General features: G+C 44.0%; 8 protein-coding genes and 1 long non-coding RNA gene across 17 annotated transcripts in view; 8 read left to right on the top strand and 1 right to left on the bottom strand.

The window, feature by feature from the left end:
• Positions 1-5,742: 5,742 nt before the first annotated feature.
• Positions 5,743-6,669, bottom strand: LOC145858042 (uncharacterized). Its single transcript, XR_014378803.1, has 2 exons — positions 6,198-6,669; positions 5,743-6,146 (listed from the first exon to the last, which is right to left on the bottom strand). It is a non-coding gene; the product is annotated as an uncharacterized LOC145858042 (long non-coding RNA).
• Positions 6,670-11,161: 4,492 nt separating this feature from the next.
• On the top strand, positions 11,162-13,219 carry LOC106611892 (uncharacterized). 2 transcript variants are annotated; one of them, XM_014212536.3, is made up of 3 exons: positions 11,162-11,316; positions 11,792-12,212; positions 12,323-13,219. In XM_014212536.3, the coding sequence occupies exons 2-3, from the start codon at positions 11,903-11,905 to the stop codon at positions 13,087-13,089; spliced, it is 1,077 nt and encodes a 358-aa protein (XP_014068011.1). In that variant the 5' UTR covers positions 11,162-11,316; positions 11,792-11,902; the 3' UTR covers positions 13,090-13,219. The 2 variants fall into 2 exon arrangements, with proteins under 2 accessions (XP_014068011.1, XP_014068010.1); XM_014212535.3 differs by having other exon boundaries at positions 12,320-13,219.
• Positions 13,220-13,567: 348 nt separating this feature from the next.
• On the top strand, positions 13,568-16,545 carry LOC106611893 (uncharacterized). The gene is made up of 3 exons (XM_014212537.3): positions 13,568-14,023; positions 14,527-15,037; positions 15,112-16,545. The coding sequence occupies exons 2-3, from the start codon at positions 14,716-14,718 to the stop codon at positions 15,855-15,857; spliced, it is 1,068 nt and encodes a 355-aa protein (XP_014068012.1). The 5' UTR covers positions 13,568-14,023; positions 14,527-14,715; the 3' UTR covers positions 15,858-16,545.
• Positions 16,546-17,405: 860 nt separating this feature from the next.
• LOC145850368 (uncharacterized) lies at positions 17,406-19,262 on the top strand. The gene is made up of 3 exons (XM_082955957.1): positions 17,406-17,707; positions 17,940-18,287; positions 18,360-19,262. The coding sequence occupies exons 2-3, from the start codon at positions 18,008-18,010 to the stop codon at positions 19,094-19,096; spliced, it is 1,017 nt and encodes a 338-aa protein (XP_082812083.1). The 5' UTR covers positions 17,406-17,707; positions 17,940-18,007; the 3' UTR covers positions 19,097-19,262.
• Positions 19,263-20,528: 1,266 nt separating this feature from the next.
• Positions 20,529-24,515, top strand: LOC106611891 (uncharacterized). The gene is made up of 3 exons (XM_014212532.3): positions 20,529-20,900; positions 23,004-23,470; positions 23,542-24,515. Exons 2-3 carry the CDS (start codon positions 23,167-23,169, stop codon positions 24,399-24,401), a joined length of 1,164 nt encoding a protein of 387 aa, XP_014068007.1. The 5' UTR covers positions 20,529-20,900; positions 23,004-23,166; the 3' UTR covers positions 24,402-24,515.
• Positions 24,516-25,083: 568 nt separating this feature from the next.
• On the top strand, positions 25,084-32,597 carry LOC106611890 (uncharacterized). Its single transcript, XM_014212531.3, has 3 exons — positions 25,084-25,354; positions 25,611-26,108; positions 31,576-32,597. Exons 1-3 carry the CDS (start codon positions 25,324-25,326, stop codon positions 32,463-32,465), a joined length of 1,419 nt encoding a protein of 472 aa, XP_014068006.1. The 5' UTR covers positions 25,084-25,323; the 3' UTR covers positions 32,466-32,597.
• A 255-nt stretch (positions 32,598-32,852) lies between these two features.
• Positions 32,853-38,861, top strand: LOC106611896 (zinc finger Y-chromosomal protein). Of its 4 annotated transcripts, none has more exons than XM_014212541.3 (5): positions 32,853-33,660; positions 34,481-34,833; positions 34,986-35,125; positions 36,727-36,787; positions 36,885-38,861. In XM_014212541.3, exons 2-5 carry the CDS (start codon positions 34,542-34,544, stop codon positions 38,294-38,296), a joined length of 1,905 nt encoding a protein of 634 aa, XP_014068016.1. In that variant the 5' UTR covers positions 32,853-33,660; positions 34,481-34,541; the 3' UTR covers positions 38,297-38,861. The 4 variants fall into 4 exon arrangements, with proteins under 4 accessions (XP_014068016.1, XP_014068015.1, XP_014068017.1 ...); XM_014212540.3 differs by having other exon boundaries at positions 32,854-33,788; XM_014212542.3 differs by lacking the exon at positions 32,853-33,660 and adding an exon at positions 33,674-33,895 and having other exon boundaries at positions 36,730-36,787.
• Positions 38,862-42,789: 3,928 nt separating this feature from the next.
• On the top strand, positions 42,790-47,943 carry LOC106611897 (uncharacterized). 2 transcript variants are annotated; one of them, XM_014212545.3, is made up of 5 exons: positions 42,790-43,101; positions 43,351-43,789; positions 43,893-44,017; positions 44,224-44,344; positions 44,870-47,943. In XM_014212545.3, exons 2-5 carry the CDS (start codon positions 43,486-43,488, stop codon positions 45,652-45,654), a joined length of 1,335 nt encoding a protein of 444 aa, XP_014068020.2. In that variant the 5' UTR covers positions 42,790-43,101; positions 43,351-43,485; the 3' UTR covers positions 45,655-47,943. The 2 variants fall into 2 exon arrangements, with proteins under 2 accessions (XP_014068020.2, XP_014068021.1); XM_014212546.3 differs by having other exon boundaries at positions 44,200-44,344.
• A 12,418-nt stretch (positions 47,944-60,361) lies between these two features.
• The window catches only part of LOC106611902 (serine/threonine-protein phosphatase 2A 55 kDa regulatory subunit B gamma isoform), a 25,610-nt gene continuing 20,128 nt past the window's right edge, over positions 60,362-65,843 (top strand). The window contains exons 1-2 of one of the 4 annotated variants that reach the window (XM_045724012.2): positions 60,362-61,182; positions 65,513-65,662. In XM_045724012.2, the coding sequence (XP_045579968.1) occupies positions 65,581-65,662 (82 nt within the window). In that variant the 5' untranslated portion in view covers positions 60,362-61,182; positions 65,513-65,580. The remainder of the gene's footprint in view (positions 61,183-65,512; positions 65,663-65,843) is intronic. The other 3 variants (XM_014212562.3, XM_045724013.2, XM_014212563.3) reach the window with 3 other exon arrangements.

Raw genomic sequence — 65,843 nt, 5'->3', positions numbered from 1 at the left:
TTGGTAGAGCATGGTGTTTGCAACGCCAGGGTTGTGGATTCAATTCCCACGGGGGACCAGTACGGGAAAAAATGTATGAAATGTATGCATTCACTACTGCAAGTTGCTCTGGATAAGAGCGTCTGCTAAATGACTTACATGTAAAATGATCTACAGCTATAATCTGTACCTAAAACACTTGTGGACCAGCACTAACTTTTAGAACTGAGGGACTTTTGAGAAGAATGGGTGTGACTGTTTGCCTGTCAACATAAAATGAATCATTCACATTGTATTAAGACAAACAAAGTAAATAAATGTGTATTGACACGGCTTGGCATTATGGTAGATAAAAGTATTTTGTTTTCTGCAGTACTTTTTCGTTGACATCTTTCCAGACCAGATGATGACGTTTGGGGGAACCACACGGTTCTGTCCACAGCATTGGAGCTATCAGTGAGGAACAGAACCTGCTGTATTCTAAACTACTGTGTGAGCTGCTCAACAAACACCTGAGCATCGCTCCTAACAGGTACAGTACACGCATGCATGCTTGCATATACAATACCCTCGGAAAGTATTCAGACCCCTTGACTTTTTCCACATTTTGTTAGGTTACAGCATTATTCTAAAATTGATTACATTGATGAAGAAAATAAACAATCTACACACAATACCCCATAATGACAAAGCAAAAACAGTTTTTTAGAAATCCTTGTAATTTATAAAAAAAATTAAAACTGAAATATACCATTTACATAAGAATTCAGACCCTTTACTCAGTACTTTGTTGAAGCATCTTTGGCAGCGATTACAGCCTTGAGTCTTCTTGGGTATGACGCTACAAGCTTGGCACACCTGTATTTGAGGAGTTTCTCCTATTCTTCTCTGCAGATCCTCTCAAGCTCTGTCAGGTTGGATGGGGAGCGTTGCGGCACAGTTATTTTCAGGTCTCTCCAGAGATGTTCAATCAGGTTCAAGTCCGGGCTCTGGCTGGGCCACTCAAGGACATTCAGAGACTTGTCCCGAAGCCACTCCTGTGTTATCTTGGCTGTGTGCTTAGGGTCATTGTCCTGTTGGATGGTGAACCTTCTCCCCAGTCTGACGTCCTGAGTGTTCTGGAGCAGGTTTTCATCAAGTATCTCTCTGTACTTCGCTCCGTTCATCATTGCCTCGATCCTGACTAGTCTCCCAGTCCCTGCTGCTGAAAAACATCCCCACAGCATGATGTTGCCACCACCATGCTTCACCGTAGGGATGGTGTCAAGTTTCCTCCAGACGCTTGGCATTCTGGCCAAAGAGTTCAATCTTGGTTTCATCAGACCAGATAATCTTGTTTCTCATGGTCTGAGAGTCTTTAGGTGCCATTTGGTCAACTCCAAGCGGGCTGTCATGTGCCTTTTACTGAGGAGTGGGTTCCATCTGGCCACTCTACCATACAGGCCTGATTGGTGGAGTGCTGCAGAGGTGGTTGTCTTTGGAAGGTTCTCCCATCTCCACAGAGGAACTCCAGAGCTCTGTCAGAGTGACCATCGGGTTCTCGGTCACCTCCCTGAACAAGGCCCTTCTCCCCCGATTGCTCAGTTTGGTCGAGCGGCCAGCTCTAGGAAGAGTCTTGGTGGTTCCAAACTTCTTCCATTATAATAATGATGGAGGCCACTGTGTTCTTGGGGACCTTCAATGCTGCAGACAATTATTTGGTACCCTTCCCCAGATCTGTGCCTCGACATAATCCTGTCTCGGAGCTTTATGGACAATTCCTTCGACCTCATGGCTTGGTTTTTGCTCTGAAATGCACTGTCAACTGTGGGACGTTATATAGACAGGTGTGTGCAATTCCAAATCATGTCCAATCAATAGAATTTACCCCCAGGTGGACTCCAATCAAGTTGTAGAAACATCTCAAGAATGATCAATGGAAACAGGATGTACCTGAGCTCAATTTCGAGTCTCATAGCAAAAGAGTCTGAATACTTTCTAATAACCTGTTTTCGCTTTGTCATTATGGGGTATTGTGTATAGATTGCTGAGGATTTGTTTTTATTGAATCCATTTTAGAATAAGGCTGTAACGTAACAAAATATGGAAGAAGTCAAGGGGTCTGAATACCTTCCGAAGGCACTGTGTGTACACACACCACACACACATACACAAATTGAACATTTTGACCCGTTACATTTGTCTCTGTCTCAGGATCTGCATTAACTTCTGAAAAATGGAACGTGGCCTGGGACAACACAACATTCGGCGGTGTTCTTTCATCGAAAAAATGAAAGAAGAGTGGATGATAAGTTATCCAATTAAATCAAGAGACTGCATTGTTGTTACAATAAAAGTTCTCGTGTTTATTGTGTTGTTTTGAGTGTTTATTCTATAAACATGAAAGGCGAGCAAGAAGATAACCATTAGTATAACAGTCCATAGTCAGTCTAAAAGTTTCTATTATCAGGAAAAAGTTATTTTATTTCTGCTCCTAAAGCCAAACAGTCATGGACAGGCAAATACAGCTGGTTCTATACTTGGGCGGTAGAGAGCAATGTTGAGAATGTTGAGCAATTGAGAGAAGAGCACTGCGCCCACTCTAGTGGCTTGAAGTAAGCAGTAGTATCATGGTTCATTGGCAGTCTATAGAGGGCCTGTAACAGTGGCGGTCCTAGACCATTTCAACTGGGGGGGCCAAGCTGAGGCCAGTTGTACTGTTAGAGGGGCCAGTTACATTAGACGTTATTACTGTCATATCGTTTTCTTCACTGCATTGCAGGCATTAGCAGGCAAAATACCATGTTCATAATCATCATCGTTGCCACTGTCTAATAACGGATGTAAAAAAAGAACGATAGCAAAAAGGGGTCCAAAATTGTTGTCACAGGGGCATTGCCCCCCCCCCCCCCTCTTTTTACTGACTCGAGAGTCATGATTCGTTTTTCTGAGTGACTCGTTCATTTTAGTCGTTCGTTCTCAATGAATCCTACAGCAGGATTAATACACGCTCCTCCGGCTCAGCGGCTCCAGAGACGTGCTCCGACCACCAGCTGTCTGACATGCTCGCAGGGAATAGATCACGAGCATAAAGAAGAAAAATACATGTTTACAACTGATCATTGATCGCATTGTGCAATACTGAATGCAATTAATTGATCATTAAATGTTATGATGGACACAGCTTTGAGGTTTGTAGAACCAAAACATACACAGCCTCTAGAATCTGCTCAACTCCCACTCGAGAACGAATCGTTTGAGGAGCTGCAGTTCGCGAATGACATTGTGCTTATCGCACAGTCGTTCACAATCTAGTCCAGTTGTGGCCACAACTTAGTTTAAAATGTATCAAGAATTAATCTTATTTGTATGCATAGCAATCATCAAATGTATATTGTTTAAATCCCACGTTTACATGTCTCAGTCACAAATGATAGCTCCAATAAGTCCCCTATTGTGAACGAGAAGCTTGTAGAATCATGACTCTTTCGAGTTTTCAGTTCACCGTTCGCAAGTAGGGGTCCTGTGTGCTCTGGGCATTACTGACTCGAACAAAATTAGTCTAAAGATTCGTTCTTTTGACTGAACGGGTCGTAAAGATTTTCAGTAAAAAGAGCCGAACTTCCCATCACGACTATAAACACACCAATGGCAAATTACTTCTCGCTAACGAGAGACTTACATTTCAGAGGCCACACCCCACTCGCATGCACAGAATGGTCGAAACTGTTTTAAGCACAGTAAAGGTACTGAACATGTCTTGTGTTAAAGCTTGAATCCCTAGGTGCTACATCCATTTTTGGACTTGAATAAATTAATGATAGGGTACTATGGGTAACTGCCCCCTTAGAACAATGTCTAATAAATAAATGTTTGGAAAACAATTGGTATGTGGATGAAGGTCATGCTTAGGCGAATAAACAATAAAGGGAAATAAATGGCTACAGTTTACACTTTCTTTTGTTATTTCATGAAATGTTTTTAGAAAAAGGGAGTTTTTTAAAAAAGTACCGGGTAATCCCTCCATGGGGTAACTGGCCCCTGGGGGAGAGTCAGTGCTCAAGTACATAGCCAATGAGCGTACAAGGTTTCAACATTTATGGCCAATAGGATCTCTGTTATCAGATAGAACACATCTGCATTACAGTGGAGGTATGTGGATACTAGGGAAAATCCTGAATGGAAACAAGTTTCTGGACTGCAAAAGGTGGATCCATGGCCCAGCGTTTCTATGGAAACCAGAAGTGGAGTGGCCCCTGGAACACATGAACTCAGTTTCCCTCACATTTGAAGACCCTGAGATTAAAATTAGTATTGTTGTCTGCAGTACTACTGTCAATGAGATTGAAAATCCTACCAACAAACTGCTATTTTATTTCTACACTTGGATGAAGTTGAAGCCTGCAGTGGCTTGGTTCCTGAAAGTGAAAAAAGTGTTAGTCACTTGTACAGGAATACACACACACAGCATACACACACACTCACAGAACCAGATGGTGAAAGACAAGATTCAAGCCTACAAGACAACATGCGGTGGTCAAGCTGTAAGTCTGGACAAACCTTTGAATGCAGAGGTGGCGATTATTCGTTTCACCCAAAGACAGACTCCCAAAGGAGATCTTGACTTTGACAATGACGCTATCTACAGTCAAGAAAAGAAGTAGCACTCATAAATTGGATCCAATGTTGGTGGATTGAGTTCTCGGAGTCGGAGGACGGCTGTGTAAGACAGCTATGCCTGAAGAAGTCAAGCACCCTGTCATTCTCTCCAAAGCCCTTCACATATCTACACTTATCCTCCACCACATACATCAACAAACAGGACACGATGGAAGGAATCACATGCTCTCACTTCTCCCCGTCAAAGGTATTGAATCACCAATTCAAACTCTGCAGCAAGGAAAATCATTACAGAGTGTGTTGTGTGCAGAAAGCAAAGAGGCAAGATTGGTGAGCAGAAGATGGCAGATTTGCCACTTGAAAGGACCATGCTAGACATCCCACCATTTACCAACTTAGGTGTGGATTACTTTGGTCCTATAGAAATCAAAAAAGGAAGATGAAATGTTAAAAGATATGGAGTGATCTTTACATGTATGTCCACTAGAGCATTACACATTGAAATTGCTTACTCTCTTGACACGGATTCGTGTATCAACGCCATAAGAAGATTTATGTGCAGAAGAGGACAAGTACAACATGTGAGACATGATAATGGGACTAACTACATTGGCACTGAGAGAGAACTCAGAGAAGTTCTATCTGATTTAAATCAAGGCAAGATCCAAGATGCTCTCCTTCATGAAGGAATACAACAGAGTTTCAATCCCCCTGGGGCATCCCACCATGGAGGAGTCTGGGAAAGGCTCATTGGGATGATTTGCCAGGTGCTTCATTCTGTCCTGAAAGAACAGACCCTAGTTTAGGAGGGATTGCACACTGTGCTGTGTGAAGTAGAGGCCATTCTAAACAGCTGCCCAATCACCACGGTAACCAACGACCCCCTGGATCGAGAAGCACTCACGCCAAATCACATTTGACTGTTAAAGTCGAAGCCTGCCCTACCCCCTGGAACCTTTGAAAAAAACTACCTGTACATCAGACGACTTTGGAAGCATGTCCAGTACATGGCCGACTTATTTCGGAAGAGATGGACACAGGAGTACCTGCCACTCTTGCAGGAAAGAAAAGTGGGGTAAAGTGAAACGCAGCTTCTGTAACAGATGTATAGCGTACTCTCCTTGCGTTGTGTTTTTTTTCCTAATAAATCACATCAGCCAGCGGTCCCAGTTGAGCATCATTTATTCCTGTTGTTAAATGAGAAACAGCACGGTAGTTGTGCAGGGCTTAATGATACTGATGGCTGTCGATGGCAGAAGCCCTTGCATCACATTTTCATACTGGGTCACAAAATACAAAAATACAATACAAAATATAACATGTGTAAATACCTGTTGTTAAATGAGAAACAGCACGGTAGTTGTGCAGGGCTTAATGATACTGATGGCTGTCGATGGCAGAAGCCCTTGCATCACATTTTCATACTGGGTCACAAAATACAAAAATACAATACAAAATAGAACATGTGTAAATACATGTTGTTAAATGAGAAACAGCACGGTAGTTGTGCAGGGCTTAATGATACTGATGGCTGTCGATGGCAGAAGCCCTTGCATCACATTTTCATACTGGGTCACAAAATACAAAAATACAATACAAAATATAACATGTGTAAATACCTGTTGTTAAATGAGAAACAGCACGGTAGTTGTGCAGGGCTTAATGATACTGATGGCTGTCGATGGCAGAAGCTGTAGCATGAAGACAACTGTGTTAGCAGTGGGCTTATGTGACCATTACAACGATGTATGCTAGCTAACACTTATCTACAGCAATCATATGCCAAAGCACATTCCAGAAAGCCCCTCAATCCCTAACAGGTACCATATACTCACACATGTATAAATCCGTAACGTACAGCAAACTTGAACACATTGTAAAATATAAAATATAAAACAGTATTCAGAACGTGACCTACCCCTTGCATCACATTTTCATACTGGGAAGACCTGACGTTCGCGATCTCCCCCTATCTGCAAGCGGGGCCAATCACAACACACCTTATTGTCATCAGTTGAACCAACCAATACGAATGCTTGAACATTAAGTACACATTTCTTTAGAGGCAAGTGGAAACATAACCAACCCTGTTACACTTCCATGAAGGATTGGTAATGGACCCCATGGCACCACGTAGTGCATGGATACTTGGACTTTTTGTTGAAACCAAGCTTGATTCCAAGCGGTTAGTACGTGCAGTATGCCTAAAGACAAGAACCAATATTATAGAAAGACCAATATCAAGATCTACCTACTGCAAGAAGGTGCAGTCTAAGAGGAAGGCTCCTTCAAGTTAAGTAAATAATTGTTTTTGATTTCACACCAAATACAATTGGGGCCGGTGTTTGCCACTAATCCCCTGTCAAATGTGCGTACCCCCTCTACAGGCCAATGGAGATTACAGTTAAAAGGCAAACGTGCTCCAAGGCCTACTGGGAGTGACTGGAATGGCAGCACATACTATTTTGGCCATACCATGCTGTTTGTTTGATTAGGTTTAATGATCAAAATTAGTTTTGGTAGAATTCAGTACATTCTTGTATTCAGAAGAACAACAAATACATGTATTATTATTTTTCATCTTGAATCAACATTTCACCACTCTCCATCGTGGCAAAAGGATTAGAATGGAAATTGTATCGGGACAATTTTTTGGGGCAATTTAGGCACTACAATGACAATTGAGTACTTTCCACCACTGGCTTTAAAACGTCTTTTAGCGCTGATCCCGTAACCGGGATCAACATCCAGCCAAAAATCAGAGCACCATATTCATAACCAAATCTAATAATTTCTGTTTCTCAAACATAGGACTATTTTACACCGTTTTATAGATACACTTCTCCTGAATCGAACCACGTTGTCCGATTTCAAAAAGGCTTTACAGCGAAAGCAAAACATTACATTATGTTAGGAGAGTACATCGTCAAAATAGCCACACCGCCATTTTCCGACCAACCACATGCATCACAAATAACCAAAACACAGCTAAATGAAGCACTAACCTTTGACAATCTTCATCAGATAACACTCCTAGGACATCATGTTACACAATACATGCATTCTTTTGTTCGATAAAGTTCATATTTATACATAAAAACAGCATTTTACATCGGCGCGTGATGTTCAGAAAATATTTTCCCTCAAATGCATCCGGTGAATCAGCGCTACAATTTACTAAATTACTATTCGAAAACATTTTTAAAATGTAATATTGTCATTCAAAGAATTATAGATTAACATCTCGTGAATGCAACCGCATTGCCAGATTTAAAAATAACTTTACTGGGAAATCACACTTTGCAATAAACGAGGTGCTATGCTAAGAAAAATAGGCTAGGCGATACAAGTTAGCGCCATCTTGGAACCATCTAAAATCAAATATACTATTGTAAATATTCCCTTACCTTTGATTATCTTCATCAGAAGGCACTTCCAGGAATCCCAGGTCCACAACAAATGTAGTTTTGTTCGAAAAAGTTAATAATTTATGTCCCAATAGCTCCTTCTTGTTAGCGCGTTCCGAAGGCTACTCAAAATGTACTGAAGCCTGCGGAACTTGTCGTCACCAATGTGCCAAAAATATATATTTACGTTTGTTCAAACATGTCAAACGTTGTATAACATAAATCTTTAGGGCCTTTTTCAACCAGAGCTTCAATAATATTCAAGGGGGACGATTGCATTGTCTTACTAAACGTTTCGGAAGATGAGGCTACCTATGGGCGTCCGCGTCATAGTAGTAATGGCCCTACCTCTATGACCAACTTTCCAAGCCTCTCTTTCGGTCAGTTTCTACCATAGAAGACTCAAACCACTTTGTAAAGACCGTTGACATCTAGTGGAAGCCTTAGGAAGTGCTCAATGAATCCTAACTCACGGTGTGTTTTATAGGCAAAGTGTTGAACGTGATTCCACAAATCAGATTTCCACTTCCTGTTAGGATCTGTCTCGGGGTTTTGACTGCCATATGAGTTCTGTTATACTCACAGACACCATTCAAACATTTTTGAAACTTTAGAGTGTTTTCTATCCAAATCTACTAATTATATGCATATCTAGCTTCTGAGTTTGAGTAGGAGGCCGTTTAAAATGGGCACGTATTTTTTTCAAAATTCGCTGTAGCGCCCCCCTATCCTTAAGGAGCTATAAGATGGTTACAAGAATGCGCACGTGCGCAGTTTAGAGGGAACATTGGTTAAAACTATCATTTAGTATAACATACATTTCAAAAGCATCTCAAACTTAACTTGTAAAAATGAACTATAGCCATTGAATTTTATAAGGTGTGAATATACCGTGTGTTATAGGGAAATAATGCTTCCTCTAGAATGCCCTTCAAGACAATCAGAAAGGAGTATTCAACAATGCCATGATATAAACTCTTTCATAAACTGGGTGGCTTGAGCCCTGAATGCTGATTGGCTGACAGCCATGGTATATCAGACCATATATCACCTGTATGACAAAACATTTATTTTTACTGATCTAATTAGTTGATAACCAGTTTATAATAGCAATAAGCACCTTGGGGGTTTGTGATATATGGCCAATATACCACAGCTAAGGGCTGTATCCAGGCACTCCGTGTTGCGTCGTGCTTAAGAACAGCCCTTAGCCGTGGTATATTGGCCATATACCACCCCCACCCCCGTGCCTTATTGCTTAAATGTACAATACACTGTTATGTATAATACACTGTTATGATAACTCAAGATATAACAGTGATGTGATCAAATGTATGTTTCCTTTCCCACGTTGTGTGAATGTGTTCTGAACGCATCCTTTATCTTATTTTATTTGTTTATGTACAGATGATTGTTTTCTCCCCTTACTATTTATTTTATTTTCATGTAAATCCATCATTCTGTAATTGGTATTAATCATCAGGCCAGGAGATCAAGTAAAGAGTAAGCTGACCTAGGAACATGGGCTGTTTCTCCACTTGAAATAGCTATTCAAGAGTTTCATCATTCAATGCTTTTAGTTGAGAGGTTAACTATTACCTCATGTTTTTAGAGAGGGAAAAGGGCAATAAACACACTGACTGTAGGATTCATATCATGTTGCTAGTGTAGGAGGGGATATGGAGAGTTTACTAACCAGTGGAGGGTGAAATGGCTACTTTGAATACAGAGTTAAACTGGCAGTCTGAGTTAGTTGGTGGGGAGGTGGAGGCTGGTGTTCAGCCACACCTTTCCTCACAAGAGTCTGGGAGTGTTGATCGGAATAAATGGTTGTTCTACTGGTATAGGCCTGTCAAACAATGATTTACCTACAGGCCAGAACAAGACACTTTTTAAAAGTTTATTTTATTACTTTACTCCCCAATTTCGTGATATCCAATTGGTAGTTATAGTCTTGTCCCATGCACCGCCTCATGGGTCTCTTGGTCAAAGCTGGCTGTAACACAGCCTGGGACCGCTGCACCACTCGGGAGGCCCAGAACAAGGCACCTTATAAGGTTACAATTGTCACATAGCACCTAAAAAAATGGTGTAGTTTCATTCTTGAACAAGCATTGAACATGCAAATATAGGTTACTTGCTATTCCTGTTCATTCATTCCCAAGCCCAGTATGTTTAAGAAGGAGTCTTCCACCAGTCGAACATTGTGAAGGTTATTTATCTACCTCATGGAACAATGTAGATAAGAGATCATCTATTTATTATAGAGTCTGCATCCACAAACAAAAGAGAAATAGTCACATGCAAACAATCATACATACAAACTATTTTCATTGCCAGGAATCCTAAACAAACAAATCATATTCGTTAATAATAAAACAAGTTTGAATTGCCTTTTTGTTTTTCGTTTTAGTTAAAGTAGTGCCATATTGTTTAAATTAATTTATAAAGTGAAACAAGTTAGGTTTTGAATTAGACCATTTGCATTTGTGAATATGAAATGTACCTAATATTATTAGCAGTTTAATTAAATATACTACATCTTGATCAATGTCAGAATTTCTGAAATAAATCATAATATCAAAACCATTAAATTGTACAACCGGTCCTATTTGTTTTGTAACAAAGTTCTGTATGTCAATCCAAAAAATTATACTATAAATACAGGCAAAAAAAATCACAACAGAAATCACAATTATAGTCAATATTCTGCTTGAATCTTTCCAAAACATGTTTCACAGGATAAATTCTATGTAACATTTTAAATGAAACTTCCTTTAGCTTGTTACTGATACAATATTTGTTAGTAATTTTCCATGCTTTCCACCATTGTATATCACCATAGATATTCAACCCAAAAAATCTTCCTGAGGGAATTGTAGTATCACAAGCAATATTCCTAATCTGTTTATTACTACATTTATTAATATTGCTAATGAATATATTTTCATGTAAATCTACAACCACAGAGGAATTTAAAAGAAATACAACCCTCCTTGGAATCGCATCAAAAACAATTGCATATTATTTTGGGGTTATTGGAATTCTAAATTTATCAAGAAATTCTGCAAATGAGACTAGATATCCATCCTCATTCAGTAACTGACCAGCCAAAATAATAACTTATTTTAAAATCTTATATCTATTCTGGAGACTACTTCTGCGCAATCGCCTTCTCATGATGATCCCCTTGAAGCACGTGCCAGGGGCAGGACCCAGCCGCCTAACGTTGTTAGCTAGCTACCTGTGTACAGTCAGCACATATTGTTACACACTTTGTGGCACTAGGATGAGAGATTGAACGTTTCCAACTAGCTGATTGACACGTTTGGCAAGTATTAAGGATACTTTCATTGGAGTCAAATGAAGCTGCTACCAACTTGATAACATTTGCTACTGTGCTAGCAAGAAAAGCAGGACAACATTCTGCTATCTAGCATCTCTGGTAGTGCTAACTAGCTATGACGCTAATAATGTCTTAAAGCTATTACTAATAGCTAAACATTTTGTTTGCCTGAATGGCTATTGGTCGCTGAGCTTCCCTATTTCACTGGCAAAATTGTTATATATATATTTGTAAACATTTATTTAACTTGGCTAGTCAGTTAAGAACAAATTCTTATTTTCAATGACAGCCTAGGAACAGTGGCAGAACGACAGATTTGTACCTTGTCAGCTCGGACTTGCAACCTTTAGGTTACTAGTCCAACGCTCTAGCCACTAGGCTACCCTGCCGCCCCAAAGATGACAGTCCACACTGCAGGGTCTCCCTTATTATGTATTTGACAGTTTGTTCCTGTTTCCAGGTGGACTCCCTGGGTGCTGGTGTAATCTTGAAGCTACGTGCCAGTTTCATAGCTTCATGAACTTTGGAGGTGAAGTGTTTTTTCCAGTGTTGGATTGATGTTGTTGCAGTTATGTCAGAGGCCATCCTCACCTTCCAGTACCAGCTCAATGGAGTCATGGAAACAATCCTCAAAACCGCTGTGCATGAGATCACTCGGCTGGTGAAGGACAGCTTCCTAGAAGAAGTGACAGGGAGCAAGCGGGAAGTGGACGTCTTGAAGGAGAGGCTGCAGCAGTGTGAACACAGATGGAGGGATGGAGAGGAGAAGAGGAGGGAAGATAAAGAGCAGAGAAAGAAGAGAGAAGAGAGAGAGCAGAGGGGGATGTGTAGGAGATGTGGTTGTGCTGGAGACACTGAGGAGAGAGAAGAGGCTCTGTTAGGTGAGTGAGGAGATGATATATATATATATATATATATATATACACATACACACACACACACACACAAATTATATAGGATCTATAACTTTCTACTGTTTTGTCCTCAGCAGCAGAGGAAGGTTGTGTTATCAAACAGGAGATCTTCCAGCCAGGTGGACCCAGCACTCTCCCAGAGAGAGAGGAAACGGTTACACCCAGCTCTTCCTGTGTCTCTGAAAGGATGGAAGAGAGGGAGGCCCATGTCGTCCGCATCAAAGAGGAGTCTGATGACTGGGGGGATCTGGTTACCCAGATGATCACATCCACATATTCCCCCATAATGAGCCAGAGTCATCTGGAGAGATTGAAGTCACATCATGGGGCCAGTGAGCTTCTTCCTACAGTACCAGCACCATGGACCAGGAAAGAGCAGCACCTACTCCCAAGGTCAGTGATACCCACCCAGGGAACAGAGCATGCTGTTGGTGCCCTCGAGGACAGCCCCTACGGCCTGATGATCAACACAACGGCACAGCTGAGGGTCAAACCTTTCAGCTGTCCACACTGTGGGAAGAGCTTCCCTCAACTCCGAAACCTGAAAGACCACCAGAAGTACCACCACACAGGGAAGAAGGCCTTCACCTGCTCCCAGTGTGGTAAGGGTTTTGTGTACATGTCCCACCTCAGGGTACACATGCTGCGCCACACGGGGGACAGGCCGTTCAGCTGCTCTCAGTGTGGGAAGAGCTTCAGCCTTCAGAGTGGCTTGAAGAGACACAGGGTCATTCACACTGCAGAGATGCCTTACCACTGCACGGACTGTGGGAACAGATTCAATTCTAGAGCGGACCTGAAAAGACATGAACAGGTAGATTCATGCAGCAAGGTAGACCTTTGAGATGAAGCAGGTTGATTTAGAAAATCAGAGGGGGGGGGGGGGAATAAGTGCCCATGTGTACTATGTTCAGTGTATCTATTAGTTGCTGATTCATTTAGTGTTGAGAGGAATAAAACTCTTTATGAATAAATTATTCTCATCCTTTCTTAATAAATGATTGGTCACACAGTGTTATTTGTTACATACGCACACAAATATCTTAAAAGTAAAAGAGTAATAAGCAAGTATCCTTGTCAGAGCCTGAATGGCCCATAGAGTAACTTACTCTGGCAAATAAATACATTTGGAACTGTGCTTTAGACAGATTGTCACATCAAAGAAAAATATTAGATCTGTGCAATTGCATTGGCAGTATGATCACCTCGATGTCACAGATCAGTGGGAGGAGGGACCCATCCTCTACAGTCTAGTTAGGTATTAGTTTAGCTATAACGTATAATCTGTGCTATAATATACAGTAGTGTTCGGGAAACGAAGCATTGAGCATTTCAAGCTAATTGGGTCGAAAATATGTTCATTACTCTTGGCTCTGATCAACACGTACACTAGTGGCAGCTGCTGGTCAAAATAATTTAGAACAGCCAAATTATTATAGTTGACATCGCACGCGCAGGGTTTCAGCAGAAAAAATCTTTGGGGGAACTTTTTTTGTCTTCTACAGAAACAAATCAGGTGGTTGTTCGACAAAACGACGATTCGGACGTCATTGATCACGTGCTTCTGACAAAGCGATACAAGCGTCCGTACACTGCTTCCAAATAAACCGTTAAACTACTTCTACTCATGCCTCGGAGTTCCGGTATAAAACGTGACATCACTAACATATAGTAGCTTCCTGTCTCTCACCTCTGTGTACAGTTCTGGTAGTGATAGGTAGGAGGTTTTGTTACTAGTTGATTTGTTGACGCACACCAAAAATAACGTTTGGAAAGTGGTAAGCATATTTTTATTTGTGTCAAATGGTTAGAAAGCTGCTACACAACCCTGTGTTATTAGCTTAGCTAGGTGCTATTAGAAACGCGGGTGTATTTACATTCTAGCGTTGCTTTCTATTGTATTGGGTGGCACAGAAACAGTCCGGGGGAAGCCAGGATTTAATTACAATTCCATTGCAACTTACTGTGCAGGAGGGCAGGACGGTTAGTCATTATGGTGGGGGAATTTGAGACATCTAAAGGATTGTATTATTAAACAGTGTATGTAAATACACATGCGTTGCTAAAAACACCTACTAGTTAGCAAGCTTGAAATGTGTTAACGTTATGTGGTTTACCTAACCACAGCCAAACGTGGTGTAAGTAAGGGTTTATTAATATGTTCGTTACAATCATGTTTCAGGGATAAATTATTGGTAGGTGAACCTTATATTACTGACAAGATATTTGAAGCACATTAAGACCACATTTGGTGTATTTGACAGTTTGCCCATATTTCCAGGAGGATCCCTGACTCTGGGCACTGGTGTGATCTGGAGGAGGCTAAATCCCAGTCTTTCCATTATAGTGAGCCGAACTGGGAAACAAGGGGGTCAGCTCATCCATAGAAGACTGGCTGTGAACTCTGGGACTGGTACCAATAAGGGAAGGGGGGTTGATTTTCCAGTGTTGGATTGATGTTGTTGCAACTATGTCAGAGGCAATCCTCACCTTCCAGTACCAGCTCAATGGAGTCATGGAAACAGTCCTCAAAACCGCTGTGCATGAGATCACTCGGCTGGTGAAGGACAGCTTCCTGGAGGAAGTGACATGGAGCAAGCAGGAAGTGGATGTCTTGAAGGAGAGGCTGCAGCAGTGTGAGCAGAGATGGAGGGATGGAGAGGAGGAGAGGAAGAGGAGAGAAGTTGAAGAGAGAGAGCAGAGAAAGAAGAGGGAAGAGAGAGAGCAGACAGGGATGTGTAGAAGATGTGGTTGTGCTGGAGACACTGATGAGAGAGAAGAGGCTCTGTTAGGTGAGTGAGGAGAGATATACATACACACACACACCTGATATAGGATCTATAACTTTGTTCTGTTCCATCCTCAGGAGAAGAGGAAGGTTGTGTTATCAAACAGGAGATGTTCCAGCCAGGTGGAACCAGTGCTCTCCCAGAGAGAGAGTGTCCACAGGAAACGGCCACACCCAGCTCTTCCTGTATCTCCGAAAGGATGGAAGAGAGGAAGGCCCATGTGGTCCATATCAAAGAGGAGTCTGATGACTGGGGGGACTTGGTTACCCAGATGATCACATCCCCAGATTCCCCCATGATGAGTCTGAGTCATTTGCAGAGATTGAGCTCACATCCTGGGGGATGGACCAGTGAGCCTCTACCTCCAGCACAATTGGCCAGGGACCCTCCACCTCTACCTCCAGCACCATGGACCAGGAAGGAGCAGCACCTACTCCCAAGGTCAGTGATACCCAACCAGGGGACAGAGCATGCTGTAGGGGCCCTCGAGACCAGTCCCAATGGCCTGAGCATCAACACAACGGCAGAGCTTGGGGTCAAACCCTACAGCTGTCCACACTGTGGGAAGAGCTTCCCTCAGCTCCGAAACCTCAAACACCACCAGAAGTACCACCACACAGGGAAGAAGGCCTTCACCTGCTCCCAGTGTGGTAAGGGTTTTGTGTACATGTCCCACTTCAGGGTACACATGCAGCGCCACACGGGGGACAGGCCGTTCAGCTGCTCTCAGTGTGGGAAGAGCTTCAGCCTTCAGAGTGGCTTAAAGAAACACAGGGTCATTCACACTGCAGAGATGCCTTATGTGGTGGAAATTAAATATTAATTACATACTATACTGTTTAATTAGACATACTATGCTCTTTTTACTTAAGAGAATTGTCTACTGTTATATGTTAGTTTTACTGATACAGGCTTGTCTTGTGTGACTAAGTCATAAATCTGAGCGCACAGATTTATGAGCTGCTTGGATGTGACACAGTTTGTGACCTCCTGTGTTTACGATCGGCAGGAATTTAGCTATGTGGGATTTGCAGGGAGGAACAGAGAGTGGAGGCGATATCAGCTATCATGATCTACACAGATGAACTAAATTACTTCTTACAACTCTGTTCCCAGGGCCTGTTTCTGCACATCTGCTAACTGTCACAAAGATAAAAGGATGTACTTTCTATAAAAGGTGAAAGACAGCTCTGATCATGGAGCTTTTCAAGTCGGACTATTTTTAGTGATGGTTGATTGCTTCATTTTTGCAAATCTTATAAAGTTGTTTTGAAGAAGTCTTTCTCCTTTTGGTTAGAAATACCACCATACTTACCACTGCATGGAATGTGGGAACAGATTCAATTCTAGAGCAGACATGAACAGATTCATGCAGCAAGGTAGACCTTTGAGCAGAAGCAGGTTGATTTCGAAAAATAGAGTGGAAAATAAACTGCCCACGTGTACTATGTTCAATGTGTTGTTGCTGACGCATTTAATGTTGAGAGGAATAAAACTCTTTGAATAAATTATTCTCATCCTTTCTTAATAAATGATTGATCACACAGTGTTATTTATTTGTTACATACACACACAGATATCTTAAAAGTAAGAGTAATAAGCAAGTATCCTTGTCTGAGCCTGAATGGCCCATAGAGTAACTTACTCTGTTACATAAATACATTTGGAACTGTGCTTTTTAGACCGATTCTACCATCAAAGAAAAATATTTACCAGATCTAAGCAATCACATTGGCAGTATGGTGCATTTAATGTTGAATGGAATAAAACACTATATGAAGAAATTATTCTCATCCTTTCTTAATAAATTATTGGTCACAGTGTTAACTGTTACATACACAAGCAAATATCTTAATAAGCAAAATAAACCTGAGTAAGTGGCCTGGTCCGAATCAAAATGGCACATAGACTAACATTAAAATAAATGCATTTGACAGAGATTCAAACGTTGAAGAATAAGAATAACCAGTTCTGCGCAATTGCATTCGCAGTATGATCACCTCGATGTCACAGACCAGAGGGACGGGAACCAACCTCTCCAGTCTAGCCAAAGATAGAAGGGGTAACCCAGATACGTCACAGGGGCTATAAAGGTGAAGCATACATTTAGAAAGTTATCTCACCACCAAATATGGAAATGAGAGGAAGTCTAGTTGTGGGTAGTGGGAACTTGGTGAAACAGGGCCGACATTCTGCTAATTTTCTCATCAATGAAACATCTGATATCAATATATTTTTCTGTTCCCAAAACGAAAATATGTTACGAACACAGTGCACTAGGTTTTATCGACTTGAAGCTTTGCAAACGTTTAAAAAAATAGTTTAGGGTTGAAAGGTCGAATTGAGTTTATGCACACGCAAACGTCACAGAGGGGCGTTCCCTAACGGAAATAATGCTACAACGTGCCAATAGGATATCGCTAGCTCGTGCATGCCTTTGCCCATCTCCTTGCTTGTTCTGCCCACTATCTGCTCACACTCTAAACGACACTGTTGAACCATCTTGGGTTAGTTATATATTTAGTCTAGCCGTCTATCTAGTAGCTGTTAACTTATTACAATAGCTCGCTAGCTACCTGTCTTTGATACGTATTTGTACAGTTCTAGGAGAGATAGGATATATGTAAATAGCTGATTTGTTGACGAACAACAAATAACAACGTTCAGAAAGTGGTAAGAATATTTTGTGAAATTGACAGAGCTGTTATTATCTGTAGCTAAAGCTAGCTAGCAAGCTTTATAAATGCATTATTTGGACGCCTAACCACAAGTAAAATGTGGTGTAAGGGTTTATTAATGTGTTAGTTACAAGCATGTTTCTGGGCTAAATCATTTGTAGGTGAGATGCCTATTACTGACAAGATATTTGAGGCACATCCATTTGACAGCATACCTCTGTTTCCAGGAGGAAGATCCCTGACTCTCTGGACACTGGTGTGATCTGGAAGAGGCAGTGTTGATTTTGTTGCGGTTATGTCAGAAGCCATCCTCACCTTCCAGTACCAGCTCAATGGAGTCATGGAAACGGTCCTCAAAACCGCTGTGCATGAGATCAATCGGCTGGTGAAGGACAACTTCCTGAAGGAAGTGACACAGAGCAAGCAAGAAGTGGACGTCTTGAAGGAGAGGCTGCAGCAGTGTGAGCAGAGATGGAGAGACAGAGAGGAGGAGAGGAAGAGGAGGGAAGTTGAAGAGAAAGAGCAGAGTGGGATGTGTAGGAGATGTGGTTGTGCTGGAGACAATGAGATGTCAGGTGAGTGAGGAGAGATATACATACACACCCACACGATATAGGATCTATAACTTTGTTCTGTTCCATCCTCAGGAGAAGAGGAAGGTTGTGTTATCAAACAGGAGATGTTCCAGCCAGGTGGAACCAGTGCTTTCCCAGAGAGAGAGGTTCCACAGGAAACGGTCACACCCAGCTCTTCCTGTGTCTCTGAAAGGATGGAAGAGACAAAGGCCCATGTGGTCCATATCAAAGAAGAGCCCAATGACTGGGGGGACTTGGTTTCCCAGATGATCACATCCACAGTTTCCCCCATAATCAGCCTGAGTCGTCTACAGAGATTGAGCTCACATCATGGGGGATGGAACAGGGAGCCTCTTCCTCCATTACCATTGGCCAGGAAGGAGCAGGACCTTCTCCCAAGGTTAGTTATACCCACCCAGGGGACAGAGCATGCTGCAGGGGCCCTCGAGACCAGCCCCTACGGCCTGATGATCAACACAACGGCACAGCTGAGGGTCAAACCCTTCAGCTGTCCACACTGTGGGAAGAGCTTCCCTCAACTCCGAAACCTGAAAGACCACCAGAAGTACCACCACACAGGGAAGAAGGCCTTCACCTGCTCCCAGTGTGGTAAGGGTTTTGTGTACATGTCCCACTTCAGGGTACACATGCAGTGCCACACGGGGAACAGGCCGTTCAGCTGCTCTCAGTGTGGGAAGAGCTTCAGCCTTCAGAGCGGCTTGATGAAACACAGGGTCATTCACACTGTAGAGAGAGACCTTACCACTGCACGGACTGTGGTAACAGTTTCAATTCTAGAGCGGACCTGAAAAGACATGAACAGGTAGATTCATGCAGCAAGGTAGACCTTTGAGATGAAGCAGGTTGATTTAGAAAATCAGGGGGGGAATAAGTGCCCATGTGTACTATGTTCAGTGTATCTATTAGTTGCTGATTCATTTAGTGTTGAGAGGAATAAAACTCTTTATGAATAAATTATTCTCATCCTTTCTTAATAAATGATTGGTCACACAGTGTTATTTGTTACATACGCACACAAATATCTTAAAAGTAAAAGAGTAATAAGCAAGTATCCTTGTCAGAGCCCGAATGGCCCATAGAGTAACTTACTCTGGCAAATAAATACATTTGGAACTGTGCTTTAGACAGAGATTCTAACATCAAAGAAATATGTACCAGTCAAGTGGCCATTTGATTAATTTTTCTTATGGCTTGGGGGTAGAAGCTGTTAAGGAGCCTTTTGGTTCTAGACTTGGCGCTCTGGTACCGCTTTTCATGCGGTAGCATATAAAAAGTCTATGACTTGGGTGACTGGAGTCTGACAATTTTATGGGCTTTCCTCTGACACAGCCTATTATATAGGTCCTGGATGGCAGGAAGCTTGGCCCCAGTGATGTACTGGGCCGTACGCACTACCCTCTGTAGGGCCTTACGGTCAGATGCTGAGCAGTTGCCATACCAGGCAGTGATGCTGGTCAGGATGCTTTCAAATGTGCAGCTGTAGAACGTTTTGAGGATCTGGGGGCCCATGCCAAATCTTTTCAGTCCCCTGAGGGGGAAAAGGTTTTGTCGTGCCCTCTTCACGACTGTCTTGGTGTGTTTGGACAATGATAGTTCGTTGGTGATGTGGACACCAAGGAACTTGAAACTCTCGACCCGCTCCTCTAAAGCCCCGTTGATGTTAATGGGGGCCTGTTCGGCCCGCCTTTTACTGTAGTCCAAGATCAGCTCCTTTGTCTTGCTCACATTGAGGGAGAGGTTGTTATCCTTGCATCACACTGCCAGTTTCTGACCTCCTCCCTATAGGCTGTCTCATCGTTGTCAGTGATCAGACACTGTTGTGTCGTCAGCAAACTTAATTATGGTGTTGGAGTCGTGTTTGGCCACGCAGTCATGGGTGAACAGGGAATACAGGAGGGGACTAAGTACACACCCCTAAGGGGCCCCAGTGCTGAGGAACAGCATGGCAGATGTGTTGTTACCTACCCTTACCACCTGGGGGCTGCCCATCAGGAAGTCCAGGATCCAGTAGCTTAGTGATTTGCTTCGTGGGCACTATGGTGTTGAACGCTGAGCTGTAGTCAATGATCAGCATTCTCACATAGGTGTTCCTTTTGTCCAGGTGGGAAAGGGCAGTGTGGAGTGCAATTCCAATTGTGTCGAGTATAGGTTCATTACTCTAGGCTTTGATCAACACGTTGTACACTAGTGGCACCTGCTGGTCAAAATAATTCAGAACAGCCAAATTATAGTTGACGTCGCGCATGTCGCAGCGCGTGCCCAGGGTAGCCACAGAAAATCTTTGGGATGGCTTTTTTGGCTCGAAACCAATAGCAAAACTATTACGTGGTTGTTCGACAAAAACGAAGCTTCGGGCGTCATTGATCACGTGCTTCTGACAAACGATACAAGCAACAGTACTCTGCCTCGAAATAAACTGCTGAGCGATTTCTACGCATGCCTCGGGAGTTCCGGTATAAAACGTGACATCCTAAAAAAATATAGTTGCTACCTTTCTCTTTTACCTCTGTGTACAGTTCTAAGAGACATAGCTAGGATGTTTGTAACGAGTTGATGGGTTTTAGCACAACAAAAAACAACGTTTGGAAAGTGGTAAGTATATATTTTTTGAGTCAAATGGTCAGAAAGCTGCTACACAACCCCGTGTTACTATCAGTAGCTCTTTAGCTAGGTGTTGTTAGCAACGTGGGTGTATTTACACATTTAGCCTTACTTTCTACAGTACCGGTTGGCACAAAAACCGTCCGTGGGAAGCCAGGAGTTAAATAGAATTCCAGTTAAACGTACTGTGGAGGTGGGCAGGATGGTTAGTCATTAAGACGGGGAATTTGAGACATTATCTAAAGGAACCTATTATTAAATATACTTCCCAAACGTGGGTCTTCCTCTCTGCCTAACCTTACCTCGTGTCAAAATAAAATGACCCCTCAAGTTATCCCTTATTTATCCACATATGTCGCACGTGCAGGACTTTTATTTTGACATGAGGTTAACAGGGAGGGAGTGGGTCTACAACAGACCCACGTTTGGAAAGTCTGTTTAATAGGATGATCCTTGACGTTTTGTCACAACACGCGTTGCCAAAAGCATCAACTAGCTAAACTTGAGAAATGCATTATTTGGTAGATCTAGCCACAACCAAAACAAGGTACATTGCATTCAGAAAGTAATCAGACCCCTTGGCTTTTTCTAAATTTTGTTATGTTACAGCTTAATTCGCAAATTGATTCAATTGTTTTCCTGCCTCAATCTACACACAATACCTCATAATGACAAAGCAAAAATATTTTTTAGTGATGTTTGCAAATGTATTAAAAATAACATAAATATCACATCTACATAAGTATTAAGACCCTTTACTCATTACTTTGTTGAAGCACCTTTGGCAGCGATTACAGCATTGAGTCTTCTTGGGTATGACACTACAAGCTTGGCACACCTGTATTTGGGGAGTTTCTCCAATTCTTCTCTGCAGGTCCTCTCAAGCTCTGTCAGGTTAGATGGAGAGCGTCGCTGCACTGCTATTTTCAGGTCTCTCCAGAGATGTTCAAGTCTGGGCTCTGGCTGGGACATTGAGACTTGTCCCGAAGCCACTCCTGTGTTGTCTTGACTGTGTGCTTAGGGTCGATGTCCTGTTGGAAGGTGAACCTTCACCCCCAGTCTGAGGTCCTGAGCAGGTTTTCACCAAGGATCTCTGTACTTTGCTCAGTTCATCTTTCTCCCATCCTGACTAGTCTCCCAGTCCCTGCTGCTGAAAAACATGCCCAGAGCATGATGCTGCCACCAACATGCTTCATCATAGGGATGGTGCAAGGTTTCCTATAGATGAGATGCTTGACATTCAGGCCAAAGAGTTCAATCTTGGTTTCATCAGACCAGAGAATCTTGTTTTTCATGGTCTGAGAGTCCTTTAGATGCCTTTTGGCAAACTCTAAGCAGGCTGTCATGTGCCTTCTACTGAGGAGTGGCTTCCATCTGTCCACTCTACATAAAGGCCTGATTGGTGGAGTGCTGCAGAGATGGTTGTCCTTCTGGGAGGTTCTCCCATCCACAGAGGAATTCTGGAGCTCTGTCAATGACCATCGGGTTCTTGCTCAGTTTGGCCAGGCGGCCAGCTCTAGGAAGAGTCTTGGTGTTTCCAAACTTCTTCCATTTAAGAATGATGGAGACCACTGTGTTCTTGGGGACCTTCAATGTTGCAGACATTTTTTGGTACCCTTCCCCACATTTGTGCCTCGGAGCTCTACGGACAATTCCTTCAACCTCATGGCTTGGTTTTTGTTCTGACATGCACTGTCAACTGAGGGACCTTATATAGACAGGTGTGTGCCTTTCCAAATGATGTCCAATCAATTGAATTTACCCCTGGGGGACTCCAATCAAGTTGTAGAAACATCTCAAGGATGATCAATGGGAACAGGATGCACCTGATCTCAATTTCGAGTCTCATAGCAAAGGGTCTGAATACTTATGTAAATAAGGTATTTCAGTTTTTTTATTTGCAACAATTAAAAAAAAAAGTTTTTTGCTTTGTCATTATGGGGTAAGGCACTGTAAGTAAAAATGTATTAATTGTTTGTTACAAGCATGTTTCTGCGCTAAATCATTGGTAGGTGAGCTTGCTCTTACTGACAAGGTATTAGAGCCACATCAAGACCGCATTTGGTGTATTTGACAGCTTGCCTCTGTTTCCAGGAGGAAGATCCCTCACTCTCTGGACACTGGTGGGATCTGGAGGAGGCTAAATCCCAGTCTTTCCCTTGTAGTGAACCAAACTGGGAAACAAGGAGGGCAGTTCATCCATAGAAGACTGGCTGTGAACTTTGGGACAGGTATTGGATTTTCCAGTGTTGCAACTATGTCAGAGGCCATCCTCACCTTTCAGTACCAACTCAATGGAGTCATGGAAACGGTCCTCAAAACCGCTGTGCATGAGATCACTCGGCTGGTGAAGGACAGCTTCCTGGAAGAAGTGACGGGTGGCAAGCAGGAAGTGGAAATCTTGAAGGAGAGGCTGCAGCAATGTGAGCAGAGATGGAGGGATGGAGAGGAGGAGCGGCAGAGGAGGGAAGTTGAAGAGAAAGAGCAGAGAAAGAAGAGGGAAGAGACAGAGCAGAGGGGTGTGTGTCGGAGATGTGGTTGTGCTGGAGAGAGACAGTTAGGTGAGATCCACACACACGCACACGCACACACACAATATAGAATTTCTGACTGTGTTTGGTTCTGTCCTCAGGAACAGGGAAAGGTTTTGATATCAAACCGGAGATGTTCCAGCCAGATGGACCCAGCGCAGGAGAGAGTCCACAGGATACAGCCACGCCTGGCTCTTCCTGTGTCTCTGAGAGGATGGTAGAGAGGGAGGACCATGTGGTCTATATCAAAGAGGAGCCCGATGACTGGGGGGACTTGGTAAACCAGATGGTCACATCCACAGATTCTCCCATAATGAGCCTGAGTCGTCTGCAGAGATTGAGCTCAAATACTGGGGCATGGACCAGTGAGCCTCCGCCTACACTCCCAGCATCATGGGCCAGTGATCCTCAGCCTCTAGCACCATGGTCCAGGGAACCTCTACCTCTAGCACCTCTGGCCAGGGAGCCTCCACCTCTACCTCCAGCACCATGGACCAGGAAGGAGCAGCACTTACTCCCAAGGTCAGTGATACCCAACCAGGGGACAGGGCATGCTGTTGGTGCCCTCGAGACCAGTCCCAATGGCCTGAGCATCAACACAACGGCACAGGTCAAACCCTACAGCTGTCCACACTGTGGAAAGAGCTTCCCTCAGCTCCGAAACCTGAAAGACCACCAGAAGTACCACCACACAGGGAAGAAGGCCTTCACCTGCTCCCAGTGTGGTAAGGGTTTTGTGTACATGTGCCACCTCAGGGTACACATGCAGTGCCACACGGGGGACAGGCCGTTCAGCTGCTCTCAGTGTGGGAAGAGCTTCAGCCTTCAGAGCGGCTTGAAGAGACACAGGGTCATTCACACTGCAGAGAGGCCTTACCACTGCACGGACTGTGGGAACAGATTCTATTCTAGAGCGGACCTGAAAAGACATGAACAAATCCAGTGCAAGATACACCTTTGAGGTGGAGCAGGTTAATTTGGGAGGGAGGAAATAACTGCCCATGTGTACTATGTTCAATGTGTTGTTGCATATACATTTTAATGTTGAAAGGAATAAAACACTATGAAGACATTATTCTCATCCTTACTTAATAAATTATTGTTCAGTGTTAACTGTTACATACACAAAGACATATCTTAAGTAAAAGAGTAATAAGTGGCCTTGTCCGAATCAAAACGGCACTGCCGATTCCAACATTGAAGAAAAATATGTAGGAGTTCTGCGAAATTGCATTCGCTGTATGATCACCTCGATGTCACAGAGCAGAGGGACGGGCCCCAACGTCTCTAGTCTAGCAAAATACAGAATGGGTAACCTAGATACGTCACAGGCGCTATAAAGCTGATGCATCCGTTTAGAACGTTTTCTCACTACCAAATATGGTAGTGAGAGGAAGTCTAGTTGGGGCTAGGTGAAACTGGTCTGATTTTCTAATCAATGAAACATCTCATCTGAATAAAAAATGTTGTTCCCAAAACTAAAATCAATTACGAACACAGTGCACTAGGTTTCATAGACTTGACGCTTTGACAACATGCACTCGTTTTCAATAACTCAATGTAAGGTCGAATTGAGTTTGTGCACACGCGCACTTCAGAGGGGCGTTCCCTAACGGAAATATGGAAATAATGCTACAACGTGCCAATAGGATATCGCTAGCTTGTGCATGCCTTTGCCCATCTCCTTGCTTGTTCTGCCCACCATGCTTCATCTGCTCACACTCTAAACGACACTGTTGAACCATCTTGGGTTAGTTATATCTTTAGTCTAACCGTCTATCTAGTAGCTGTTAGCTTATTACAATAGCTAGCTAGCTACCTGTCTTTGATACGTATGAGTACAGTTCTAGGAGAGATAGGATATTTGTAACTAGCTGATTTTTATGACGAACAACAAATCACGTTTGGGAAGTGGTAAGAATATTTTGTGAAATTGACAGACCTTCTGCAGTAATACACTGTGTTATCTGTATGTAAAGCTAGCTAGCAAGTTTGATAAATGCATACACCTAACCACAAGTAAAAAGGGGTGTACGGGTTTATTAATTTGTTAGTTACGAGCATGTTGCTGCGCTAAATCATTGGTAAGTGAGCTGCCTATAACTGACAAGATATTTGAGGCACATCAAGACCACATTTGGTGTATTTTACAGCTTGCCCCTGTTTCTAGGAGGAAGAGACCTGACTCTGGGCACTGGTGTGATCTGGAGGAGGCTAAATCCAAGTCTTTCCATTATAGTGAACCAAACTGGGAAACAGCTCATCCGTAGAAGACTGGCTGTGAACTCTGGGACTGGTACCAATAAGGGAAGGAGGGGGGGTTCCAGTGTTGATGTTGTTGCAGTTATGTCAGAGGCCATCCTCACCTTCCAGTACCAGCTCAATGGAGTCATGGAAACGGTCCTCAAAACCGCTGTGCATGAGATCACTCGGCTGGTGAAGGACAACTTCCTGAAGGAAGTGACCGGGAGCAAGCGGGAAGTGGAAATCTTGAAGGAGAGGCTGCAGCAGTGTGAACACAGATGGAGGGATGGAGAGGAGGAGAGGAAGAGGAGGGAAGTTGAAGAGAGAGAGCAGAGAAAGAAGAGGGAAGAGAGAGAGCAGACAGGGATGTGTAGGAGATGTGGTTGTGCTGGAGACACTGAGGAGAGGGAAGATGCTCTGTTAGGTGAGTGAGGAGATATATATATATATATATATATACACACACACACAGTCTGATTAATCAGGCAATAATACACAATTAATTGGTATATACAGCCTGAAACGTATACCTGCAAAATCATGTACATTTTCCTTACAAGCCAGAATATGAATTAAATGTCATTTAAACGTACTCAAATTAAAATCAAATGCTATTCATCACATGCTTCGTAAACAACAGGTGTGTGTGTGGACTAACAGTGAAATGCTTCCAAATCCTTCCCCAACAGTGCACAGAGAAATAACATTTGGAAATAATTAAAAAAAGTACCACGTAATAATTGTTACACAATGAGTAACGATAACTTGGCTATAAACAAGGGGTACCAGTACTGAGTTAATGTGCAGGGGTATGAGGTAATAACTTGGCTATATACACAGGGTACCAGTACCGAGTTCATGTGCAGGGGTACGAGGTAGATATGTACATATAACTTGGAATAAACTGACAGACCATCAACAGTTGCAGCAGCATATATGATGAGTCAGAATATTCAGTGTAAATAGAGATTTACCATTCAAATAAATGATTACCATTATGTTGTTTGTAGTTAGATTGGTAAAAGCAATGTCAAATTGATTGTATAATTGATTCAATTAATGCAAACATGGCTCTAAAAACAAAAATAGACGTATAAATGTTCTAATATAATAATGATATTGAACAAAAAAATGGCCAACAATTAAACAGAAACTCAGCTACTGCTCTGTCTGGATGAAGTGCCATTCTGTGACTTTGGCTAATATGCCTTTTTTTGTGGTATCGAGTATCGTGATGTATTGAGTATTGTGATACTAAACCTGGTATCGAAGTCAAAATTCTGGTATCGTGACAACACTAATCCAGATAGCAAAATAGTTACCCAATAGCTACCCAGACTAACTCTTTAGCAGTCTTAAGGCTTGGGGTGGTAGAAGCTGTTCAGGGTCCTGTTGGTTCCAGACTTTGTGCATCGGTACCACTTGCCATGTGGTAGCAGAGAGAACAGTCTATGATTTAGGTGGCTAGAGTCTTTGACCAATTTTAGGACCTTCCTCTGACACTGCCTGGTAAAGAGGTCTTGGAAGGCAGGGAGCTTGGCCCTAGTGATTGAGCTGCTTGACACGGGTGTGGTAGGCCTGGTCACCGACGACGATAAGACAGCCTATAGGGAGGAGGTCAGAGATCTGGCAGTGTAGTGCCATTACAACAACCTCTCACTCAATCTGAGCAAGACAAAGGACCTATAGGAAACGGAGGGCCAAGCAAGCCCCCATTCACATCAACGGGGCTGTAGTGGAGCAGGTCGAGAGCTTCAAGGTCCTCAGTGTCCACATCACTAAGGATCTATTATGGTCCAAACCACAGGAGGTTGGTGGCACCTTAATTGGGGAGAACAGGCTCATGTTGATGGCTGGAGCGGAATTAGAGGAATGGTATCAAATACATAAAATACATGGTTTCCAGGTGTTTGATACCATTCCATTTGCTTCGTTCCGGCCATTATTATGAGCCATCCTTCCCTCAGCAGCCTCCACTGGTCCAAACACACCAACACAGTCGTGAAGAGGGAACAACAATACCTATTCCCCCTCAGGAGGCTGAAAAGATTTGGCATGGGCCCTCAGATCCTCAAAATATTCTACAGCTGCACCATTAAGAGCATCTTGACTGGCTGCATCACCACTTGGTATGGCAACTGCTTGGCATCCGACTGCAAGGTGCTACAGAGGGTAGTGCGTACGGCCCAGTACATCACTGGGGCCGAGCTCCCTTCCAGTCAGGACCTTAAATCAGATGATGTCAGAGGAAGGCCCTATGCAACCGCATGGAAAGCGGTACTTATTAACCAAGTCTTAGGGCGGGCACTATGGACAAAATATTATATCACAGTATTTTTTTGAAATTGGACGGTATTTGACTGTATTTTTAGTTTTTGAATAATAGAAGTTCTACATTTGCTTCATGAGTAGTGAGTGATCCTAGGGTGGCAACACATACATTCTAAGTGATTTCAATTAGTATTTCTCCATTCTGATTGTTTTATACGTTCAATTCAACTTCAACCAAAACAAATTTCAGTACTTATCATTTCTGCATTTCCTGCACTCAGTTGTAGTGGTGGGAAAAGTACCCAATTGTCATACTGGAGTAAAAGTAAAGATACGTTAATAGAAAATTACTCAAGTAAAAGTGAAAGTCACCCAGTAAAATACTACTTGAGTAAAAGTTTAAAAGTATTTGGTTTTAAATAAACTTAAGTATCAAAAGTAAATGTAATTGATCAAATGTACTTAAGTATCAGAAGTAAAAGTATAAATAATTTCAAATTCCCTATGTTAAGCGAACCAGATGGCACCATTTTCTTTTTTTTAATTGTATTTACGGATAGCCTGGGGCACACTCCAACACTCAGACATAATTTACAAACAAAGCATTTGTGTGTAGTGAGTCCTCCAGATCAGAGACAGTAGATGACCAGGGATGTTCTCTTGACAAGTGCGTGAATTGGACCATTTTCCTGTCCTGCTAAGCATCAAAATGTAACGAGTACTTTTAGGTGTCAGGGAAAATGTAGGGAGTAAAAAGTACAGTATTTTCTTTGGGAATGTAGTGAAGTAAAAGTTGTCAAAAATAAAAATGGTAAAGTACAGATACCAAAAAAAAGACTTAAGTAGTACTTGAAAGTATTTTTACTGAAGTACTTTACACCACTGCTCAATTGAGATAATTTCCACACTGCCACATAGGGCTGCACGATATTGGCAAATAATCTAGGACTTATTTTTAACCAAATGTTGCAATTGCGATTTGACTTGCGAATTAGAGCAAAACTGTTGGAATCATGGAAATAGAATGACTATTCCAATTCTATAATTAGAATATAATAGTGGGCACTTTGAATACGGTGTGGTTTGAGACGACAACGAATTAAAATGCCAGGGAGCAGTTATTGTGAGAGTTGGAACTAAAGTTTTGGTAAGTGTTTCCTACGGGACCCTATAAGCTTTGGTTTGATTGCATGTTTTCTCTTAGCTACTTCATGTAGCTAATACATTTTTGCTTTGCATATTTCTCTTTGATTTAGAAGATACTGTTGCACAAACAACATGCTGATTTAGGTCTACACCATCACTGGTATTATCAGGCTGTATTAGCTAGCTACGTTTGCTTTTACTCAGTACATTTATTAGCTAGCTAGCTATTAGTGGCTAACAATTAGCATCTCACAAGATTAAGGGCAACTTGCTAAGAAAAGACAAACTAGCTGTTTGCTGATATAACACAAACTAATAGTGTCATTATGGAACACCTAGTGGATGTATATTAAGAAGCAAAGTGAAAACAGCATTGTTGTCATGAACATTGTTGCATGTGCTGCGTTGACCATGCAGACTGAATGCAAGTGTCTCATGGTTGAGGAACATCAAATGCGCTCTGAGGGACGGGGCGTGGCTAAATCTGTGTGGAAAGTGTCGCGGAGAGAAAGAGCAGAGAGAGATGACTCAAGTAGCAAAGTAAACTATAAAAATTGACATGACGTATCACATTTAACAAACTAAACATTCAAATACTGGCATAGCAGGTAAAGTAAAAACCCAAACCGGTACCGGCATCAATACAGGTATATCATAAAATACGGTATACCGCCCCCCTCCACACACACTTTTTTGACTCATCACATATGCTGCTGCTGGTACTGTTTACTATCTGTAATTTTATTCCTAGTTAAATGTACATATTTTCCATCTATTACCGTGTACCACTGCACATTGACTCTACTGGTACCCTGTAGCCAAGTTATCATTACTCATTGTGTATCTATTATTTATTATTACGTGTTTTACATTTTTTCTATATTTTATTTTCTCTGCATTGTTGTGTAAGCATTTCACTGTTAGTCCACACCTGTTGTTCACGAAGCATGTGACAAATACAATTTATTTGATTTCAGTACAGGAGGGGACTAAGCACACACCCCTGAGGGGCCCCCGTGTTGAGGGTTAGCGTGGCAGACGTGTTGTTGCCTACCCTTACCGCCTGGGGGTGGCCCGTCAGGAAGTCCAGGATCCAGTTGCAGAGGGAGGTGTTCAGTCCCAGGGTCCTTAGCTTAGTGATGGGCTTGGAGGGCACTATGGTGTTGAATGCTGCGCTGTCGTCAAGGAACAGCATTCTCACATAGGTGTTCCTCTTGTCCAAGTGGGAAAGGGCAGTGTGGAGTGCAATAGAGATTGTGTCATCTGTGGATCTGTTGGGACGGTATGCGAATTGGAGTGGGTCCAGGGTGTCTGGGATGATGGTGTTGATGTGAGCCATGACCAGCCTTTCGGAGCATTTCATGGCTACAGATGTGAGTGCTACGGGGCGATAGTCATTTAGACCTTGGCGTTCTTGGGCACAGGGACTATGGTGATCTGCTTAAAACATGTAGGTATTACAGACTGGGTCAGGGAGAGGTTGAAAATGTCAGTGAAGACACTTGCCAGTGGGTCAACGCATGCTCCGAGTACGCGTCCTCGTACTCCGTCTGGCCCTGCGGCCTTGTGAATGTTAACCTGTTTAAAGGTCTTACTCACATCGGCTACGGAGAGCGTGATCACACAGTTGTCCGGAACAGCTGGTGCTCTCACGCATGGATCAGTGTTGCTTGCCTCGTAGCGAGCATAGAAGGCATTTAGCTCCTGGTTGGCTCGTGTCACTGGGCAGCTTGCAGCTGGGTTTCCCTTTGTAATCCGTAATAGTTTGCAAGCCCTGCCACATCCGATGCGCGTCAGAGCCGGTGTAGTAGGATTCGATCTTAGTCCTGTATTGGCGCTTTGCCTGTTTTGATGGTTCATCGGAGGGCGTACTGGTTTCTGTGCGGTTTGTCCTTCAGCTGCTCAAAATTTGAGACAAAATATCCACAGAAAGGTATTGTTTACCCAACTTTAATGAGCCGGTAAGGAGTATGGTTTGGTTCGGCACAGAGGTAAAGTTATTTTTATTGGTAAAAAATGTTTATATTCTGAATCAGGGGAGGATGGAGAACAATACACGTTTTTTATTTAAGTAAGATTTTTTTTCATTGTCATGGCATGCTTGGTTCAGTAGCTATTGATGAGATAACCGAATATCGAATATAAAACTAACTTTACTTTGGTGCTGAACTGAACCATATACCTACTGACCATATACCTACCAACTCTTAAACATTTTTAGAAAACAATACTTAACTGTGGATATTTTGTCTCAAATTTTGAGCAGCTGAAGGACAAACCACACAGACAACCGCTAGAGTTTAAATGTAATTGTATTCACTATTCTGGCTTTTAAGGAACATTTTACACAATTTTGCAGGCATTAGTTTCAGGCTGTATATACCAATTAATTGTGTATTACAGCCTGATTAATCAGACTAACACACACACACACCTGATATAGGATCTGTAACTTATTTCTGTTCTATCCTCAGGAGCAGAGGAAGGTTGTGTTTTCAAACAGGAGATGTTCCAGTCAGGTGGATCCAGCGCTCTCCCAGAGCGAGAGGGTCCACAGGAAATAGCCACACCTAGCTCTTTCTGTGTCTCTGAAAGGATGGACGAGAGGGAGGCCCATGTAGTCCATATCAAAGAAGAGCCCAATGACTGGGAGGATCTGGTTACCCAGATGGTCACATCCACAGATGCCTCCATAGTGAGCCTGAGTCGTCTGCAGAGATTGAGCTCACATGCTGGGGCTTGGACCAGTGAGCCTCAACCTCCACCTCCACTCCCAGCACCATGGGCCAGTGAGCCTCTTCCTCCAGCACCATGGGCCAGTGAGCCTTTTCCTCCAGCACCATGGGACAGTGAGCCTCCACCTCTACCTCCAGCACCATTGGCCAGGGAGCCTCCACTACCTCCAACACCATGGATCAGGAAGGAGCAGCAACTACTTTCAAGGTCAGTGATACCCACCCACGGGACAGAGCATGCTGTGGGGGCCCTCGAAAGCATCAACACAACGGCACAGCTGAGGGTCAAACCCTTCAGCTGTCCACACTGTGGGAAGAGCTTCCCTCAACTCCGAAACCTGAAAGACCACCAGAAGTACCACCACACAGGGAAGAAGGCCTTCACCTGCTCCCAGTGCGGTATGGGCTTTGTGTACATGTGCCACTTCAGGGTACACATGCAGCGCCACACGAGGGAGAGGGCATTCAGCTGCTCTCAGTGTGGGAAGAGCTTCAGCCTTCAGAGCGGCTTGGAAAAACACAGGGTCCTTCACACTGCAGAGAGGCCTTACAACTGCACGGACTGTGGGAACAGATTCTATTCTAGAGCGGACCTGAAAAGACATGAACAGATTCATGCAGCAAGGTAGACCTTTGAGATGAAGCAGGTTGATTTAGAAAATCATAGGGGGGGGGGAATAAGTGCCCATGTGTACTATGTTCAGTGTATCTATTAGTTGCTGATTCATTTAGTGTTGAGAGGAATAAAACTTTGTAAATAAGTTATTCTCATCCTTTCTTAAATTGTTGGTCAAACGGTGTAACTGTGACACACACACACACACACACACACCTTAAAAGTAAAATAGTAAAATGTAAGTAGCCTTGTCCGAACCACAATGGCCATAGAGTAACAGATATCTTCCCCTGGGAAATAAATTAATTTGACAGAGATTCTCTCCTCAAAGAAAAAGATTTATGAGTTCCCGCGCATTCGCAGTATGATCACCTCGATGTCACAGACCTGTACGAGCTTTTGTGCTGAACACATTACATTGTTACAGGTGTCAAGCTTATGGGCATGTGGCAGCAGTGTGTTGGAGGGAGGTTCCAAGGTGTGAGAAGTGTGCAGCAGGGCTTGAGACAAAGGAATGTGTAGCATTGGGGAAAGTAGTGGTATGTGTTAATTGCAGGGGTGCCCATGGGGCTGGGCATCAGAAATGTTCAGTGCGAGAGAAGCAGGTTGAGGTTTCCAGGGTTAGAGTAGTGCAGAAATAGTTGTATGCTGAGGCAGTGAAGGAAGTTGAGGAAAATGGGTCAAGGGGGAGAGATCCTGAGAGAAGTGTTGTGAGTTGTAGATATGTACCAGTACAAGTGATATATGTTTCAGTAAGATTGGATTTTTAGAATTTATAGCAATGGTTATCAACTGTACTGCAGGGATGGAACGTAAGTCGCAGACAATTGAGGTTGTGGTGGCAGCTGCAGAGAAGTATTTGGGTGTGCGAGACTTGACATCAGAAGAGTTACAGGGTGTGTTAAGTGGCGGTGTCCCATCCTTTCAGGTTGTTGGCCCGAGGTAGGACTAAATACATTTAAATAGTGGAGTAGGGTGGTGTTATTTATTTTTTGTGAGTGTAGTGTTAGATGGTTGGGTATTTGTTTATTTTGTTCAAGCACAGTATAAGGGAGATGTACTCCAGTCTAGTAGGTGGAGGTAATGCAACATTTATTGGATGCCAACCGCCGTTAAACCTCATCGAAGAAGAAGAGACCCTGAGTGATGACTGCTCTGAGAGATGACGGCGCAGCTGGACCCTATTGGAATCTCCTGCCAGTGCTCAGGTACACATCGGAATCTTATTGGATATGGAAAATCGCGAGGGTTGGCCGAGAGGCGAGGTCCACTCGGGAAAATGTTGGTGTGGTAGCGGATTCGAGCTTTTGCACTACAGCGGACAGTTCTAACAAAAGTAAATATTGTTTATATTGCATGCTCCATACGTTGAAGATATACACCAAAAAACGCCGACGACCAAGCCAACGGAGTCAGTTGTTTTAGAGACCACTGTTTTAGCAGGTTTGTGCTGACCGACTGACTGCCATGTTTACGTTTTCGCGCCCGGACCCCCAGCTAGTTCACTAGCTAGCAATGCACGTTCACTGCATGTTGTGTTGGACTTGCTCGTCTGTAAGCAATGCATACACCTTTGTAAATGACAACAACATTAAAAACAGTATAACGTGCATGTATATACGTTTATAGAGTTATCTTTGTGACACAAGACATGTTAAACTCGCTTGTGCTAGCCCACAGTGTCTTCTTCTCGAGTCGTGTAACGTTACTGTAGCTACATCGCCATAAATCCGGATATATCCGATTTTAAAAAGTTAAATAATTAAGGTATTTGAGGTATAAATGTTATGTTGATGACAAAGTGTTAACAAAATCATCGTATTAAAGCTGACCTCTGATCACTCCCTAATCAGCATCGTTTCTTTAGTTTGAAAACAATCCCAGCAGTATTTTCTTCAGTTGTTAATGTGGTCAAATATGCCAAAAATGGTTTCCTGATCTTGAATACAGCGTTAGTCTACTGTACTGTAACTTTACTGTTGTCCTGTTATACCTCCTGATGTTTACATGATTCGTCTTGATTGACAGCTGAGCTTCCCACTCTAAAACCTGGGTGACGTCACACAAACCTGAGCTGGAGAGATTAAAGATGTCGGAGAAGGTGCAGAACACCTTCAGGTTGCAGTTGTCCTCCGTCATGGACTCCCTGCTCACTGCAGCCGTGTGTGAGATCTCCAAGATCTTTGAGGGCAGTCTGAGTGAGCAGCAGGCAGAGCTGATGCAGAGTGTAGAGGAGATCTCAGCATTAAAGGGGAAGCTGAGGCTGGCAGAGATGAGGTTGAAGGAGGGTGGAAAAATAAAGGAGTTGGATGATACGGCTGCCAACACCTCTGGGCAAACAGTCACTGACGTGACGACAATTGCTGAGATGGAAGAAGAAGGTAACTTGATATTGAGTAGACAAATAGCAACATAAAATGTCAGGTCTTGATAACTGTGTAGACACGAAATGCATTTTTTTTCCTCCCAGTTGGTGTCAGCTGAGCTTTATTTTTCTGTGTCATTACATTTCTATCTTTGGGTTTCTATGCAGTACCCGATTGGTGCGAGCCCCTTCAGTCAGAAGATTCTTTAATTCCACCCTCAAAGATCAAAAAGGAAAATGAGTGGCCATGGGTGGACCTGCGACCACTGAGTGTGTCTCTATGGCGCATCCCTAACATCAAACAAGAGGTCAGTGACCGGTCCAGTGTGGGAAACCTGAATCAATAAACAGACAGTCATAGTGCACACCCAAATGTAGCACACGGCTGAACAAAAGAATGTCTTCTGTTAATTAGGTTAAAGGGTAACTGAACCCCAATTTCAGCCTTTTCCCAACCCATTCACATTTTCAAAAATGCATTCAGTTTGGGGGAATTGGGGTGGGTAAACGTAGTTGTACCTGATCCAAATACTGTCTCATTAAAGCATATTTACCAGATGTCCACTGGCACGCTCTGATAATAAAATGATGTACATCATAGAAATATGGCTCTGGACAGTTAGCTCACAGTGGTAAGGTGCTGAGTTTCTGACATCTACTTACAACCTTGCGGTGTAAGTTTGAATCCCCATGAAATGTGACCTCACATTTATTGCATTATTATAGTGGGAAGAAAAGTACAATCACCTTGAAAATGAAGATTAGGGGCTCAATTCAATCCAACCAGCATTGCGGTATTTCTGTGAGTTCTGTGAGTTCATTTGACCATTGGAAAAAGAGCTACTGCGTAGTAGCTCTTTTTCCAATGGTCAAATGAACTCACAGATTGGTCTTGAGTTCTGTATAAAAACCTACAACTACTACCAGGGTGACTCTTCTCACAAGTATACTTTCACTTTTCAGAATTAGAAGTGTGGGCATGGGATGAATGTTGTAAATAAAGTATTTAAAAAAATATATATCTGGCCCATGTGGGATTAAAACTCACAATGCGCCACCATTCTATCATAGCAGTTGGGAAAAAATACAAGTTGAGATGACCACCATTGTCATCTATTTCTCGTTACGATGGATGTAGCTACGAATATAAACGTATAATCCTCATTGCCTACATGTTTTTGTTCTTTGTAGAAGCTCATAGATGTGTTTGAAACAGTAAGCAAAAATGTTGAATTTGGTCAAATGTGGAAATATGCCTTAGTGCCTTTTAAATTTCGTGTAAAGTCCGAGGTCTAGTCAAGGAAGCATAACGCAAACTATATTGGCACACTCCACTTACCAAGACCATTACCAAATAAGGTGCGCTGTCACCTGCTTTTATAGCAAGCCTTGACGTGGTACCACCCAGCATATCTAGAAGGGAGTACATTTCATACCGACCCTCCCTTGAGATGACGTGGTACCACCCAGCATATCTAGAAGGGAGTACATTTCATACCGACCCTCCCTTGAGATGACGTGGTACCACCCAGCATATCTAGAAGGGAGTACATTTCATACCGACCCTCCCTTGAGATGACGTGGTACCACCCAGCATATCTAGAAGGGAGTACATTTCATACCGACCCTCCCTTGAGATGACGTAGAGGAACCTTCTTAAGGCACCTCTACATCAGAGTTGAACTTTAAGCGGCAAAAAGAGCTAGATTTGCTACCAAAACTCCTAAATATATCACTTTTGCAACGAACTGTCTAAATAAATTGACGTTTCACTATAACGAAGCCTGAAACATCTGGATTTCCATGATTTTATATTTTTTATCATCAGTCACTCTTTAAATGTCTGCTTTAGTAGTACTTTGGTGGCGTTTTTGGTTGTGAGCATATTCATTATGAGTCTGTGTTTTAGCAGGCTGAAGATTTTGATAACCACTTGCTGACAGCCCTAGCCAGGAGTCCTCCACGAAAAGGTAAGAGTAAATCATCCTTGCCCCTTGTAATTGTAATTCAGCTCCTGGTGCAGGACATCATTACTGATCCCGCTCTTTCCGCTCCTCTCTCCTCCAGGGTCAGCTGCGGAGCGGTTGTTAAACAGACGTTTAAAAGACATACCTGAACTGAGCGGGGCCGGGTTAGGGTACGGTTGTGGTGGTTCAGTAGGGCGGGGGCGGGGGCTGAGGAAGACCCATGGTAGTCTGTTGTGCACATTCAAACAAGACAATCCGGAACCCCAGAGCAGCGTCTTATTAGACAAGAATGTCTTGAGGCACAGCACAAGACAAGGAAAAGATTGTGACTTACAAAGCAAACACAGTGAGGGGACACATGGGAAAACGAGTGACATAGTGAAAAAGAAGGTAGGAAGGAGAAGAAAGCATTTAAAAATGGAACCTAATGCAGAAGAAGAAGCAACAACCAGTGGAACTGACAAGAGTTTCTGCTGCAAATACTGTGGGAAGGGCTTTCACAGAGAGTTTGGCCTTTCTGTGCACATGAGGTCTCATAACAAGGGGACATACAAATGTCCCAAGTGTCCCAAAAAGTTTCCGTATCCAAGTGCACTCCGTGTGCACACATTGAACAGCCACGGCAAAACAGAAAAGAACAAACCTTGCTCTAACGTCAAAGAAAAGTCCAACTCTATCAACCACAAAGTGAAATCCCTCTCCCCCAGCAGAACAAAGCCTACTTCCCCCAACAACAAACCTCTCTCTTCCAGCAAGGTCAAACCTCTACCCCCCAAAGACAAACCTACCTCCCCCAACAACAAAGCTGGCTCCCCTAAAGGCAGCACACATCCACAACTTTATTCTTGTCACGTTTGCCATAAGGAGTACACTTCTGCAAATTCCCTGCAGGACCACGAACGCATTCACACAGGTGAGAGACCGTACCCTTGTAACCAGTGTGGGCAGAGGTTCCGTGTAAAGCAGTTCCTGATATTACATTTGCGTAAAGCCCATGCGGATGTGTACGGGGGTGAGGAGAGCAGCAGATACCTCTCCTGGACTGCACCAGTGGAGGATCCCATTGCTAACGGTGCTGAGCAGCAACCTGCCGTTAAGTCAAAGAGCAAAGACGATCGACGTGCAAAGGCAAACAGCAAACGGAAGCAAATGACAGTAACAGACGGTCTGTTTCAATGCACAGTGTGTAAAAAGCTGCTAAGTTCACAGATGAGCCTCGTTCAACACTTCCGCATCCACACAGGTGAGAAACCGCTCAGCTGCGAAGAGTGCGGCAAGAAATTCCGCTGTCACCCCATCTTGATCAGCCACAGGAGGTCCGCCCACCCGGGGAAGAAGTACCAATGCCTCAGGTGTGTTCAGCAATTTGAGACCATGGCCGAACGTAAGAGACATCTGTTACTAGTCCACCAATTCAAGAAACCCAACCCGCGGTCCCGCTGTCCTCGCTGTAACAGGACTTTCCACAACAGTAACTCCCTGAGGATCCACTATGAAACTGTCCATGCCTGAGTCTGTCCCCACATGGCTCGGCCTAGTCAAGTTGGAGTGTTCAGCAGGACCGGGATCAATTACATTCAGAAAGTCAGATTGTTACGTCCATTTGAAATTACATTTGTGATTTGAAAAGTGCTGTTTATTTTCGATTAGCCTTTTTGTAATCATTGACTGGCTGAGTGAAAAGGGAATTGACCCCAACCCTGGTGGCCAGTGAATTAACATAATGCTGAGAGAGGACGCTAAAAGAGCAAAAACTTGTGATTTGGTGGTCAATGTTTGTGATATGGTGCTCAATATGGGTATCACTGATAAAACTGTGATATGGGGTTGCAGGATCACATTTTTTTAAAGTCAGTGCCAGACCGGTTTATGGCATTTTTAATTTCAACGTCTTGGAGCCATGTTTTTATGTTTTTAGTTCCATGTAAACAGGTCTCTATCATTTCTATATTATTATGACAAATGTAACATGTTCTTTGTACTGTACATTCTCTGTTGTCAAGAAAAGCACAGGGAATATACTTTTGCTCAATTTCTTTTAATTTTTTTTTTACATGAATAAAATGTATTTACTGGAGGTTGACTTTATTCAATAGGTCATGCATACTTCAATATGGTTTTTCATGGATCACCCAGTTTATTAGTGACCTTTTATATGAATTACAATGATTGCACAAACATGGGCAGTAGAGACCTCCAGTAATAAAGGATAACAAATAGTACATTTTCCTCATTTGCAATAGTTATTTCAAGTCGTTAGATCTTCAGGTACATTTAAAAACCATGTTCACATTGAAGTGACTCAAATCCTTATTTTTTTTGCATATCCAATTTGAATCTGTTCATTTTCCTGCAGTCTGAACAGCTAAAAAGCACATGGAATCTGATATTTCAAGCCACGTTTCAAATTACCTTTGTAGGTGGTGTGAAGTCAGATACAAATATGATTCCTGGCAATGTGACTTGTCTAAGTGGTCAAATCTGATTTATTTGCCAGCAAATGGTTTTTAGACTTATTTGGCATATCTTGTTGCTTGCTAGCTACTATGTTGACAGTTTGACAACAAACATGTGGTAGCTAATGAGCTTGCTAATTGTTTTAACAAATGAGTGAATGTGTCAGAAAGATAAACCACTAACTAGTTGACTTTTGTGGCTACCCAAAAAGGACTTGTTTTGGAAATTGGATAATCTTATCCTTTGAGGCTTTAAAAGTGTTCTTACACTATGATTTTGAACATTCAAAGCAATTGGGAAACATCCATGGCATGTGTTGTTGTCACCTTAGCTTGCTGCATGCTGTAACTTCTGATGGTTACCAATCAGCCTATACCACTGTGCACACACCCTTAAAATTACTATGACAACTAGCGTAGCCATGTCAGCAAATGACTGCTGTCACAAACAAATCCGATTTGTCACTTGTAACTTGCTGTTTGGCCAGTCAGTATTACAAAACAGACTTGAAGTTTAAGGCTTTAGATAAAGTTAGAACTAACCCAAAATAGATAATCTGTGTTGTTATCAATTGGAGCAAATTAAGCATAGTGGGCAGGACCAAGCGCGAGATCCTATTGGCGCGTTGTAGCCGGTATTTGCATATTTTCGTTAGGGAACACCTCCTCGGTGAAGTGCGCATGTGCATAAACTTAATTCGACCTTGCACTCCTAAACAACGCAATTTTTTAAAACTTTGGCGAAGAGTCAAGTCTATAAAACTTAGTGTACTGTGTTCGTAGTTTTGGGAACAGAAAAACGTATTGAGATCAGATGTTTAATCGATGAGAAAATTAGCAGAATGTCGGCCCAGTTTCACCTAGTTCCATCCTCTCCCACTAACCGTGACTGGACATTCTCTGACTACCATATGTGGTGAGAACCTTCTAAACGGATGCTTCAATTTTATAACCCCTGTGACTTGTCTGTGCTTTAGATCTCCAGGTGTTGATGGAATTACTTCAGAATTTTACAAATTATTTTCTGTACAAGTAGCTCCCTTCCTATTTGAAGTCTGTTTAGAGAGTATTAAAAACAATCTTCTCCCTCCTACAATGAGTCAGGGGTTAATAACACTGATACCTAAGGCTAAAAAATAAGTGCTGCTCATCGATAACTGGCGTCCAATTTGTCTTCTTAATAATGAATAAGATATTAGCCTTACTGCTTGCACAAATAAATAAAGAAGTCCTGGATGCAATCATTGATGAAACACAGTCTGGCTTTATGACGAACATACATATTTCTAACAATATCAGTCTAGTATTAGACACACTTGACTACTCAGACCTAATAACCGAGGATAGCTTCATATTATTTTTTGTTTTTTATAAAGTATTTGTCACAGTAGAGCATCTGTTCCTCTTCCACTCCCTTGAGAAATTTGGTTTTGGGGATTTGTTTTGTAAGGCTATTAAGACTCTACAAATGGTAACAGCTCTATCAAATTGAAATATGGCACCTCACCTAGATTTGAGTTAAAGAGAGGAATTAGGCAAGGTTGTCCTATCTCTCCGTATCTGCTTTTATTAATCACCAAACTTATTACAAATTCTTTAAATAATAGTCCTGTACAAGGTATTTCCATAGCTGGTAAATAAATTATTATAAGCCAGCTGGCTGACGATACTACACTTTTTCTGAAAGACGCCAGTCAGAGTCCCATATCGATCAATGTGATACAATCCTTTTCCAAAGCGTCTGGTTTATATCTTAACATTAATAAATGTGAACTCATGGCTGTCAAAGATTGTGTGACACCTTCATATTATGGTATTCCAGTAAAAGGAAAACTTACATATTTAGGCATAACCATTACCAAGGATCAGAAGTCTAGAGGCTTACTAAATTTTAACCCTCTTATTAAAACAACCCAGCTAAATCAGTGGCTACAGAGGGACTTATCTTTAAAAGGAAGAGTCCTAATAACCAAGGCTGAAGGTTTCTCTAGACTAACATATGGCGCTCAATCTTTATATCTTGATGGTAAAATAAGCAAGATAGACCAGATGCTTTTCAACTTTCTGTGGAAAAACCGTACCCATTACATTAGGAAAACTGTTGTAATGAACACGTATGAGTATGGTGGGCTGAATTTCTTGGACTTTACTACCTTAAATAATATTTTAAGATCAATTGGATAAAACAATTCCTAAGAAGACCCACTTCTATGGGGAATTTTATTCCACATTATGTCTTTTCTACTTTTGGTCGCCTTAACCTCATGTTGGTTTGCAATTATAATATTGACAAAGTTCCAGTGAAACTTTCTGCTTTTCATCGGCAGGTTTACTTGTCATGGTCCTTAATTTATAAGCATAATTTTTCTCCACACAGATATTATATATGGAATAATCAGGATATATTGTATAAAATACTTCTTTGTTTTTAGAATATTGGTTCCGAAATAATATCCTATTGGTGAGCCAACTGGTAAATAATATCCTATTGGTGAGCCAACTGGTAAATAATATCCTATTGGTGAGCCAACTGGTAAATGCAGAGGGTTTTTTACTTAGTTATGAGGAATTCTTATCACTTTACAAGGTCCCTGTAACACCTAAAGATTTTGCAATTGTTTTACATGCCATTCCTTCAGGTGTTGCTTTATTATTCAGGAATGTGTCAAGACCTGACCCTCAGAGCCTACCTTCCATTAACCCTGTTGACTCATCAGTAGGAAAGATTTGTTTCTCTTTTGGTCCATTCAACAACAGAGCGATACGAACCTTGTTTCAGCAGGATGTTGTATCTATACCTTATGTCATGCCTTATTGGAACAGATGTATTGATAATATCTGTTGGGAAAAAGTTTGGATGTTGGCACACACATACCTACTTGTTAACAAAATTAAGGAAGTTTCCTTTCAAATTGGTCATAAATATTATCCTGCTAACCACTATATGAAGAAGTTTAAGGAAAACATAAACTCAAATTGTACCTTTTGTAATGACCACCCAGAAACAGTGTTGCATCTTTTTTGGCATTGTATTCATGTAAGGAAACTGTGGCAAGACATCAGTAGATTTATAATTTAACACATTTATGAAGATCTTACACTATTGTGGAGAGATGTACTGCTTGGATTCTTTACCTACGATAGAAATAAGCTGAAACAATTGTATGTAATTAATTTAATTATTATTTTGGCCGAATTTCATATTCACAAATGTAAATTTACAATCAAAACACCACATCTTACCTTACAAAAAGAAATTGAACTATATTTAAAGACAATTAAATACTCTACTAACGAGAAAGCTGTTAGAATTATAAGTGTATGTATGTCCCTTAAGGTCCTTGTGTAATGTGATATTGTACCCCCTAGCCCCGCCCCTAGCCCAATTGTCCTTTGTATATTATTTATATATACTTGTGTTCCCACATGTACTTCCTGTATTGATTTGTTGTTAATAAAATAAAAACGCTTTAGATCTCCAAACTCATTTCCCTTTTGCGGTCACTCCATCTACCCGGCTAGGGAATTGCAAATCCCGTAGAGGAGAACGTCTCATTCTCGCGAGACTGAGAATCAACATGGCTCGCTTCCATAGATTTCGCTAGCCATTTTAGTGAATTGAAAAATCCAGAAATCTCAGAGTTTGAGTTGTCTACTCGAATTCCAAATGACTCGACCAATAAAGCAAGTACTGTAGCTACATACAGTAACGGCTCTTCCAGGTTTCTTGCGTCTTTGTTAACCAGCTAGCTAGATAACGTTAACTGAGTCTGCCATCCAGAGCTACCCTTGTTTAGCTGTCTAGCTATCTTGATTTGCCTGGCTGCACTCTTCTTCACAGTCATCAGTGTTTGTTTTAAGGTAAGTCTCATCTGTTATTAACAGCATGTAGACTGGATATTAGTGGTTTAGCCAGCTAACGAGCAGTGATTCTGGAGGGGTGTGGTGTTGGCTACTTGGCTTTGTAGCTAGTTATGCTTCACAGACTGGCTCAGATCCAGATAAGTGTGGTGGACTGGAGAGGAGACGGATGTAGCCAGGTTGACTCCAACATTGCTGCATGTCAGAGGGTCACATCTATATAAATTACTGTTCCATCTTCTACCATAGTGACATCCTCCTCATCACCACCCCACCTGATTGGCAGCAAAGAAGTGCTCCTCTCCTTGGGACTCGGTGTAACCCTCCACCCTATCTACCCCTGTTGCCCCCAGAGCAGGGGGTAAGGACACCACCATAGCCACAATGCTGGAGTCTGTAAGGAACACGTTTCACGCCCAGCTGGCCACCGTCATGGACTCCCTGCTGGCGGCAGCGGTGTGTGAGATCGCCAAAATCTTTGAGAGCAGTCTGTGTGAGCAGCAGGAGGAGCTGACACAGAGAGGAGAGGAGATCACAGGCCTGAGGGGGAGGCTGGAGCGGGCAGAGAGGAGGCTGAAGAAGGAAGGAGAGGAAGAAGAAGGAGAGGGCCTACTGGATGTGGTAGAAGGACCGGTGAGAAAAACAGGAGGAGATGGCAGCCCTAGGCAGCAGTCTGAACCAAGAGCTGGTAAGAAAACCGGATGTCTCATCTGAAAATGATCTTAGGAACATTTTGGTTGAAAACACCCCTAAACTACTGTCTGGTTGTCTGTCTTGCACCGTTTGTTCAGGTTCAAGCTGGGATTCGGATGCGGCCTCTGAGACCCCCCCACTGGTCCAGGACAGCGGGTGTAAGAAGTCCCACAGGATGAAAAAGGAGAGGACTGAGCTGGAGGGGTCCTCCATCAAAGAAGAGGTCAGTCAGTCATTCTCTAACACAATAAGAATGTCTGTCTTTCTCTATTTAATTCATTTGTTTTATTCTATGTCACAAAGATAGTCATGCTGCTTTGAGTTTTCAATGGTTAATTTATTCAAAGGCTGTTAACACAGCTGTGATGCTGGCCCCCACATTAATGTTTTATTCTCTCCCTTCAGCTTAAACATTGCCCTCTTCCACAGTTCGAGGAGCCCCACCCTGCCCCTGTGGAGGGGGAGGGCCAAGGGCCAGGGAGGAGCTCTTCTGCTGGGGGTCAGAGGCTGGGAGAACCCTTGTCTGACACAACAGGGACCAAGGCAAAGTGTAAGGAAGTGTAATCCTTAACCAATCAATCTACATGTTTGTGTCCCCCCAGGATTTAGCGATTCTGCGATAGATTCTTTTTTTGGGTAAATCAACAATTCCTTGTATATTATGCTAGGACTTGCAAATTTGGCCAATCAACACACTAGTATTGCATAAAACAGTCAAATCAATATTAACATTTGCACATAAAACTGTCCAATCACCTCAGTACAAAAAGAGGGCTTTCAATCTTAACCAGTCACCTCACTTTTACTGCATACAATTGTTCAATCAAACACGTCAACAAACTTTCCCCCCAGTCAGCGAATTTTTGTGACAAAATCATTGCAAATTGCCACCCAAAATGTCAGAATTGCCGCAAGCAAAATCAAGCATTTTGGCCCACAACTATCGCAACTAAACGCTGTGATTTTAGAGCAAATAATCCTTGTCTGTTCATACTGTATCGTATTTTATACTTGTGGAACTGTTGGAATGAGTGTATTGAGCTCCCTTCATGATGTTGTTCCTATCTCTTGGTAGTATCCCATTGGGAGGGAGACCCCAGACCTCTTCAGAGCCAGAGCTCCACCTCCTTCTTCCATGGCCCCCGGGTTGGACATTTCTCTCCCAGACCCGACCACAGGTCTCCTGGGCTTGACCCCTGGGCCAGTGGGGTTCCTCTAGAGCTTCAGGATCCAAGCTTCCTGGACCAGAGCCCAGACCAGGTACTAGAGCAGAGAGAGCCCCGACAGTCACAGGACCAAACCAACCAATCCCAGAGAGGCCTGAGACCAAGAGACGACAGAGGGAGGGGCCTAGTTCATCAGAACCGCTGGTCATTGGCTGCTAAGGATCCAGTCAGACCACACCCCAACACACACGCTCAGAAACACGCACAAGGTCACGCACACACACTGGGCGGGGCGAGACCCTACACTTGCCCGTACTGCGGCAAGAGCTTCAGCTACCCGTCCCACCAGCGCAGGCACCTGCTGCGCCACACAGGGGTGAGGATGTACCCCTGCTTGGTATGTGACAAGAGCTTCCTGACTCCGTCAGAGCTCACGGTGCACACCCGCGTCCACACAGGGGAAAGGCCGTTTGGCTGCACCCAGTGTGGAAAGCGTTTTGCCCGCAGCGGGAACCTCCGGGCCCACCAGAGAGACGTCCACCTGGGGAAGAGACCCTTCGTCTGCCAGGAGTGTGGCAAGAGGTTCGCCCACAGGGGCAACCTGAGGGTGCACTACCAGAGGGTACACCAGGGCCTGCCATACCATGAGGATGAGTATGACCAGGATGGCAACGCTCTCCCTTCTACTGGGTAAAGGGTCAACAGGGTCACATTCAGTAGGAGCTAATGGGAGAAAACATTTTAAAATGGAAAATGAGGGTTCTTACAGTGCATTTGGAAAGTATTCAGACCCCTTGACTTTTTCCACATTTGATTACGTTATAGCCTTATTCTAAAATGGATTAAATTGTTATTTTTCTCAATCTACACTCAATACCCCATAATGAATAAGCAAAAACAGGTTTTTAGAATATTTTGCAAATGTATAAAAATAAACCTGGGGAATATTTACAGGGGAGAGGAGGGGGGATGAATGAGCCAATTGTAAGCTGGGGATGACTAGGTGACTGATGGTATGAGGGCCAGATTGGGAATTTAGCCAGGACACCGGGGTTAACACTCCTACTCTTACAATAAGTGCAACATCCCATCCAAAAGACGACGCCTTACACAGGGCAATGTCCCCAATCACTGCTCTGGGGCATTGGGATATTTTTTTAGACCAAAGGAAAGAGTGCCTCCTAATGTCCCTCCAACACCACTTCCAGCAGCATCTGGTCTCCCATCTAGGCACCGACCAGGACCAACGCCGCTTAGCTTCAGAAGCAAGCCAGCAGTGGGATGCAGACCATTTACTCATTACATTGTTTCAGCACCTTTGGCAGTGATTACAGCTTAGGGTCTTATTGGGTATGACACTATAAGCTTGACACACCAGTATTTTGAGAGTTTTTCCAATTCTTTGTAGATTCTCAAGCTCTGTCATGTTGGATGGGGTGCGTCTCTAGAGATATTCGATTGGGTTGAAGTCTGAGTTCTGGCTAGGACATTCAGAGACTTTCCAAAGCCACTCCTGCATTGTCTTGGCTGTGTGCTTAGGGTCGTTGTTCTGTTGGAAGGTGAACCTTCATCCCAGTCTGAGGTCTTGAGCGCTTTGGAGCAGGTTTTCATCAAGCATCTCTCTGTACTTTGCTCCGTTCATATTTCCCTTGATCCTGACTAGTCTCCCAGTCCCTGCCGCTGAAAAAGATCCCCACAGCATGATGCTGCCACCACCATGCTTCACCGTAGGGATGGTGCCTGGTTTCCTCCAAACGTGACGCTTGGCATTCTAGCCAAAAAGTTCAATCTTGGTTTCAGCAAACCAAAGAATCTTGTTTCTCATGGTCTGAGAGTCCTTTAGGTGCCTTTTGGCAAACTTCAAATGGGCTGTCATGTGCCTTTTACTGAGGAGTGGCTTCTGTCTGGCCACTCTACCATAAAGGCCTGATTGGTGGAGTGTTGCAGAGATGGGAGAACCTTCCAGAAGGCCAACCATCTCCACAAAGGAACTCTGGAGCTCTGTCAGTGACCATCGGGTTGTTGCTCAGTTTGGCCAGGCGGCCAGCTCTAGGAAGAGTCTTGGTGGTTCCATAATTTTTACATTTAAGAATGATGGAGACCACTATGTTCTTGGGGACCTTCAATGCATAAGACATTTTTTGGTACCCTTCCCCCCCCAGATCTCTGCCTTGACACAATCCTGTCTTGGAGCTCTACGGACAATTACTTCAACCTCATGGCTTGGTTTTTGCTCTGACATGCACTGTCAACTGTGGGACCTTATATAGACAGATGTGTGCCTTTCCAAATCATGTTCAATCAAGTTGTAGAAACATCTCAAGGATGATCAATGGAAACAGGATGCACCTGAGCGCAATTTCGAGTCTCATTGCAAAGGGTCTGAATACTTATGTAAATAAGGTATTTATTTTTCTAAAAACCTGTTTTTGCTTTTGTCATTATGGGGTATTGTGTGTAGATTGATGAGAAAAACAATTAATTTAATCCATTTTAGAATAAGGCTGTAACGTAACAAAATGTGGGGGAAAGGAAAGGGGTCTGAATACTTTCCGAATGCACTGTATTTAGCATTTTGTCTTATGTGAATTAGGCCTACCTGCACATCTGTCTGCATTTTAAACTAATGTCCCATAGGAATGACTCCACCTGTCAAGTGACAATTATGAAGACAGGAAATGGTGAGAGCGAGAAAGGAAAGCAGCGCTCCCTGCGGGAGGAAGAGAAGGCATTTCTAAGTGTTGCATCAATTAAAAGGTTGTTATATTGTTAGTAGTGTTTTTATACTGAGAGACGGTGCTTTTACCCTTTACTCTACATGGTTGTGTATGTTAGCAAAAGTGACAAACGTGCAAACTGATTATGTATGATACGATTAGCATAACATTCCCTATTTTGTGTCGTTAGTCATCCTCCATGTGTAGTGTTCATATAAAGTAATTAACCGAAATAAAACCAGGTGTATTCATGGTCGATCTTACAATGATGATACAGTATCTTATTTCTGAATATGCTTTCTTTGGTCCATAAGGTAAGGAAAAGCAGGAACAAGGTTTTAGAAGGTACTGTGCTTTTGGGGGGGGTAAGTGCAGTACCATTGATTGCCACCAGAGAGCAGTCTTACTTCTCCATTAAAATGCATAGAAGACATGTACTTACAGTATAGTAGACTGGTTGAAGACGTCGGCCTCGTCAGCACGTTTTGCGTCTAGTGTGTGTGAAGCATTATTGGCCTGCTGTTGGCTTTGCAAGTCACATTCTCTGCTTTTTACAGAGAGTAGTCCCTTTCCCCTGTTCCCTCAGGTTGTGTCAGACTGTTCAGCCGACCTGTTTGAGGAAGGCTCCACACCACTCTCACTTGAGTATCTTACGTAGTAATTTCTGATCAAATTTTGCTTTTTTGTAGCTTTGGCAACTATGTATGCGTTTTCTATACCTGTTCACTCCTCCCAGTAGGCTTTACAGATGCTCCCCACCCCTTGGCTGCAACCCTTGTAATTTAGTGTACCCTGCACACACAACCCATGTGGAATTCCTGGTCTCTGGCAGCGTTTGGAACTGCCGATTTGCGATCAAGAACGCTGAGTTCATCCCTTCAGTCCCTTGACTTTGTTGTCCTGATAGAGACATTGATCACCCCACCCCAGAGAACCCTGCTGCTCTCGCTTCATCTGACTACGTTTTCTCTCATAGTCTGAGAGCATCTGGTCGTTGTGGTGGCACAGGGCTACTAATGTCTCCTAACTGGAGATTTTCTCCTTTCTCCCTCTCACCTGTCTCCTCATTTGTATTCCCTGCTGTCACTGTCACTTGTCCACTCAAACTTAGGATTGTTGACATCCATCGCCCACCAGGTGTCCTTAGAGTTCCTCAATGAGCTTGACACCTTGATAGGCTCATTTCCTGACGATGGCTCACTGCTCTTGATTTCTTTCCAACTCTCTCTTTCCCCTCCCTCCTCTCCTCTTTTGACCTCACCCTTTCCCAGTCCCCTCCCACACACAAGACAGGCAAAATGCTTGACCTCATCATTACTAGAGGCTGTTTTCCTACTAATCTCATTGCAACCCCCCTCCAGGTCTCTGTTCTCCTACTAATCTCACTGCAACCCCCCTCCAGGTCTCTGTTCTCCTACTAATCTCACTGCAACCCCCCTCCAGGTCTCTGTTCTCCCACTAATCTCACTGCAACCCCCCTCCAGGTCTCTGTTCTCCTACTAATCTCACTGCAACCCCCCTCCAGGTCTCTGTTCTCCTACTAATCTCACTGTAACCCCCCTCCAGGTCTCTGTTCTCCCACTAATCTCACTGCAACCCCCCTCCAGGTCTCTGTTCTCCTACTAATCTCACTGCAACCCCCCTCCAGGTCTCTGTTCTCCCACTAATCTCACTGCAACCCCCCTCCAGGTCTCTGTTCTCCTACTAATCTCACTGCAACCCCCCTCCATGTCTCTGTTCTCCCACTAATCTCACTGCAACCCCCCTCCAGGTCTCTGATCACTATTTAGTTCATTTTTTCTGTCTCCCTTTCCTCCAACCCTACCCACTCAACCCCTGCCCAGATGGTCATGCGCCATCGCAATCTTCGCTCTCTCTCTCTCTCTCCCATTACTCTCCTCTTCTATCATATCATCTCTCCCTTCTGCTGAATCCTCCTCCCTTCTGTCTCCTGATTTTGCCTCTTCGACCCTACTCTCCTCCCTTTCCGCGTCCTATGACTTGCACTGTCCCCTTACCTCTCGGCCCTCCCCTCCTGCTCCCTGACTGTGTCCCTCTGCGAGCTGACAGAATGAGGCTGCGGAAATGGAGGAAAGGTCATCCTGAAGTTATCATCCTTTCACTCCCTCCTTCTCTTCCTCTGTATCCACTGCTGAAGCAACTTCTATCACTGAACATTTCAAGCTTCTGCCTCTAACCCTTGGAAACTATTTTCCACCTTCTCCTCCCTCCTTAATCCTCCACCCTTCCCTCTTCCCTCTCTGTGGACGACTCTGTCAACCACTTTGAAAAGAAGGTGGAGGGCATCCACTCCTCATTCACTCAGCCTATTGAGTCCACTGGTCTCTCACATAGAACTACCCTACGCTTTGGCCTCTTTCTCCCCTCTCTCCAGATTAAATCCTGCAACTAGTGAGATTACATTTGATCTGTCCCCTCTGACTACAAAATGGCCCGAGTCACTCCCCTCCTCGAGAAATGACCACTTGACTACTCTGATGTCAAAACAAACAAATCCCTTTATTTTCTTTCCAAAACACTTGAGCGCGCTGTTTCTGACCAACTCTCTTACTATCTCAGAATGATCTTCTTGACCCTAACCAGTCAGACTTCAAGACAGGTCACTCAACCGAGACTGCTCTTCTCTGTGACACGGAAGCTCACAGCACCCCCAAAGCTGACTCTCCTCAGTTTCATCCTCCTAGATCTATCCACTGCCTTTGACACCGTGAACCATCAGTTCCTCTCCACCCTCTCAGGGCTGAGTGTCTGCACATCACCAGCTCAAGCTCAACCTCGACAAGACAGAGTTGCTCTTCCTCCAGGGGAAGGCCTGCCTGCTCCAAGACCTCACCATCACAGTTGAGAACTCCACTGTGTCCCCCTCCCAGAGTGCGAAGAACCTTGGCGTGACCCTTGACATCACCTTGTCGATCTCTGCAAATATCAATGCAGTGACGAGCTCCTGCAGGTTCATGCTCTACAACATCTGTGGAGTACGACCCTACCTCACACAGGAAGCGGCGCAGGTCCTAATCCAGGCACTTGTCATCTCTCGTCTGGACTGCTGCAACTCTCTGTTGGCTGGGCTCCCAGCTTGTGCCATAAAACCCAGCAAATTATCCAGAACGCTGCAGCCCGCTGGTGTTCAACCTTCCCAAGTTCTCCAATTTCACCTCGCTGCTCCGCACATTCCACTACATTTTAGGCATTATCCAGAGCAATTTACAGTTAGTGCGTTTATCTTAAGATAGTTAGGTGGGACAACCACATATCACAGTCATAGTAGGTACATTTTTCCTCAAAGTAGCTATCAGCAAAGTCACTGCTAGTAAGCGGGAGAGCTAGGGTTTCAGATGTTTTTGGAATACCGCCAGGGACTCTGCTGTCCTAGCTTACGGGCAAGATGGTTCCACCATTGGGGTGACAGGACAGAGAAGAGTTTGGACTGGGCTGAGCGGGAGCTGCCCTCCCGTAGGGGTGGGAGGCCCAAGAGACCAGAGGTTTCAGAATGGAGTGCTTCGGTTGGGGTGTAGGGTTTGAGCGTAGCCTGAAGGTAGTGAGGGGCTGTTCCTCTTGCTGCTCCGTAGGCTTGTTCCCCCCCCCCCCCCCCCCCCCATGCCATTCGTGAGCTAACACTTGCACTTGACTTTTCCCCCTTACTAGCTTTGAGTTTTCTGATTTAAAGAAAAATGTACTTACTATGACTGTGGTATGTGGTTGTCCCACCAAGCTATTTTAAGATTAATGCGCTAATTTGTAAGTCGCTCTGGATAAGTGTCTGCAAATGACTAAAATGTATACTGTGAACAGGTATTCTTGATTAGTATCTCTCTTTCTCGCTTTGTCTTCTTTCTGTCTCTTTATCCCTCTCTATTTCTCTCACTCACACACACATACACGCACACACACACACCAGAATACGGGGTAACTTTCTGGATGGTCGTTTTCCCCATGCTACTGAGGCCATGATTTGTTCATTGAAACATTACATTCTCTGACCTCTCCCCTCCCCCAAGGTCTGTGGGGTTTAACTGTTCCATTTCAGACCTCAGACCCAGGGCTTTAGTGTTAGAACACCTCTCAGCCCTCAGAGAGCACAGAGGGAGAGGAATCGCTGTGTGTGCACGCCCAGGTGTTGGATGTTTGTGTACACCGGGTGTGAGTTAGGTCACTGGGTTTTGTGTGTGTATTGAGGAGGAGGTTGATCTTGTCATTCATGTTTGTTTGTGTGGGGGCTAGAGAGAGTGGTGTTGTAGCTTTGCTCTGTGCGTATAGGAGTGTTTGAGACTTTGCTGTGTTTTCTGGTGATATATTTTGGTATGTGTCTATACATCGAGTGTAGAAAACATTAGGAACACCTTCCTAATATTGAGTTGCACCCCCCTTTTGTCCTCAGAACGGCATCAATTCGTCGGGCATGGACTACAAGGTGTCAAAAGCGTTCCATAGGGATGCTGGCCTATGTTGACTCCAATGCTTCCCGCAGTTGACTGGATGTCCTTTGGGTGCTGGACCATTCTTGATACACACGGTGAACTGTTGAGCGTGAAAAATCCAGCAGCATTGCAGTTCTTGACACACTCAAGCCAGTGCGCCTAGCATCTACTACCATACCCTGTTCAAAGGTGCTTAAATATTTTGTCTTGCTCATTCACCCTCTGAATGGCACACATACGCAATCCATGTCTCAATTGTCTCAAGGCTTAAAAATCCTTCTTTAACCTGTTTCCTTCCCTTCATCTACACTGATTGAAGTGGTCAGTCCATGACAGACCTGGTCAGTCTGTCATGGAAAGAGCAGGTGTCCTTAATGTTTTGTACACTCTGTGTATACAATGTCTCTTTACAATTTCACCAATAAGTTATATCACTGCTTATTCAATGTGTTGTACACAGTGTATTTTTTGGTGTGTATATTTTGGTGTGGTGTATGTAATCCCCTTTCAGCCCCTGAAAATATAAGCAGCTTTGCCCCCCAGGGAAAGGAAACAAATGAACAGTTATGCCGACACATGCCGTGGCTGTGTCACCTAAATATTGTCAGACATTTTCATGACATACAGTAAATGGGGTGGTTTTCGGCATCGATGAACTTCAGTATGTGGGAATGGCCTTGTACTGTATTGTGCAGTTACACTGTAACTGACTATGTACCCAGTTACCCATCTCCATTTCTGATCCAACTATAACTGTTTTATATATGTTGTTACACTTGGTGTCTTCTCTTCCTAAGGCTACTTGTTCAATTCTCCAGAAAACTATTCTGCTGCCTCTCCCCTGCCCAAGATTCCCTTCCCCCCCCCCCCCCCCTAAAATATGTAATAAAATCTAACTCAGTAGGGGGTTATGGATTCAATGGAATTATCACCCCTCAGATGTGTGTTTTGGTGCATGTGTGTACTGTACATACATCCCGTGTGTGTCGGAGAGCGAGACAGACTGCCAACAGTGGGGGTTAGAGGTTTGTCGCCCAAGGCTGCTCGTAATCTGCTCTATTGTCTGGTCCCCAGGGGCCATGTTTTCATTTAGGTTGCCATTACTGATTGTACTGAATCCTGCCTTTAGGGGATTACAGTGCTGTCTGTAGCTGAAGGCAGCATGTTTATTGATCTACCAGACTGTACTGTGGCACTCCATGTGCTAATAGTGTTAGCGGATGCTGGTTTAAAACTTTCATCACTGGCCCCCCAAGTGGCACAGCGGTCTAAGGCACTGCATTGCAGTGCTAGAGGCGTCACTACAGACCTGGGTTCGATCCGGGCTGTATCACAACTTGCCGCAAATGGGAGTTCGGTCGGGCGGCGAAAAATTGGCCCAGCGTCGTCCGGGTTAGGGGAGGGCTTTACTTGGCTCATCGCACTCTAGCGACTCCTTGTGGCGGGCTGGGCGCCTGCTGGGTAACCTCAGTTGTCAGTTGAACAGTGTTTCTTCCGACACATTGGTGAGGCTGGCTTCTGGGTGAAGTGGGCGGGTGTTAAGAAGTGTGGTTTGGCGGGTCACGTTTAGGAGGACGCATGACTCGACCTACTCTCCCGAGCCCGTTGGGGAGTTGCAGCGACGAGACAAGATCAGAATTGGGGAAAAATACAAAAAATATATTTAAAAATCTTTCATCACTGGCGTCTGTCTCGTAAGCCCTTTTGTGTCTGTTGAAATATGGATTTTGACGACGTGATTCAGAACCATCTTTTACCGTACAGCATTCTAAATACCAGAGCATTCTATCACTGTCCTCACACAACTGTGGATTTATCTATGTGATATATAACCCACATCAACCCAGTGTGCATGGAAGGGGTGTAACATATTCCCCTTTGTGAAAAAGATGGATGGAGATATAAATACAGTGAATGTGCTTCCGGTTGGGAAGAGGAATGCCGGGATAGAGTGGGGATTCATTATTCTAGCGCTCTGAAGTTCCTGTGTTGTCACATCTGCTCCTGCGCCTCCCCTCCGGCGTAAGACATCACCAGAGTGTTAACCACCGGCCCTGGGATACATCATTACGCACACCTGTGAATCATTATGATTCACTCCTGGACTCTACTACCTTCATTTCCTCCCCTTTATATGTCACTTTCCCAGGTCCACTCACCAGTTGGTATTGTTCTTGTGTATCGGCGTTCTGCCTTATGTTAGTGTCGTGTTCTTGGTTTTGTTGTTTTATTAAAATGTTTCACCTGCTTCGACTCACCGCCCCATCATTACATGTGTATTCTGAGTGGCTCTGTGGGTTGCTAGGCAACTCTGTGGATGAGTGGAGCAGAGTGTTCTGGAGTGGGGATTGGATGAGGGAAGAGCACCGGGTCACTAAGAACTTCACCCACAGATTCAGGCTCTCTGATTCAACCGTTTGATGATCAAGATAAAATATATTGCTCAACCAGGGTTTCAAATCAAATTGTATTAGTCACATGCACCAAATACAACCTTACAGTGAAATGCTTACTTACGAGCCCCTAACCAACAATGCAGTTAAAAAAATACGGATAAGAATAATAAATAAAAGTAACAAGTAATTAAAGAACAGCAGTAAAATAACGATAGCGAGACTATATACAGGTACAGAGTCAATGTGCAGTGGCACTGGTTAGTTGAGGTAATATGTACATGAAGGTAGAGTTATTAAAGTGACTATGCATAGATGATAAGAGAGTAGCAATGGTGTAAAAGAGAGGGGGAGGGGGCAATGCAAATAGCCTGGGTAGCCATTTGATTAGGTGTGGTAGCAGAGAGAACAGTCTATGACCAGAGTGGCTGGAGTCTTTGACATTTTTTAGGGCCTTCCTCTGACGCCGCCTGGTATAGAGGTTCTGGATGGCAGGAAGCTTGGCCCCAGTGATGTACTGGGCCATTTGCACTACCCTCTGTAGTGCCTTGCGGTCAGAGGCCGAGCAGTGGCCATACCAGGCTGTGATGCAACCAGTCAGGATGCTCTCGATGGTGCAGCTGCAGAACCTTTTGAGGATCTGAGGACCCATGCCAAATCTTTTCAGTCTCCTGAGGGGGAATAGATTTTGTCATATCCTCTTCACGACTGTCTTGGTGTGCTTGGACTCCAAGGAACTCGAAGCTCTCAACCTGCTCCACTGCAGCCACGCCATGATAACGGTCTAGCACCTGGTTTCCCAAACTCATCAAGCGTTGATTATTTAAATCAGCTGTGTAGTTCTAGGGTAGGACAGAGTTTGGGGAACCAAGTGCTAGACCGTTATCATGGCGTATGCTTTATGTGAGGAAATGAATTTGTCGAGGGACATACAACCTGTAGACTGTCTATGAATAATGCTTTTTGTGATGTGAGATTCTAATGAATCCTCAGTGAGTCTCAGTTGAGGGTTGAACTTTGGCAGTGCTGTCTGGACTGGTTCCAACAACATCAATCTGTTCACTGGCTCTTCCTCTGATCCGTCCATCCCCCTTACCAATCTATCCCTTAGGGAGTATGTTCCCTGTAGTTTGGGACACCATGGCTGCTTCTCAATATCTAAAATGTCTTCCTCTCCTTGTCTTGTTCCCTTAATCTGTACTGACGTGAACCAACTGGAGTGGTGGAAGTGAATGCCCGGCAGACATAGTCCCACCATGTTGATGTCACCTCCTCTGCCTTTACAGATCAGTGCAGATGAAGGGGAGGGGAAACCACATCAGACTATTGAGATGAGCTCTGTGCCTTGGGTCCAACCTAGTGGCTGCGTTCCAGCATCGCCAAGGCAACAGGCACAGTCTGTGGGCAAGCCTTCATGGCTGAGTGGCGGTGTCGCTATGGGATACAAGGCCCGAGGTCTAATCCTCTCGTCTGCGGCCAGGGTCAGGGATGGCAGCCCTTGAAGGACATACTGCGGTGGGGTGGATGAAGATCAAGCTGGATTGTGGGAAGGATATAAAAAAAAGTGTGTGTTTGAGATGATAGATATTGCTCAGGGATATTAAGATGTCTAAGTGGGATGGCAAAACTGTATGGTAGTCAATCAAATGTATTTATAAAGACCTACTTACATCAGTTGATGTCGCAAAGTGCTGTATAGAAACCCAGCCTAAAACCCCAAAACAGCAAGCAATGCTGGTGTAGAAACACGGTGGCTAGGAAAAGCTCCCTAGAAAGGCCAGAACCTAGGAAGAAACCAAGAGAGGAACCAGGCTATGAGGGGTGGCCAGTCCTCTTCTGGCTGTGCCGGATGGGGATTATAACAGAACATGGCCAAGATGTTCAAATGTTCATAGATGACCAGCAGGGTCAAATAATAATAATTAGGGGGGTTGTAGAGGGTGCAGGAGTAAATGTCAGTTGGCTTTTCATAGCCAATCATTCAGAGTATCTCTACCGCTCCTGCTGTCTCTAGAGAGTTGAAAACAGCAGGTCTGGGACAGGTAGCACGTCTAGTGAACAGGTCAGGGTTCCATAGCCGCAGGCGGAACAGTTGAAACTGGAGCAGCAGCACGACCAGGTGGACTGGGGACAGCAAGGAGTCATCAGGCCAGGTAGTCCTGAGGCATGGTCCTAGGGCTCAGGTCCTCCAAGAGAGAGAGAGAGAGAGAGAGAGAGAGAGAAAGAAAGAAAGAAAGAAAGAAAGAAAGAAAGAAAGAAAGAAAGAAAGAAAGAAAGAAAGAAAGAAAGAAAGAAAGAGAAAGAGAGAAAAGAAAGCGAATTAGAGAGAACATACTTAAATTCACACAGGACACCAGATAAGACAGGAGAAATACTCCAGATATAACAGACTGACCCTAGCCCCCCGACACAAACTATTGCAGCATAAATACTGGAGGCTAAGACAGGAGGGGTCGGGAGACACTGTGGCCCCGTCTGACGATACCCCCGGACAGGGCCAAACAGGCAGGATATAACCCCACCCACTTTGCCAAAGCACAGCCCCCACACCACTAGAGGGATATCTTCAACCACCAACTTACCATCCTGCCCACGAAGATCTCCCCCACAGCATAAACCCAAGGGGGGGCGCCAACCCGGACAGGAAGATTACGTCAGTGACTCAACCCACTCAAGTGGCGCACCCCTCCTAGGGACGGCATGGAAGAGCACCAGTAAGCCAGTGACTCAGACCCTGTAATAAGGTTTAAGGCAGAGAATCCCAGTGGAGAGAGGGGAACCGACCAGGCAGAGACAGCAAGGGCGGTTTGTTGCTCCAGTGACTTTCCGTTCACCTTCACACTCCTGGGCCAGACTACACTCAATCATAGGACCTACTGAAGAGATGAGTATTCAATAAAGACTTAAAGGTCGAGACCGAGTCTGCGTCTCTCACATGGATAGGCAGACCATTCCATAAAATGGAGCTCTATAGGAGAAAGCCCTGCCTCCAGCTGTTTGCTTAGAAATTATAGGGACTGTAAGGAGGCCTGCGTCTTGTGACCATAGCGTACGTGTAGGTATGTACGGCAGGACCAAATCAGAAAGATAGGTAGGAGCAAGCCCATGTAATGCTTTGTAGGTTAGCAGTAAAACCTTGAAATCAGCACTTACCTAAACAGGAAGCCAGTGTAGAGAGGCTATCACATTTTTTGGTTCTAGTCAAGATTCTAGCAGCCGTGTTTAGCACTAACTGAAGTTTATTTAGTGCTTTATCCAGGTAGCCGGAAATTAGAGCATTGCAGTAGTCTAACCCAGAAGTGACAAAAGCATGGATTCATTTTTCTGCATAATTTTTAGACAGAACGTTTCTGATTTTTACAATGTTACGCAGATGGAAAAAAGCTGTCCTTGAAACAGTCTTGATATGTTCATCAAAAGAGAGATCAGGGTCCAGAGTAACGCCGAGGTCCTTCACAGTTTTATTTGAGACGACTGTACAACCATCAAGATTAATTGTCAGATTCAACAGAAGATCTCTTTGTTTCTTGGGACCTAGAACAAGCATCTCTGTTTTGTCCGAGTTTAAAAGTAGAACATTTGCCGCCATCCACTTCCTTATGTCTGAAACACAGGCTTCCAGGGAGGGCAATTTTGGGGCTTCACCATGTTTCATCGAAATGTACAGCTGTGTGTCATCCGCATAGCAGTGAAAGTCAACATTATGTTTCCGAATGACATCACCAAGAGGTAAAATATATAGTGAAAACAATAGTGGTCCTAAAACGGAGCCTTGAGGAACACCGAAATGTACAGTTGATTTGTCAGAGGAATGGGAGATTCGATATAGGCCGATAGTTTTTTATATTTTCTGGGTCAAGGTTTTGCTTTTTCAAGAGAGGCTTTATTACTGCCACTTTTAGTGATTTTGGTACACATCCGGTGGATAGAGAGCCGTTTATTATGTTCAACATAGGAGGGCCAAGCACAGGAAGCAGATCTTTCAGTAGTTTAGTTGGAATAGGGTCCAGTATGCAGCTTGAAGGTTTAGAGGCCATGATTATTTTCATCAATGTGTCAAGAGATATAGTATTAAAAAACTTGTGTCTCCCTTGATCCTAGGTCCTGGCAGGGTTGTGCAGACTCAGGACAACTGAGCTTTGGAGGAATACGCAGATTTAAAGAGGAATCCGTAATTTGCTTTCTAATCATGATCTTTTCGTCAAAGAAGTTCATGAATTCATTATTGCTGAAGTGAGAGCCATCTCTTGGGGAATGCAGCTTTTTTAGTTAGCTTTGCGACAGTATCAAAAATAAATTTTGGATTGTTCTTATTTTCCTCAATTAAGTTGGAAAAATAGGATGATCGAGCAGGATGAGGGCTCTTCGATACTGCACGGTACTGTCTTTCCTAGCTAGTCGGAAGACTTCCAGTTTTGTGTAGCGCCATTTCCGTTCCAATTTTCTGGAAGCTTGCTTCAGAGCTCGGGCATTTTCTGTATATCAGGGAGCTAGTTCCTTATGACAAATGTTTTTTGTTTTCATGGTTGCGACAGCATCTAGGGTATTATGCAAGGTTAAATTGAGTTCCTCAGTTAGGTGGTTAACTTATTTTTGTACTCTGATCTCCTTGGGTAGGTGGAGGGAGTCTGGAAGGGCATCTAGGAATCTTTGGGTTGTCTGAGAATTTATAGCACAGCTTTTGATGATCCTTGGTTGGGGTCTGAGCAGATTATTTGTTGCAATTGCAAACGTAATAAAATGGTGGTCCAATAGTCCAGGATTATGAGGAAAAACATTAAGACCCACAACATTTATTCCACGGGACAAAACTAGGTCCAGAGTATGACCGTGGCAGTGAGTAGGTCCGGAGACATGTTGGACAAAACCCAACATGGTGGCTCGGAAAGCCTTTTGGAATGGGTCTGTGGACTTTTCCATGTGAATATTAAAGTCACCAAAAATTACAATATTATCTGTCATGACTACAAGGTCCAAAAGGAATTCAGGGAACTCACTGAGGAACGCTGTATGTGGCCCAGGAGGCCTTTTTTTTGTAAATTTAAATTTGCTATCATAAATGTTAGCAACACCTCCGCCTTTGCGGGATGTGCAGGGGATATGGTCACTAGTGTAACCAGGAGGTGAGGCCTCATTCAACACAGTAAATTCATCAGGCTTAAGCCATGTTTCAGTCAGGCCAATCACATCAAGATTATGATCAGTGATTAGTTCATTGACTATAACTGCCTTTGAAGTGAGGGATCTAACATTAAGTAGTCCTATTTTTAGATGTGAGATATCACAATCTCTTTCAATAATGACAGCAACGGAGGAGGTCTTTATTCCAGTGAGATAGTGGGTTCTTAGTTATCATATCCAGTGGGTTTTATTAGTTTCATGATGTATGGGGGGCTTCATTGGTTGAGTAGGTTGTAGCTGTGTTTAGGGGGTTGAGATGGTGGTGAAAGCTGATGATTGGGGGTTAGAGCTGATAAATAGGCCTTATTATTAGTTCCCTGCTTGGGGTTAAAACCTAATGGCAGTGGGCCAGAAGCAGAGATGAAACCAAATGTCACTGTCACTTCCATTGCTGTCTGCTCTCCATTTTCTCCCCCACCTCTCTTTTTCTCCCATCCATCCATTCCCGCTCCCTCTTTATAACTCTTTCTCTCTCTCTCTCTCTCTTTCTCCCTCTCCCTCTCCCTCTTGTCTCTAATAATTTGTAGTCAGTGGTCATGCAGATTGCAGTTGGTCTCTGATTGGCTGAGCTGGGAGGAGTCTATTCTGATGTGTCACACCCGTACCACATCAGCAGTATAGAACCTCCCTCTTTCCCTCCCTTCCTCCCTCCCTCCATTCCCCTCTCTCGCTACCACTCTCTCTCTCTCCCTCCCTCACACACACACACACACATACGCGCACGCGCGCTTTCACACACATTCATACGCCAGAGCTGACACTGCAGCAGAAAAACAGCCTGGTAGCGAAAGAGAGGGACTCCATCGGCTGTGAGAGAGAAGGACTGTCTTCATGGAGGCTCTCTCGAGGAGTACCTGACCAGAGGCAATGGGCTGTGTGTGTGTGTGTTAATGTGTGTGTGTTAATGTGTTAGGTCTGTGTGTGTGTGTGTGTGTGTGTGTGTGTGTGTGTGGTGTGTGTGTGTGTGTGTGTGTGTGTGTGTGTGTGTGTGTGTGTGTGTGTGTGTGTGTGTGTGTGTGAGAGAGAGAGAGAGAGCGAGAGCACCACAGCAAGAGAAGCAGCACTGCAGATACTGACTGAGTCCGGGGCTCGGCTTGGAGCATCGACGGAGAAACGAAGATCCATTGCTCTCAACCTCTGTGTGTGTGTGTGTGTGTGTGTGTGTGTGTGTGTGTGTGTGTGTGTGTGTGTGTGTGTGTGTGTGTGTGTGTGTCAGTGAACGTGTATGTTTGTGTAAGAGCTGGTGTGTCATTCACTGCTCTGCCTGCATATCCGTATCGTCGGCCCTGTCCCAGAATGCTTCATTCTGCGCCCCTGTGCTGAGGAGGCGTTGGGCAGTATGGACGCTGAGCTGGCCGGGACCCCCCCCCACGGATCTAGGCTGCCCCCCCGGGACGGGCACACACCGCACCCCTGCTGATGGGCGAGGACACTGACACCACCCGAACACTGAACCACAGCTTCCTCCGAGACCACAACTATGTGACTGAAGGTAAGAGAGGACAGGGGCTGTGTGTGTGTGGCGGCAGGTAACATAGCAGTTAAGAGTGTTGGGCCAGTAACTGAAAGGTTGCTGGTTCAAGTCCCAAGCCGACAAGGTGAACAAAAAGCTGTCTGTTCCCTTGAGCAAGGCACTTAACCTTAATGCTCTGGATGAGAGCGTCTTCTAAATGACTTAAAGTATGTGTGTGTGTTTTCTCTCTCAATCTCTTTGCTCATAGGGTAGATCTATAATCTCACATAAGAGGATCCAGATTCTTTTAAAGGAGTTAGTCAGTACAGTCAGTTAGTCAGTACAATCAGGTACAGTCAGTTAGTCAGTACAGTCAGTTAGTCAGTTAGTCAGTACAGTCAGTTAGTCAGTACAGTCAGGTACAGTCAGTTAGTCAGTACAGTCAGTTAGTCAGTTAGTCAGTACAGTCAGTTAGTCAGTACAATCAGGTACAGTCAGTTAGTCAGTACAGTCAGTTAGTCAGTTAGTCAGTACAGTCAGTTAGTCAGTACAGTCAGGTACAGTCAGTTAGTCAGTACAGTCAGGTACAGTCAGTTAGTCAGTACAGTCAGTTAGTCAGTACAGTCAGTTAGTCAGTACAGTCAGTTAGTCAGTACAGTCAGGTACAGTCAGTTAGTCTGTACAGTCAGTTAGTCAGTACAGTCTGCACAGTCAGTTAGTCAGTTACAGTCAATTAGTCAGTACAGTCAGTACAGTCAGTTAGTCAGTACAGTCAGTACAGTCAGTTAGTCTGTACAGTCAGTTAGTCAGTACAGTCTGCACAGTCAGTTAGTCAGTTACAGTCAGTTAGTCAGTACAGTCAGTACAGTCAGTTAGTCAGTAGTCAGGTACAGTCAGTTAGTCTGTACAGTCAGTCAGTACAGTCTGCACAGTCAGTTAGTCAGTTACAGTCAGTTAGTCAGTACAGTCAGTACAGTCAGTTAGTCTGTACAGTCAGTTAGTCTGTACAGTCAGTTAGTCTGTACAGTCTGTACAGTCAGTTAGTCAGTGCAGTCAGTTAGTCAGTTACAGTCATTACAGTTTGTCGTTATAGTCAGTACAGTCAGTGCAGTCAGTACAGTCAGTGCAGTCAGTACAGTCAGTTACAGTCAGTACAGTCAGTACAGTCAGTACAGTCAGTGCAGTCAGTACAGTCAGTACAGTCAGTACAGTCAGTTACAGTCAGTACAGTCAGTAACAGTCAGTGCAGTCAGTACAGTCAGTTACAGTCAGTACAGTCAGTACAGTCAGTACAGTCAGTTACAGTCAGTTACAGTCAGTACAGTCAGTGCAGTCAGTGCAGTCAGTACAGTCAGTTACAGTCAGTACAGTCAGTACAGTCAGTACAGTCAGTTACAGTCAGTTACAGTCAGTACAGTCAGTACAGTCAGTGCAGTCAGTACAGTCAGTGCAGTCAGTACAGTCAGTTACAGTCAGTACAGTCAGTGCAGTCAGTACAGTCAGTACAGTCAGTGCAGTCAGTACAGTCAGTGCAGTCAGTTACAGTCAGTGCAGTCAGTTACAGTCAGTACAGTCAGTGCAGTCAGTGCAGTCAGTACAGTCAGTGCAGTCAGTACAGTCAGTGCAGTCAGTACAGTCAGTACAGTCAGTTACAGTCAGTACAGTCAATGCTGTCAGTTACTGTCAGTTAGTCTGTGCAGTTAGTTTTAGTCAGTGCAGTACTGACTTGCCTAGTTAAATAAACGTTAAATAAATTAAAAAATATATCCTTTAGCTCTGATCTCTCCTCTCTCTCTCCTGTCATCCCTCTATCATTTAGCTCTGATCTCTCCTCTCTCTCTCCTGTCATCCCTCTATCATTTAGCTCTGACCTCTCCTCTCTCTCTCCTGTCATCCCTCTATCCTTCAGCTCTGATCTCTCCTCTCTCTCTCCTGTCATCCCTCTATCATTTAGCTCTGATCTCTCCTCTCTCTCTCCTGTCATCCCTCTATCCTTCAGCTCTGATCTCTCCTCTCTCTCTCCTGTCATCCCTCTATCATTTAGCTCTGATCTCTCCTCTCTCTCTCCTGTCATCCCTCTATCATTTAGCTCTGATCTCTCCTCTCTCTCTCCTGTCATCCCTCTATCCTTCAGCTCTGATCTCTCCTCTCTCTCTCCTGTCATCCCTCTATCATTTAGCTCTGATCTCTCCTCTCTCTCTCCTGTCATCCCTCTATCCTTCAGCTCTGATCTCTCCTCTCTCTCTCCTGTCATCCCTCTATCCTTCAGCTCTGATCTCTCCTCTCTCTCTCCTGTCATCCCTCTATCCTTCAGCTCTGATCTCTCCTCTCTCTCCAGAAACAGATTTTCTGATTCTGTCCCTCTGTGGTTGTGTAACCCATTCTGTCCCTCTGTGGTTGTGTAACCCATTCTGTCCCTCTGTGGTTGTGTAACCCATTCTGTCCCTCTGTGGTTGTGTAACCCATTCTGCAAACTTGTGTAACCATGATACAATGTTCAAGGCCACTCATTTACCGTAAGAGCAGTGTGTGTGTGTGTGTGTGTGTGTGTGTGTGTGTGTGTGTGTGTGTGTGTGTGTGTGTGTGTGTGTGTGTGTGTGTGTGTGTGTGTGTGTGTGTGGCAGGTGGTTGTGTGTGTGTGCAGGTGGTTGTGTGTGACTGTCTCTGGGTACTGTACATATACATACCATACATGCATATATACAAGTGACTCATTAATTTTGTTGCTCGGAAATTAAAACACACCAGAAATAAATGAAAACAGAAATCTCTCTCTGGTTATTGTTGAGTGTGTGTGGGCGGCTGACTGTCGAGTGACGTGCGTCAGAACAGAGGAGGTAGTTGTCTGAGTTTCATCACTGTATCAGAATTCAGGATTAATATCCCAATCTATTTCCCTCTGTATTCCTGTTAATCTGACCTCCACACTGTTCATTTGGCTGGAACACTGGGCCACTTTCACACAGCCACATTGTTCAGCAGCAGGTCCCAGAGGTAGGATTACAATTCCAGAATGTTAAGGGGTTGTGTACCCGGAATTACCCTGTCTAGATAATCCATTACACACTGTGCTATTTTCTGTTGTTTATATCATTTGTTTGTATGTATGTATTAACAATGTCTCAAACAGTAGTGTGTGTGTGTGTGTGTGTGTGTGTGTGTGTGTGTGTGTGTGTGTGTGTGTGTGTGTGTCTGAAATACTTTCTGTGTGTGTCAATGGATACTGAATACTGTACATTGTCTTTCACAAGGGTGTGTGTGGGTGGAACGTGTGTTCCATTGCATGCACACTGTCTCCCATACATCATACATCACCATCCGTCCATCACCATGGAAACAGAACAGGAAGATACATTTGCCGTGTTGGGAGTGGCCTTGGGTGATTGACAGGCTAGCCCCGCCCTCTAACAGTAGCCATATTAAATGATGCCATCAGACCACAGCCAGAGTCCCCGATGATTCAGAGGGAGTACACACCACCAACACCATGCAACTCCGGTCCTGGCAGAGAGGTGTGACGTATTAGCAGGGCCATTCACCTAGTCCCAAAACATGTTGCCTAGACCTGTGTTATGGTGCTGATTTGTCTCTGAAAACCGTTGCTGAAGATAGGAGAGTGCAGTGTCTTTTTACAATATACTATGGCGTTATAGAAATGATTGTAGAAACACAGGAATTAACAAATCCCATAGTCCCTCCCCCCTTCATCCATCCCCACCACCTCAACCTATCTCTCCACACCTCCATCTATCTACATATCCATCCATCCACCCCTGCTCTATTCCTCCTTCCCCTCCTGATATTACTCATTACATTGGCTATTGATGAAGTGTGTGTGTGCACACAGCAGTGAATCTGTAGCCATGTCAAGACTGAGGCCTCGCTCCAGTCTCCAGTGTTTCCTGCCCTAGGCTAGAAGAGGGGAGGATATTTAACCCATTTCCTCCTGTCCCCCTCCCCCTCTCTCTCCCCCCTCCTGCCCTATAGACTCCCCCTCCCTGTACAACCGTCCTGTCCCCCTCCCCCTCTCTCTCCCCCTCCCTGTACAACCCTCCTGTCCTATGGCTAGGAGTTCCTGGACAGAGATGGTAGGACGATGAAATGGACATGTTAACGATAATAATATTACCAATGATCCTAAAACCATGACAACATGCATGATTTGTTTGAATCAGTCACTACAGTAAAAGCAATGCCACCATTACTTGCATTATAGTGCAGAAGAAGGAAATTAGACACTTTAGAGCCCCCCCCCCCCCCCCCCCCCCCCCCCCCCACCTCCTCCTCTCTCCTTCCCTCCCTCCCTGTGGCATCCCTCTGGATGGTTGTGATGCAGTGTAACTGAGACCCTGCTGCCCCCCTCTTGCAGGGCTGCTCGTGGCTTTAGCCTGAAGAGCCCGCCCCGCCTCCTCCCCTCTCCCGGACTCCTCCCCCAGGATGTTGAACCCTATCCAGGTCCTGTGCTCCGACATCACTTCCCTCTCTCTGGAGCCCGAGCCGTTTGCCTCTTACACTGAAGGTGTGTTTACACTATACAGTATCAAGTACTTTTCACTTAATCACCTATTCAGATCTATCAAGACCCAGGGCACTGTGTGTGTGCGAGCGACTGTCTATCTGTCTGTCTGTGTGAATAGATTGTTTGTGTGTGTGTGTGACTGTGTCTGTTTCTGTGCGCATCTGTCTCTGTGAGTGTCTCT

This window comes from Salmo salar, chromosome 09 (genome assembly GCF_965601325.2).
Source record: "Salmo salar chromosome 09, fSalSal1, whole genome shotgun sequence".
In the NCBI taxonomy this organism is placed as follows: Eukaryota; Metazoa; Chordata; class Actinopteri; order Salmoniformes; family Salmonidae; genus Salmo; species Salmo salar.
The sequence above is the reverse complement of the archived record's forward strand: the minus strand, read 5'-3'. Positions and strand labels throughout refer to the sequence as shown.

What these genes read in the sequence shown, in the direction of transcription:
- LOC106611892 (XM_014212535.3), top strand. Translation starts at nt 11,903, where the DNA reads ATGTCAGAGGCCATCCTCACCTTCCAGTACCAGCTCAATGGAGTCATG. An exon ending in GAGAGAAGAGGCTCTGTTAG is followed by an intron (nt 12,213 to 12,319) that starts GTGAGTGAGGAG and finishes TTTTGTCCTCAG; the next exon opens with CAGCAGAGGAAGGTTGTGTT.
- LOC145850368 (XM_082955957.1), top strand. Translation starts at nt 18,008, where the DNA reads ATGTCAGAAGCCATCCTCACCTTCCAGTACCAGCTCAATGGAGTCATG. An exon ending in TGGAGACAATGAGATGTCAG is followed by an intron (nt 18,288 to 18,359) that starts GTGAGTGAGGAG and finishes TTCCATCCTCAG; the next exon opens with GAGAAGAGGAAGGTTGTGTT.
- LOC106611891 (XM_014212532.3), top strand. Translation starts at nt 23,167, where the DNA reads ATGTCAGAGGCCATCCTCACCTTTCAGTACCAACTCAATGGAGTCATG. An exon ending in TGCTGGAGAGAGACAGTTAG is followed by an intron (nt 23,471 to 23,541) that starts GTGAGATCCACA and finishes TTCTGTCCTCAG; the next exon opens with GAACAGGGAAAGGTTTTGAT.
- LOC106611890 (XM_014212531.3), top strand. Translation starts at nt 25,324, where the DNA reads ATGACGAACAACAAATCACGTTTGGGAAGTG. An exon ending in CAAATCACGTTTGGGAAGTG is followed by an intron (nt 25,355 to 25,610) that starts GTAAGAATATTT and finishes CCCTGTTTCTAG; the next exon opens with GAGGAAGAGACCTGACTCTG. An exon ending in GAGGGAAGATGCTCTGTTAG is followed by an intron (nt 26,109 to 31,575) that starts GTGAGTGAGGAG and finishes TTCTATCCTCAG; the next exon opens with GAGCAGAGGAAGGTTGTGTT.
- LOC106611897 (XM_014212546.3), top strand. Translation starts at nt 43,486, where the DNA reads ATGCTGGAGTCTGTAAGGAACACGTTTCACGCCCAGCTGGCCACCGTC. An exon ending in GCAGTCTGAACCAAGAGCTG is followed by an intron (nt 43,790 to 43,892) that starts GTAAGAAAACCG and finishes CCGTTTGTTCAG; the next exon opens with GTTCAAGCTGGGATTCGGAT. An exon ending in GGTCCTCCATCAAAGAAGAG is followed by an intron (nt 44,018 to 44,199) that starts GTCAGTCAGTCA and finishes CTCTCCCTTCAG; the next exon opens with CTTAAACATTGCCCTCTTCC.
- LOC106611893 (XM_014212537.3), top strand. Translation starts at nt 14,716, where the DNA reads ATGTCAGAGGCAATCCTCACCTTCCAGTACCAGCTCAATGGAGTCATG. An exon ending in GAGAGAAGAGGCTCTGTTAG is followed by an intron (nt 15,038 to 15,111) that starts GTGAGTGAGGAG and finishes TTCCATCCTCAG; the next exon opens with GAGAAGAGGAAGGTTGTGTT.
- LOC106611896 (XM_014212541.3), top strand. Translation starts at nt 34,542, where the DNA reads ATGTCGGAGAAGGTGCAGAACACCTTCAGGTTGCAGTTGTCCTCCGTC. An exon ending in TGCTGAGATGGAAGAAGAAG is followed by an intron (nt 34,834 to 34,985) that starts GTAACTTGATAT and finishes GTTTCTATGCAG; the next exon opens with TACCCGATTGGTGCGAGCCC. An exon ending in CAGGAGTCCTCCACGAAAAG is followed by an intron (nt 36,788 to 36,884) that starts GTAAGAGTAAAT and finishes TCTCTCCTCCAG; the next exon opens with GGTCAGCTGCGGAGCGGTTG.